This window comes from Pelophylax lessonae (genome assembly GCF_965119305.1).
Source record: "Pelophylax lessonae genome assembly, chromosome: 2".
In the NCBI taxonomy this organism is placed as follows: Eukaryota; Metazoa; Chordata; class Amphibia; order Anura; family Ranidae; genus Pelophylax; species Pelophylax lessonae.
In genome coordinates this window covers 681120740-681192828 of record NC_138769.1, presented here as the reverse complement: position 1 = coordinate 681192828, position 72089 = coordinate 681120740, and the positions used below count along the sequence as shown (strand labels likewise).

At 45.9% G+C, this 72089-nt stretch overlaps 1 protein-coding gene across 1 annotated transcript; it reads right to left on the bottom strand.

Annotated features, from left to right (window-relative positions):
- Nucleotides 1-23731: 23731 nt before the first annotated feature.
- Nucleotides 23732-69830, bottom strand: CWC15 (CWC15 spliceosome associated protein homolog). The gene is made up of 7 exons (XM_082247196.1): nt 69740-69830; nt 62860-63001; nt 61375-61487; nt 50545-50627; nt 49001-49108; nt 35763-35881; nt 23732-24025 (listed from the first exon to the last, which is right to left on the bottom strand). Exons 2-7 carry the CDS (start codon nt 62988-62990, stop codon nt 23896-23898), a joined length of 684 nt encoding a protein of 227 aa, XP_082103322.1. The 5' UTR covers nt 62991-63001; nt 69740-69830; the 3' UTR covers nt 23732-23895.
- Between the last annotated feature and the right edge of the window lie 2259 nt (nt 69831-72089).

Here is a 72089-nt window from a genome sequence, read left to right as displayed (position 1 = left end):
TTAGCTCCTCTAAGATGGAGCCGGCCGCAGAGATCTTATGTTGCGCCTCTAAATTAGCGATTTTGGAGACCAAATCGTCCAACAACCTCTCTTTCTCTCTTTTTTTCCTTGCTCCGAATTTAATGAGTTCTCCTCTGATGACGCTCTTGTGAGCCTCCCATATTGTCATAGAGGACAACTCAATTTCCTTTTTAATAACTGGATCGAGAAGAAGCGAAGGATTCAGTCTCCAATTAAAATCAGGTTTGCACTTAGAATCAATGTTGAAGGTGATAGAAACGGGCGCATGATCGGACAAAACTATATGCCCTATCTTTGCTTCCACCAGATCGGGCAGGTCCCTTTGTGAAATCATAATCATATCAATTCTAGCATATTTGTTGTGCGGTGCAGAGTAGTGGGTATAATCTTTGTCTATAGGGTGTAATGCCCGCCAAGAGTCCACAAGGTTAAGGGATCTCAACAGATCCTTTATTTTTTTAAGTTTTCCATATGCAATACTAGTTTTGCCCGTGGAAGTATCCCTCAACGGTTCAAGGGGAACGTTAAAATCTCCCCCAAGAATAATACAGCCAGAAGCAAAACTTTTGAGTTCATTAATCAATTTTGTACAGAAGGTGACCTGGGCCCTGTTCGGGAAGTATACATTTGCCAGTGTCAAGGGGCGACCATTCATGGATCCCGCCAGGAAAATAAATCTTCCCTCAGGATCCGCTAATTCCCTATCAACTACAAATGAAGAGTTTTTACTAAGCAGAATTGCCACACCCTTGGTTTTTGCCAACTGGTTGGAAGCTGTGTATGATTTGGTAAAGTGTCTGTCTGTGAATTTGGGGATGTGATCTGCTTTAAAATGTGTCTCTTGAATAAAAGCAACAGGAGCTTTACTTTTCTTCAGTTCGCCCAGTAATTTTCTTCTTTTCTCAGGGATGTTGAGTCCATTGGCGTTGAGTAATAAAATTATGTCCGCACCTAACCTTTAATAATGTTTGAAGGCCTTATGTCTTTTATTGGGGGAATTGAACCCTTGAACATTATGTGACAAAATTTTAATCCCCATGATCTATATGAAAAGGATTACGTTCGTTCTGAAATTCCTGCAGGGTAAACTTTTGAGAAAAAGGAAAAATGACCAGAGCCGAGTATAAATGACCAAACACGTAAAACATCCGGGGAACCCAGGAAGGGGGCCCCAGACTAATTGGGGGCTGAATCTCTGACTCGGTATAGTGTGAACACCGCTCCCAGTTAGGGGCTAGAAAAGCATAGATCCACCAAAATACTTGCATGATATATATAAAGACCTGAGAAAATGACTTTCTGTTGACATACGAATATTTTTTGAAACAACAACTGATCAGATAGAAGAAGATCAGCCAAAAATTTTGAACCTGAAAAAACTTCTTGGGGATGGGCAGAAAAATAGAACCCATCCAAAAAATCATTACCCATTGGACATAACCGTCCAAAAACTGTGAGCGGAGATCCGGGCACCGAAGGCGCGGAAATTCCAGGGGGACCAACCCCGCCTCGGTCGCACGGGCATCCGCAAAACAGCACATAGGGGACAAACCAACGGGAGAGGAGAGAGAAAGGTAAACAAGCAATATCAAGTAAATACGTCAGGAACGTTTAAACCATCAGAATGTCTTTGCAGACACACTAGTGGGCACAGTCACCCCAGCACAGCCGCCACATGGTAGGGAGCAACCACACTAGGACAAGGGCACACCAGCGTCCAAGAAATCCAAGGGGTCACTTATGTGAAATTTAGTGTATCACCGGGAAAGTATTACTCCATAGTGGGCATCCTTAGAAACCGCCATCTCTAAAAGGATTCCGCCATCTCTGCTGATCCCTTCTGGTTGCTGGAGTGGACCAGGATGGTGACGGCCTAGGGGTGTTCTGAGGGCGAACTTCAGGGGCAGCTTCCAGGAGGCCTAGTTTGCCTAGAAGTTCTTTTCCTTCGGCCAGGTTATACACCACGTAAACTGTGCCATTGTGAGGGACTGACAGCTTGAAGGGAAAGCCCCATCTGTATCGGATTCGGGCTGCTTGCAGCACAGAGGTGACCTCTTTCAATTTGCGCCGCCTTTCAAGTGTGGCCTGCAATATATTAGGATAGATCTGTATGCGCGTGCCCTCCATTAAGATGTTGGGAGTGTTTCTGGAAGCTCGCAAAATATCCTCCTTGATTAGGAAGTCTTTGAGACATAAAATGATGTCTCTTGGAGGCTTATCAGGAGGAGGTTTGGGGCGCAGAGCTCTGTGAATCCTGTCACAGGTGAAATCCGATTCCTGTTTGTCAGGCAGCAGGTCTGTGAAGAGCTTGGAAATTGCAGGGATCAAATCTGTAACCGTTTCAGGAATGCCTCTAAGACGCAGGTTATTCCTGCGATTCCTGTTGTCCAAGTCCTCCACCTGCGTTTGCAACAAGCCATAGTTATCAGAAAGCAGCTCAAAGTCCTTTCTAAGGTCATTATGGGCGATAGAAAGTTCGTCGTGCTTGGTCTCTAATAAATCTGTGCGGCCTCCCAAAGCGGCTATCTCTTGTGTTAATGTATTAGTGGACTTGTGAATTTCAGTTTGAAACTTGTCTGCCAGTTTTTCATAGATAGCAGCAAACACTGCATCCAAATCCGCCTTTGTGACAACACATGAGTACTCACGGGTCCCTGGTTGAGAGCTAGGAGGTGAAGGTGTTTGTGCTGGTTCTGCCTGAGGCGATGGGAGGGCCTGGGCGCCATCTTGAGGCATCCTGGTGATTTCCTTCGTGCGGAGCAAATAGGTCGTCAGGGAATGCTTTGGCGGATCCCCCCGATTCTTTTTCTTTTTTTTGCTGACGGCATGCACCAGGTGTTCCCCCGGGGGTGTTGAAAGTTTTGGGCAAGTATGAGCTAAATTGGCCCCGGGGATCCCACCGTTCTCTCTCCTCTCCGACGGAGCTGCGCACTTAGCACCCGTCCATCTTCGAGCCGAGCATTACGGCAGTAATTGGTGCATATTTGATCAAGATAGTAAAAGGCAAAGATCTGTGTCAGTCCAGGATATGGTATATACTCTGCTCGCTTGAGATTTTCTCTGTGACTGGACAGGGTATAGTGGAGTACAGGTTGGGCAGCTGGGTGAGATCCACTATAATAGGTAGAGTAAAGCATGGGCAGAGGGCAGGAAGGCCTGATGTATCTGCTGGGGTAGATGGCCAGTAACTTGCGGGGTACAGTGCTTACCCGGTGTCTGGATCCCTGATTCAGGCAAGACCGCGGCTTCTAGGGCGGCTAGGCCGCAAACTCGGGCGCCTCTATTGTGTTGAATCCCGTGTCCCAAACGGTGGATGGCGGTCCGAGGGTGCCCAGGCAGGTGTTGTCAGCTCGAGGATCGCTCGTGGAGAGCCTCTAGGGGCCCAGAGGGATGCCGCAGTTCCGGACGTCGGATCGCGGCGGCCGTTAGGAAAGGCCGTGGCTTCGGATGATGTGTAGGCCCCGAATTCGGATCTCCGGAATGCTGAAGGTATGGCCCCCAATACCGATCTCGACCTCTGTAGTGGGTCTCGGGGGTTATCCCCTGATGTTTTTGGGGCCGTGGAAGGAGTTTTGGAGGTGGATGATAACAGATGAGCAAGTTGGGGAAACGGAGCTCTCTTCCAAAGCGTCCACCATATATATGGTTTAAGACACATTTGCAAAGCCACTGCTCCCAATTTGACATCTATGCAGGTGGGTGGTACACCTGTGTGAACAAGGCCTTATGCAATAAGAAGACCAAAGAGAAAGTCAATCCAACAAAAAATAACGTAAACTTACAATACGAGGGGTCTTCAAAATGTTTCCACACTTTTTTATATTTATTAGAGTTAAAAAAAGTGCAGAAACTTTTTGAAGAAACCTCATAGATGTAAACCCAATCAGTAAAATCTCATATGAGGCTAATACATTTTTAAGTAAAATTGTTGCAGATCAATTTTTTTTTTTTTTTTTTTGCTTCTTCTGAATCAACAATGGGTTTGGGCTTCTGAGGGTGCAAATTTCAATTTTTTTTGGTTGAACTCGATGGACATATGACTTTTTCCAACATATGGAAAGTATGACCAAGGCTTGTGTGGTCATACTTCTTATGTGGGTCACAGAAGTGCACTTGCCTTTGTACTCCCATGATCCAGTATCAGCAGACAGGGGTCAAGAAACGGTCAAGACTCTGGACAATAATGTCTGGGTCAAACCCAATGCCTGATTGGCAGCTGACTCAGCCTCTCAGCACACCACTGAGAGCCTGATCCAGCTACTTCCACCCCCTCTCCTGCCTAGACACTGGAGGGGTAGAGCACAGAGCAGTGACTTAAGCTGGCACTACTCGGTTCGAATCAGTAGGAACAGGGCGAGATTCAAAATATTAATGAGCAGGCTGAATGTACCAAGTTGATGGATCAATCAACTTGGGTACAACCAGTCTGCCAGATTCGTTTCGAAGTATCGCTAGCGGCCGCTATAGCCGCTAGCGATAATCACTGTCTTCTCCTAGCGGCAGACAATGACCCAGCAGGAGGGATTCACCTGTCAACGCTGTCTGTGCTGATGGGGAAATTGTGAAAATTTCTTTTCTACAACCCATGGCTGCAGGAAAGAAATTTGCTCAGAGCAGACCCAAGAACTGAGCGATCAGCAGTCACATGATCATTCAGTTTGGGCTTAGAGGCAGCGGGGGACAGATGCAGGCATAAAGGTGAGCTTGTCTCCTTCAACAGGGACAATCCATAATTTTGAGGTATCACCAGGAGGCGATACCTTCAATTGGGGACAATAGGATATCCCTGACATTGAGAGCTTTCTACTAAAGCCCCGTACACACGCGTCGAAAATTGGCAGGGAATTTTCGTCCAACGACCGATCTGACGATTTTCGGCTTGTTAGTATGATGCTTCCCACAACCAACTCCGACTTTTCGACCAAAAAAATCTGGTGTGCAGACTATAAAATTTTTGTTGGCCGTCAACACAACGGCCCATTTTCGTGCAGTCAGTACAGATTTCGACAGGGAAAAATCTGATGAGCAAGTCTGGGCATGCTCAGAGAAGAAAGAACACAAAGAAAGCAAACCAACACATGACATCACTTCTGAAGTAGAATTTTGTTGGGCGAGAAAATTCGTGTGCAATCTAGAGCACATTCCAACCAACAAAACACCACTCTGGACAAAAGACGGACGATCGGTCGGCCGATAATCGTTGCGTGTGTACGGGGCTTTACTCCCTTGTGTCTCTGCAGGACAGGCAGTGAAGGATCATCTCCCTAATTGAACACTGAAGTCAAAAGGAAAAAGAAACTGACAGGGTTTTAATCATTCTCTATTCTATCCAAGAAACCTTTGTTTTAATTTAATTAACAGTTTTTCAGCTTAAATAACACTGTATTATATATTATTACCCAGGGCTCTGTTGACTGTCTGGTGTACCTTTTTTTTTCTATTCTAGGTTCATGGATTTCACCCAGTACTACTTGTTACTGTGCAATCCAGCTTGATTCTTTTCCTTTACCCTAATTAGTAACACAGCTTTGTAAAATCTCATTTGGATGATTATTATAATTTCTCATTGACAGTCCTTACTATTGTTACTTTATGTTTCATCTTTTATGTGTGTATATATTATCTCTGGTGAATGTAATGTGCATTTCTTGTTGACAGCAGGGAGTGTATAAATCAGACAGCGTTACCTACGTCCATACAGATTTCCAGCTGAATGCTGTTGGATCACCCAGGCCATACTGAAGCACATTGTGACATGAAGCTATAACAACAGACCTCTACTCCTCTGCTGGGCTTTATCTAAAGTATAGGCAGATTAGCTTAGTATAGAGAAAGGGACATAGCGATCAGCCCCCAAGCAGATCACACAAAGGTCACAACTGTCTTTGTGCATTAATCTTCCTCTGCTCAGACTGATTAGACAGCTTCATGTTCATTCGGTTATCCACAGAGATGATTTGCTCAATTTTATTGTATTCATTTATGTGGCATTGACATTCAATATAAAGGCTCCACTGAGTATAAACTAGAGGAAACGTGGGTGCTTGTCCTTAAAACTGAAGTTTAGCTGAAAAAAAAAACGTTATCTACAGTTACATTATTTACCCGTAATGAAGTATGTCCAACGACGTGCAGGCTGCTGCAGAAATCTTCACTTTACTGCAGAGCTGTCCTGTCCTCTTCCTGCTGCTGAACCTCAGGCGCTGTTGGGTTTAACAGCTTCCAGCAGGAGTGGGCATGTCCCCATCAGGGTTATCTTTAGTACAGCTGAGCCCAGAGACCTAAAGTTGTTACCTCCCACAGCGCCTGAAGTTCAGCAGCAAGAAGAGGACAGGACAGCCCTGCAGTGAAGATTTCTACAGAATCCAGCAACTTGCACACCGTGGGACATACAATACCTTATTACAGGCAAGTAATCTAACTAAAGTGGTAGTAAAAAAAAAAAGTTTTTTTTTTTAAGAGCATAGCTAAAGATAAAAATGTATTTTCGCTTACGTCCTCTGACAGTCGCCTCCGATCCATAAAAGCCTTCACTATTGGGTAATGGCGCCCTCTGCAGGAGTAAGCTAGGCAGATAGAAATGTTAATACAAAACTTTTCTATACTTAGACACACCTCTAGGGGGCCGTCCCAAGCCATTATCCCTGATCCTGTCACAACTGGTCCTCAGTTTTATGCTGCCTAGCTTAGGAGTAGGCTATCTTTTCTAGCCGGGACCTAGTGTCTCGGTTTTTCTTTCTGTTTTTTTCTGACAATATGTATTTTTCTTCTGAAAATAGGTTTTTATTTCTCTCACTATCACTAGTTAGTCAGGGACTTTTGGGGGGTTTGTGGGCCCACTCTTAGGGAATGGCAAGGCTGGTGGTCTATGTGGGATCCCCTGTCTGGCTGGCTTGATGTTATTTCCCCCCCTCCCTGGCCCTGCTGAGGGCGCTGTATGAGGTACTTGTGGTACCTGGGGGGTTTTGGGAGGGGCTCCATAGCGATGTGGGGTCTCCCTAGGGTCCCCTGTGGTGGCCAGTCCGCGTGTGTATGCTTAGTTTGGCGCCGTTTAGCGTGGCCACCATTTTAGGTGAGGGCAGGTCACTGGGCTCTGTGTGTGGGCAGCAGCCATGTCATGTATACTGCCTTGCTGCTAATCGGGCACCATCTTAGGTAAAGGCACAGGTCTATTAAGGGCAAGCGGCCATCTTGCCGGTGCTTTTTTACATAGAGTTTCATTAGGCACCATTTTATTGTGGCTCCTGGGCTAGGCCTCTAAGGGCGTTAGATCACTTCCTCTCTTTCCTTCCATTTTACCTCAGAGCAGTCTGTGACAGTTTATGAAACTGTGGGGGGATTTTTTACTAATGCCAAAGGCATTTTTTCTGCCAAAACTGTTATTTTTTGTGGATTTTGCATTTTCTGAAGGAGCTCTTTCAAATAATGCCGGCTGCGGTGGGGTTCCGCAGGAACCGCTGATTTAAAGGGCCAGCGTCCCATTTATTTTATCTTGGCTTTCTGGACTCCCAGACTAAAAATTCCCCCGCAGGCCTGGTGGGGGCTTCGGGTATTCCTAAAGCCTTTTCCCTGGTCTCCATTTTCTGCTGCTCTTGCACTTTTTTTGCATCCATGGTGGATCGGTGGAGTGCTCTTTTTAAAAAAAAAAATGTTTTAAACAATTAACGGCCTATGCCCTCCCAGTCCTCGGACTCCGAGCCTGAATGTTTGCCACGGACAATGCCCCTCCCTTGGGGTCCATGTTCACGGCTTATGAGGAGGAGGGGGTAAAAAAAATCTTCCTCCTCGGTAGCGTGGGGACGCGCTGCCATAAGCTATACTCATTAGCCCCATTAAGGAAACTCTCCATCTTGACGATGAGTCCTCTCAGTCAAGTACAAGGGCTGCTTTCGGGTTCCGAAGTGCCCAGACATTGGGTCAAGTTTCCCTGACCTGTGAATTTTCGCAAACCTATGCATGACCGGTGATGTCGCATTACACATATGCTGGTGGTGCCCAAGCGTCTTTTCCCACCGCTATCCATTTTTAGGAGGCCATGATCAGACGTTGGACGGTGTCCCCTTACATGTACGACACTGTCTCTGGGCTGACTACATCCACCTCGATGCCAGTTCACAGATCTGGCTGATAGGCGTGTTGAGACGCTTTCCTGTTTTCACCTATGTTTGCCGCGGTGCTGGCCTCTCAGGCTCTCACTGCATGGGCCAAGGTGCTTCGGTGCACCCTGGTGGCAGAGTCGTCCTATCCGAATGCCCTTGACTTGGTGGTTTGGGTTACCCAAATGGGATGTACCTGTGTGACACGGCCTTGGAGGAGGCTCCGTTGGTTGCTCGGTTGTCTGCGGTTGGGGTCGCCATCCGCCACCTTCTTTTTGGCTCATTAACTGGTCGGCTGACCATGCTTCCAGACGGTGTCTGATGTTCCTTGTTGGCGAGTTGTCCTTTTGGGAACACTCGGGCTGAGTTGATTAAGGGGCTTTAGGGGGGTCAGAGTACTCGGTTGCCCCCGATTGTTAGGGGTAGGTCCTCCCGCACTAGGCGGGGGCCTTCCTTGATAGCTCAGCATGCGTCCTTTTGTGCCTTAGGGGTGCAGGACAAGGGCTTCAAGCCCTCCGGTGGTCACAAGAAGCCTTGATCAGATGAGACAAAGGCCGGTCACCTTGCTGGATGTGTGTCTACACATCCCTATCTACGAGGGTTCTCAGAGATGTCTCTGCTTCACGGTGGCAGGGGAGCTGGCCAGTTTTGTGGCGTTACCCTTCGGTTTTGCTTCGGGTCCCAGGTTTTTCACCAAGATTTTGGCTCCAGTGCGGGCCTAACTGCGTTTAAAGGAGATTGCGTACTCGTTTAACTGGCTGACCTCCTGTTCAGGTCGAGCTTGTGTGCATCTTTGTCGAGTTTTCTGACCGTGCCGGTTTCAGACACTCCGGGAGTTCGGGTGTAACATCCATTTTCATTGTTCGGCACTGACTCCTTCAGGTCGTCTTCATTACCTGGGAATCGTCCTGGACTCAGCTCAGGCGCAAGTTTTTTCTTCCGGTGGGCTAACCCCGGCTCCTGAGGGACGATTTCACAAAAGGTGAGGCAGAAAGCCTCGGTCATTGGACAAGTAGTTTCTCTGTACCACCGGCTGCGGTCGGATCTTTTGTGGTGGATCCGGTCGCCGACCCCGACACAGGGCCAGCCCTTTCGGCCTCTGCTGTGGACGGTGTTCACCACGGATGCCAGCCTGTAGGGCTGGCGAGAAGTCCTGGGTATGCCTTGTTCCTGGGGGTTGTGGTCGGCGGTGGGGGCCTCCTTGCAGTTACACGTCTTGGAGCTCCGCGCGATCAAGCTTTGTGTTTCTGTTGGTTATCTCAACTTCGGGGGTGTCTGGTTCCAGTACGGACGGACGACGCCACGGCTGTGGCTTATATCAATCATCAAGGGGGCACCAAGTGTGCCCGGGCGGCCGAGGAAGTGTCCTGTCTTGGGCCGAATTGCGCATTCCTGCGCTTTCGGCTGTTCCCTTTCTGGGTGTGGAAAATTGTCAGGCGGACTGTCTGAGTCGCCTGACCTTGGACCAGGGAGTCTGGTCCTTGCATCCGGAGGTGTTTCGTCTCCTGTGTGCCCGGTGGGGGACTCCGGACGTGGATCTGTTCCCGCCCAGTCTCGACAATGGGGTTGGGAAGTTCGGGGCTGGATCTCGCGATCCTCTGGCGGACGCCACAGATGCGTTAGGGGTTCCTTTGGCACCGGTATCGGCTGTTTGCCTTCCCTCCGATTCGACTGTTGTCCAGCTTCCTCCGCAGGTTGGTGTCGGAAACAGATGTCGGTCTTCTGGTGGTCCCAGACTGGCCACATCAGTCCTGGTACGCGGACATCGTCCAGATGGTCGTCGGGCCTCCCTGGCGACTTCCCCTGCGGGACGATTTTCTGTCTCAAGGGCCGATCTTCCTTCCTGCTTTGCAGTTTCTGGCTTTAATGGCGTGACTGTTGGAAGCCAGGTCTTGAGGGGTAGGGGTCTTCCACAGCGGTCATCCCTACATTATTGCTGGCTACCTCGAGGAAGATTTCTCATCGCACCTGGAAAGTGTATATGCCTGGTGTGGATCGCATGCGTTCCATCCTTGCTCCTTCTCGGTGGCAAAAGTTTTTGGCCTTCCAGCAGCAGGAGTGGATCAGCTTTTGGCACTGAACACGATCAAGGGTCCGTTGTCGGCTTTGGTCGTCTTTTTCCACGTCCCCTGGCATTGTATTCTTTGCTTCACACTTTCCACCGAGGAAGGCTTCCTTGCTTCCCCGGGCCTGAATTTGGTGTCGTCTGTGTTACAGCTACCTCCCTTTGAAACCATCAGAGTTTTTCCTCTGCCCGTGTTGTCCCAGAAAGTTGCTTTTCTGGTGGCTATCACGCTTGCTCGCAGAGTGTCTGCATTGGCGGCTTTGTCTTGCTGTTCTCCTTATCTGGTGTTTCATAGGTATAAAGTGGTTCTGCGACCCACGCAGGTCTTTTATTCCCAAGGTGGTTTCTTCATTCCACCTCCACGAGGATATCGTGCTGCCTTTGCGTGTGCGAAGCCAGAGCATCTCCAGGAGATGGCTTTGCATTCCTTGGATGTGGTCTGGGTGGCCGGGGTCTTCCTGGCTGCCGCGGCATCTGTTCGGTAGTCTGATTCCCTGTTTGTTCTTCCTGAGGGACCTCGGAAGGGCTCGGCCGCATCCGCGGCTACCATCTCTCCGTGGATCAGACTGACGTTTTTTGTTCAGGCCTATTCCATCAAGGGTCAGGTTTATCCTTTCCCTGTAAGGGCCCTTTTCACTGGAGCCATCGGCGTCTCTTTGGTTTTTCGCCATCAGGCTGCTCTGGCTCAGGTGTGCAAAACGGCAATCTGGTCGTCTGTGCACTCTTTCACAAACTTCTACAGAATTGGTGTTCTGGCATCCTCGGATACTTCCCTTGGCCGCAAAGTTTTGAAGTGCAGCTGTTGTTGGCAGAGACATATTCTTTTCTGTCTCTCCCTTGGGGTGTTTTTTCGTTACCTTTTCAGTTGGTTGCTTCTTCCCACCCCTCACACCTGCACTGCTTTGGGACGTCCCAATAGTGAAGGCTTATATGGATCGGCGGCGACTGTCAGAGGACGTAAGAGAAAATATAATTTTTGTAAGAACTTACTGTAAAATTATTTTCTCTACTGACAGTCGCCGCCCCCGCCCCTCTGTTTTTTTGGATCTGGGGATTATTGCCTTCCGGTACTGCTTGCTACAAAATGAGGTCCAGTTTTGACTGGATCAAGGATAATGGCTGGGGACGGCCCCCTAGAGGCGTGTCTAAGTATAGAAAAGTTTTGTATTAACATTTCTATCTGCCTAGCTTGCTCCTGCAGAGGGCACCATTACCCCAATAGTGAAGGCTTATATGGATCTGCGGCGACTGTCAGAGGACTCAGAGAAAATAATTTTACGATAAGTTCTTACAAAAATTATATTTTTTTTCCATTGTTGATACAGCATTGAATGGTTATAACCACTGTTTGCTTTGTTTTTGCTGTTAGAGAGATTTTGCTTCTCTTCCTTTTCCAGAGAAACAACAGGAGGTGAGGAAACATGGGATTTTTGTTCTTAAAAATCCATTTCTCTGTGTTCATTGACGGACACAGCTCTCCATAATGCAGAACCACTGGGCTATATTGCCCACTACAGGAGTAGGGCACTAGGCAGAAAAAAAGACTTGGCTACGCATATGGACAGTCCCAGGTGGTATACTCTGCCTCTCTGCTATAGGTCTTCAGTTTAGTAACAAGCCGTTTCAGAAGTATTACAATTCCATAGAGGGGTGGGTGCTGTGTCCGTCAATGAACTCAGAGAAATGGATTTTACAGTAAGTACAAAAATCACATTTTCTCTTTCGTTCATTGATGGACACAGCTCTCCATAATTTAGAACCATAAGGACGTCCCCAGGCAGTGCCAAACATGAGGGGTGGGACAACAAAAAATCCCAAGGCTAAACTAATAGGCAACCACGTAAAACAGGAGCTCAACAAAAAACAACTGGAGTCCATCTGAACAATACACCCCCCAAAGAGGGAACAGACCCTGTAAACCGTAGCCTGCAAAACTTTGCCACCAAAGGAAGCATCTGCAGATGCCAACACATCCACTTTGTAGAATCAGTGAAAGTGTGCACCGACGTCCAAGTGGCCACCTAGCAAACCTGTGCCACTGATGCCTGATGACGGAAGGCCCAGAAGCACTAAGCTCCCAAGTAGAGTGCGCCTTTACAGGGAAAGAAGGAACCTGACCCTTGATAGAATAGGCCTGGGTCACCATCTGGCTTATCCATCTAGAAATGGTCGCAGACAAAGCGGACAGCCCAATTCTTGGCCTGTTCATGATCACAGACTGAATCTGACCTCCAAAAGACTCAGTGGCTGCCAGATACACCCGGATCGCCCAAACCACATGCAGGGTATGCAAATCAAACTCCATAGGATGTTTGGGCCTGGGACACAGAGAAAGGCAACACAATGTCTTCTTTCAAATGGAAATCAGAGACAACCTTAGGAAGGATTGAACCACCTTATCTTGTGGACCACAAAGTAGGGGGAACGACAAGATAACACCACCACCCCTGACACCCTGCGAGCAGAGATGATAGCAACCAAAAAAAGGCCACTGTCTGGGACAGCATAGGCAGGAAAATCTCCTGAACATTATCAAAGGGAGGTTTCTGTAGTACTGAAAGCACCAAGTTCAGATCCCAAGGCGGTAGAGGAGACCGCACCGTTACCGCACCGTTGGGAGTCAGAAGTCGAACCTCCTGAATACAGGTACGCACCAGGGAGTATCCGGTCAGGGGTCGCTGAAATAAAACCGCCGAGGCCGACACCTGGCCCTTGATGGTACTCAAGGCCAGTTTCTGCTCAACACCTCATTGAAGAAAAGTCAAAATCTGGGCCACCGAAAAAGAGCGAGGGTGAACTCCAATTGACTCACACCATGAAATGTATGCTTTCCACGTACGATGGAAGATCTTCCTAGAGATAGACTTCCTAGCCTTCAGCAGTGTTGGAATCACCAACCCAGGCAAACCACGATCCCTCAGAACCTGTTTTTTAACAGCCAGGCCGTCAAATCAAGCGACTGCAAAGCAGGATGGAAGATTGGTCCTTGTGACAACAGAACCTTTCAGAAAGACAGTCTCCGAAGGAAGGCGTCCAATTGCACCAGGTCGGTGTACCAAGACGAGAGGGACAAGTCTGGGGCCACTAGAATGACCAGAATTCCTTCTGCCTCAATCCTGCATAAAAGCCGTGGCGGAGCTTGAGAGAAGGAAAATCATAGATCAGACGATGCTGGCCCCACGGGGCCACCAGTGTCTGTGATGTCTGCCAGAGGATCCAGTGACCTTGCCACAAACCACAGCACCTTCTTTTGAGCCGGAACACAAACAGAACCACCTCAGGGGAGCCCCACTGAAGACATATCTGATGAAACATGTCCGGGTGAAGGGACCATTCCCCTTGGTCCAACGCCTGCCGACTGAGATAGTCTGCCTGCCAGTTTTCCACTCCTGGGATACCTACGGCCGAGAGGGCCAGAACAAAGCGTTCTGCCCACTGGAGGATGCCGGCTATCAGTACACTCTTTGTTCCGCCCTGGTGATTGAGATAGGCCAACGCAGTGGTATTGGAAATAATAAACAAAGATGCTGCACTAATATACAACTGTTCCTAATGAAATGGGGTGTTGCTTAAAATCAAACCCAATCATGTATATAAAAATAATATCTCGAAAGTGCATACAAATGTGCAAAATATGCGTTGATATGTAACTACTCGTAATTAACTGAGGTGTTGCATAAAGACAAATACAATTATGTATATCCAAATAGCAATATCCATAAAGTACATACAAATCTGCAAAATATGCAAAAAATAAAGTGAACAAGGAACTGAAACAGTGAGCAATCGATATGCAGTGTAAGAACAACAATGAATAAAGTCCTTAGAACAAAAATTCAGTGCGTGGAAGTGAGTGAATGAAATCCTCAATAATGAAAAAAAGGGCTATGAAAAATAAAGTCCATATCCAAATAGGAGAAAAATTTCACGTGTTCAGAGGCAAAGGATAATCACCCTAAATGTGACCAACACCAGAATAGGGAGTCAGGAGCACTTATCAAAATACAGTGGGTACGAAAAGTATTCAGACCCCCTTAAATTTTTCACTCTTTGTTATATTGCAGCCATTTGCTAAAATCATTTAGGTTCATTCTTCTTCCTCATGAATGTACACATAGCACCCCATACTGACAGAAAAACAAAGAATTGTTGACATTGTTGCAGATTTATTAAAAAAGAAAAACTGAAATATCACATGGTCCTAAGTATTCAGACCCTTTGCTGTGACACTTCATTTGAGTCCAGCTGTGTTTTATTATACTGATTGGACTTGATTAGGAAAGCCACACACCTGTCTATATAAGACCTTCCAGATCACAATGCATGTCAGAGCAAATGAGAATCATGAGGTCAAAGGAACTGCCTGAAGAGCTCAGAGACAGAATTGTGGCAAGGCACAGATCTGGCCAAGGTTACAAAAAGATTTCTGCTGCACTTAAGGTTCCTAAGAGCACAGTGGCCTCCATAATCCTCAAATGGAAGACGTTTGGGACGACCAGAACCCTTCCTAGAGCTGGCCGTCCAGCCAAACTGAGCTATCGGGGGAGAAGAGCCTTGGTGAGAGAGGTAAAGAAGAACCCAAAGATCACTGTGGCTGAGCTCCAGAGATGCAGTCAGGAGATGGGAGAAAGTTGTAGAAAGTCAACCATCACTGCAGCCCTCCACCAGTCGGGGCTTTATGGCAGAGTGGCCCGACGGAAGCCTCTCCTCAGTGTAAGACACATGAAAGCCCGCATGGAGTTTACTAAAAAACACCTGAAGGACTCCAAGATGGTGAGAAATAAGATTCTCTGGTCTGATGAGACCAAAATAGAACTTTTTGGCCTTAATTCTAAGCGGTATGTGTGGAGAAAACCAGGCACTGCTCATCACCTGTCCAATACAGTCCCAACAGTGAAGCATGGTGGTGGCAGCATCATGCTGTGGGGGTGTTTTTCAGCTGCAGGGACAGGACGACTGGTTGCAATCGAGGGAAAGATGAATGCGGCCAAGTACAGGGATATCCTGAACAAAAACCTTCTCCAGAGTGCTCTGGACCTCAGACTGGGCCGAAGGTTTACCTTCCAACAAGACAATGACCCTAAGCACACAGCTAAAATAACGAAGGAGTGGCTTCACAACAACTCCGTGACTGTTCTTGAATGGCCCAGCCAGAGCCCTGACTTAAACCCAATTGAGCATCTCTGGAGAGACCTAAAAATGGCTGTCCACCAACGTTTACCATCCAACCTGACAGAACTGGAGAGGATCTGCAAGGAGGAATGGCAGAGGATCCCCAAATCCAGGTGTGAAAGACTTGTTGCATTTTTCCCAAAAAGACTCCTGGCTGTATTAGATCAAAAGGGGGCTTCTACTAAATACTGAGCAAAGGGTCTGAATACTTAGGACCATGTGATATTTCAGTTTTTCTTTTTTAATAAATCTGCAACAATTCTGTGTTTTTCGGTCAGTATGGGGTGCTATGTGTACATTCATGAGGAAGAAGAATGAACCTAAATGATTTTAGCAAATGGCTGCAATATAACAAAGAGTGAAAAATTTAAGGGGGTCTGAATACTTTCCGTACCCACTGTATGTGGACTCTAATACCTTAAGTAAAGAGTAATTTGAGCAGGAAGTGGTGTCACTGGTACTGCAATGGTCTCACAGGGGTTGTCACTTTCTCCTCCGGTGTTAGGATAGCCACAAAGGAACTCGGGTACCCAAGAAAACAAAAAGCCTCTTCATAGTGTAAAACCATCACAGTTGGTCTTTATTGAAAAGTAGAAAATGTACATTCTAGTTAATAGGCGGTATAGATACAAGATAGTGTGATCACACAGGAGTCAAATTGGCGCAATGTCATAGAGCAAAATCAATTGACCCATGACATTGCGCCATTTCCACGCTGATGAAGCAACGCCAGAACCGGGGCCAACACTTTGTGAAGACCCGAGGAGCAGAAGACACAAGGGTAACAGCAGGAACGCTCCTCTCCAGCAGCAAAACGGAGGAAGCGCTAGTGTCGGGTACACATTGGAATGTGCAGGGAAGCATCCTCGATGCCGATAGAAGCAAGAAATTTCCCTGATGAAGGGGTGCCACCACCATGCGAATGGACTCCATTCCTAATTTTTGTACCCGCACAAGCAGTTCAGAGCCCTAAAGTCCAGAATTGGATGAGACTTCCCCTCCTTCTTTAGGACCATAAACAGGCCTGAATAAAAAAAACCCTGAAACCATTCCGATATCTGAAGCAACATGTCATGCACCGCCCCAAGGAGAGCTTGCAATTGGTCTGGGACACACAATGGAAGAGAACCTCTTTCCGGAGGGCAAGAACAAAGCTCTAACCTGTAACCTGGACAGTAGCACTTTGTGGAACCATTGTTTTTTTTTTCTTACCAAGGAGGTCCACGGGCCCAGAAACCAGCGAAAACGTCCCCCCACCCCAGGCACGGGTGAGGGCACACCTTCAAGCTGAAAGAGCCTTGTCTTCGGGTCTAGAAAAACCCCACCCTCGGCTTGCTAAACCAGGGCTTCTTGGAACCTCCTGAGGAGGACATAAAACTTCTTGTGAGCCAAAAAGATGGGCCATGTCTGCAACAAGGTTCCCAGACTGTGGAAGAAAGGTACTCTTCCCCCCTGTGAGACTCACACAACAACCACAAGGGGGCATTTTGGACGCTCCTAGTAAGTGCCAAAAAGAAAAACAAAAAACAAAAACAAAACAAAGAATGGCCACCTACGCAGCCGCCTCATCTGCACCCTCCATCTGCAAAGTCTCCCGGACAGATGCAATCAGTGCGACATCCAGTGCAGCTACAGCTGTGGAGGAATCATCTTCGCTATCTGACAGGACAGGGAATGTGGCTACGAACCCCGCAGGGTGGGCATGTTTGCAGCGACAAAGCCAAAAATTTAGGATCTGGCGACTGATGAGGCAGGGGAGGGCGCTCTGGGAAACACAATAAAAAACCCCAGAGGGGGCCACTGGCTGAGGCCCCGCACAGAGTGCGTTGACCACTGACACCCCTTTGAGGGCCAGCAGAGGAGGCTGCACCTCTCTTGCGGGTAGTACCACAGGCAGAATCTCCGCAGGGCCCCACAACACCTACTGGGAAGGGCGATCTACAGCATTAATGGCGGCTAAAGCTGCTGGCGACCCTGACCACCCCCACAGCGCTGCCCCTCCAGAAGGTGGGGCCCTGCTAGGCCGCACACCACGTGGGGGGGTGGAGGTGAACCCAAGAGGGACCAACCACCCCAGGGAGTACCCGCGCCCCACTTACCGTCCAGGAAGGAGGGAAGAGGCCATCTACTTACCAGTTATGCATGTGGGTAACACTCCCAAGACAGAAGCTCCTCGCCACCGCAGTGGGGGGAGACTGTCGGCCAGGGTAACCCTGACAGGGACTATCGGTGCCTGGTCATATGTGTCCCCGCAAGATGTTTAACTCGCTGGTCGCCCTGGTCCTAGATGGGGTCTGTAGCGGCCGACCCAGCACGGAGCTCTGGTCTGCATGAGCTCGCTGCCAAGACTGGGAGGACCACTGCGTCGAGAATATCCAGCCCGTTGCCCAGTCCAGCAGTTGATTGAAGATCTCCCAGGAAAAAAACAGGAGAAAAAAAAGCCATTTAAAAAGGAAAAAAAAATTGTCAGGACCAGAGATCCTGGCAGGGAATTAGGACCTTACTAGGCTGAAAAAAAAAAACTGAAGACCTATAATGGAGAGCAGTATACCACCCGAGACTGCTCATAGCTGTAGCCAAGTCTTTTATTAAAGCAATAAATGAGTTCAGAATGATAGCCAGGTATAGATACACAATCATCAATCTTTCTCATAAAAGTCTAGCTTGGGCCTACACCCTCCCTCCTGGACATTAAAGCAGCAAGGGTGAAGTGAAGAGTCAATATCAACTCTTACGGGAAAATACTATTGTGACGAGACCCTTGCTCGCTCTGTCCGCTCTCCCGACACTCCTCTGTTTCTAGTCAGTCAGCTTGCAGATCGCATTGTCTGATGGTTCGGTCAACCAAGGATCCGGGATCCGAACTACAGCCATGTGCCGTTCGGAATCCATTAGAACAAACACCAAGCAGGCTGTATGTAAGTTCAAACAGGAAGACAATTTATTGGAAGAACACAGCACACTTTTATACAGAATTTGGAACATCCTGCCCCCAACAACCGCTTTCCTATTGGTCAATTGTAAAGTACCTGCAGTTCCCATTCTGGTCCTCTCCAGACATGCAAATGAGGGCTCGAAAATGAGTCAGTAGTGATTGGTCAGATAGCTTGACCAGGAAATGCAAATGAGGACTTGAAAATGAGTCAGTAGTGATTGGTCAGATAGCTTGACCAGGAAATGCAAATGAGGACTTGAAAATGAGTCAACAGGGATTGGTCAGATAGCTTTGACCAATGCAAGGAGACAGAAGCCCCAGGGGGCAATCAATGTACATAATAGTCAGACACAGAACAATGGTTCCCTAACGAGCCCTCAATACACATTACTCTGTGTCAATACCTCCCTTAGCAGACAACAGGTGCGGTCATTAGCACACCTGACAATAGTTGAATGGGGAGCCACCTTAGACAGTCCGGCTCCTCAGAACTTCCTGGGATGACCATATAAGGAGTGGACTTCCTGCTCAGAAACCTCATGGCAAAGGGAACAATTGACCTTGCTGACAAATATGAAGCAATTCAACCTATCACCCATCTGTCCTTAAATTCCAGTGATGGTGAACACCATCACAACTATTGTCTCATAAGTCTATTGAGTGACATAGGAATTCTAAAACCTTTGGGGCACCCAAAAGCAGTTCAAATGAGAGGAAAACGAATGTCCACTGGTAAAACTTAGCAAAGGTAACAGAAGACCAGGTAGCAGCTTTACAAGCTTAATGCCAAAATGCAGAAAATAGGCTTCATAGTCTTAAAACCTGGACTTTGACAAACATGTCATGAAGGTCAACAACCAGAAAGATGATCGGTAAATTGGTCCTTGGGACAGCAGATCCGGGAAGTCTGGCAAAACCCACCTTAGGACTGCAAAAAGTCTTACCAGGTTGGAGTACAACACAATCCTGGGCAAATACAGGGCTATGGGAAACAACAGAATGTCCTCCCTGTCAAAAGCAGTCGAGGAAGGCGCTTACGGGGAAGAAACAACATAGAACAAATTGTACTGATCAAACACTTATCGGTGCATCCACTGCTTTTTACAACGAACCCTGGGATCAGGATACAATTATTATTATTGTTAAATCTGGAGGGCAGGAGGTCCACATCCCATGATGTCTTCCCAAGACAGGATTTGTTCTCTTTGCTACACCAAGACTTTTCCTGATTTATTTGCATGGCATTGTCTGATCCAGAGTGGATGACCATTCAATAGGTCAGTCCAATGCTAAGGGGGCAGCAGAATTGCCAGCAGCTCAAATTGTTAAGGAGACAGATTCCAACAACAGGCTGGCACCCATCATCAGGATCTTCCAGGATAAGGGAAGGAATAACCTCCCAGATGATAGAGCCAGATCCCAAAACCAGACACAACCTGACAATGTTAAACTAATCGATTTTCATGCAGAAGCAGAGTCGGTGGGCTTCTAGATGGAAACTATAAATTGGAGACTGAACAGTCTAATGTTTCTCCTGGAAGGAACAACTTGGTCCAGTAAATGTCCAAAAACAGCCCCAAAAGTGATGTCCAACAACTTCGAAGGGTTCAGGATTTATCTAAACCTCTAACATCTGGACAGTTGGGGAGATAGTCCTCCAGAGTCCTTGCCAACTATTCCTTCAAAGGAGAGGGTCAATACTGGAGCTGGCACCTTGGAGAACACATGAAGAGCTGATTACAAGGAAGGGTCAGAAATTGGTAACGCAATAGCCCTACTACAAAGCATAACAAGTGTTGATCTGCTGAAAAAAAATGGGTACTTGTAAGTAGGCATATTTTATGTCCATTTAGGCCAGAAAGTGTCTGTGATAAAAGGCAGCAAAAACAGATCTGATTCCACCCTGAATTCTTTGCCCCAGAGCATTTAGGTCCAGGATTGGCTGAATTATCTGCTTTGGATTAAAAAACCCTAAAAACATTCTGAAGCAGGAAACTGGGTGATGACCCATTGGTCCAAGAATCCACAGAGCACCTGATGAGGATCCCAAAGTACTGAGGTGGCACAGGAAGAACAGAGGTCAAAAAGCCAGGAGGCAGCAGGAAACAAAACACAAGTTTGTAACCCTGGGACACAACCTTTTGCATTCAGGCGTCATGGATGCAAGATTTCCAAGTGTCCGAAAGGTCAATAGATATCAGGTCACTCTGGAAAAAAGGGGTGGACCCTCATGCTAAAGGCGGCATTTCTGTAAAACTGGCAGACTTTTGCAGGTGGTAGGAGAACCAATCCTGAGGGGGGGTCTCGGCATGTAAGGGATGCTTCTGGGAATAATGGATGGAGAAGACTTGTAACTCTTCTCCTTAGGCCCTTTCCACTGGGGAAGAGGAACATGCGGTAGAATCTTAGATGATAGCATCTTAGATAATCTTGAAAGCCATGCAGAGAAACTGTTCTTGCAAGTGATCTTCACAGTCCAACACATTTAGCCACAGAGCTCAGCCCATATGTGCTGTAACAAAAGACTACTGCAAGACAGAAGACAGGAGGTTTCCAACAACCCATTACAGATAGTTCAGAGCCAGAGGCATTGATGATCTGGAGTCTGTGTCAGTTAGATCCCGATTAAGATAATTAAACTAATCAACCATGCCCTAGAAAGAGCTTCCAGCCTATCGGTAGAGTTCTAGTACACACAATGAGAAAATCAGCCAAAAAATGTGCGATAATTGAATAATCTGACCATGAGTACACAGCAGACAGCGCATGCAAAATTATCTGAAGGGACAAGCACAAAACGTTTTCTCTTAAACCCCGTACACACGTACCGATTGTCGGCCGTAAATATTCGGCCGACGACCGATCGGCCGATTGTAGGCTTGTAAGTATGATGCTTCCGACAGCCGACAGCGCATTTTCGGCCGAGCAGGCATTAAAATTTTTGTTGGCCAACACCAGAGCGGCCGATTGTTTGCCAGTCAGTACAGAATTCGGCCGACAAACAGCAGATTAGCAAGACTGGGCATGCTCAGAAAAGAAAAAAAGTCAAGGAAAGTTAACCATCACTTCTGCAGTCGGCTGTTGTTGGCCGACAAAATTAGTGTGCAGTCTTTTGCAGTTTTCTACAGACACGACAGCCCTGGACAAAAGACGGCCGATCGTTCGGCCGACGATCAGTACGTGTGTACAGGGCTTTACCAGAACAAACAATTTTCATGTAATTAGTATAGTATTTGTACAAAAAAAAAAAATTGTGTAACCAAGACTACGCATGCTCAGACATAAAACAATAGATTACATCAATCCAAAAATGTATTCTGTTGTGTGAGGATTTTCATAACTTCAGTATTCTATTGGTTTTCGATACGAGACAACCATGCAAAAAAAAAAGAAGGCTCAATTGTCCGAAATTCTTATCGTGTGTACTAGGCATAAGGCTGAAGGATTAGCCGGTCACTAATACTCATGTCTGGCCTACAGTTTTTATTTTTTGTGTAACCAATCCTCCTTTAGACCGCACTATAACTCAAAGAGAGAGGAAGTAATGTTTCTTGGCAGTTCTGGGCCTGTAACAGAAACTAACTCTCTGACCACATGCTGTCAGTGATATGCATCAATAAGCTACTGACATTGCACAGCTCTTATGTCTCTAATGCTGGCCATACACTATACAAAAAATTGGCCGAAATTCGGTCTCTTTCATTTTTCGACCAGTTAATGGGCACGAATCGGTAAATCGGTTGTGACATTTTGGAGCTGAAAAAACAAAGGACAACTTTGGAAATTTTCTCCTGAACAAAGGATAAATTGAAAGGTTAATGTGTTTCTTGTCCAAACTGTTTGCACTAGGTATATGAGAAAAACAAACAAAAAACTGGATTCATTTATGTCCATTGAACAATTTAAAGGTCATTACATGATGGCACGATCGTCTGCTCTCACAGCTGAGTGTTCTTTTTTTTTTTTAAATTAGTTTGAATGATTTTATCGTATAATGTATGGCCAGCATTAGTTAGCATTTCAATGACTGACTTTACTTGCTGCCCCAAGCTTTATCTTATGCACTCGCAGTATTTTCTTAACCACTTCCAGACCACCCGCCGCCTTTTTACTGCGGCAGGGTGGCTCTCCTGTGCAAACTGACGTAGACCTACGCCGGTCGCGCGCGAGAAGCTAGGGGGCGGCGCGCTCCCGCCCCCACTTGGCAGCGGGGAAGCCAATGCACGGGTCAGGTGGCTCCGATTGCTGCCTGACACCCGCGATCGCTCCCTGCTGAGAGAGAACGGGCAGCTGTTGTTAACACAGCTAACCGTTCTTCTCCCTGAAATGATCATAGAGCCCATGTGATCCTTCTGTATAGGATAACGTCTCTATGGTCAATTCAGAAGCCAAGCCCTCCCACAGTTAGGATCACTCCCCTAAGCTCACATTTAAACCCTTGATCACCCACAGGGTTAACCCCTTCCCTGCCAGTGTCAATGCAGTAACAGTACATATTTTTAGAACCGATTACTGTAGTAATGTCACTGGTACCCCCAAAAGTGTCAAAAATGTCAGTTAGGGGTCCAATCTGTCCGCCGCAATGTCACAGTCCCGCAAAAAACAAAAAAAAACAAAATGAAAAAAAAAAAAAAAAAAAAAATGACAAATCTTTCCCGTAGTTAGTAGACACAATAACTTTTGTGCAAACCAATCAAAATATGCTTATTGCGATTTTTTTACCAAGAATATGTAGCATATAGCAGAATGTGAAAAATATTTTTTTTTCAGAATTGTCGCTCTTTTTTTGTTTATAGCGCAAAAAATAAAAATCGCACAGGTGATCAAATACCACCAAAAGAAAGCTCTATTTGTGGGAAAGAAAGGATATCAATTTTATTTGGGTACAGCATTGCACGACTGCACAATTGTCCGTTAAATTAACGCAGTGCCAAATCGCAAAATTGGGCCTGGTCAGGAAGGGGGCAAATTCTTCCGGTCTTAAAGTGGTTAATCTGCTCAGCTAGCAATGACAAAGAAATGCGAACTAAAACAAAACAGGCCATACACTAATAGAATTTTGCTTTTTTTTTTTAGTTTTTTTTTTGTTCGATTTTCTAATGGTTAGTGCAGTGAAATTGATGTTTTTGACCACAGTGACAAGAAAATTCAAAGGAGTAGGATGGAAGATATATCTTGAATGAACGCATTTCTAACAGTGTTTGTGGTTTTCTTTTGGTAAAGTTCATGCATTTTTTAGCGTATGGCCAGCTTAAAATTGCTTGAATAACAGCAACCTGTACAAATTAAAAGCATACAATGCAAATAAGGTAGCATGGCATAATCCCTTTAATAACACAATGCATATTTCTACACTTAAAACATCATAATAATAATATAAAAAAAGAAAGACAAGAAAGTAGAAAAAAAATGGGTGTTTATTCACACAGGGTCACAAAATATGAAGAGAACGGGGGGGGGGGGGGGAAGGATCGTGGAACATTGCAACAAATTTAATTAGGTGATGGAACTCCTAACTCAATTTAGGAGCAGTTCAAGAGCCAACTGATATCCTCAGGTGATAAGTTAAAACATTCAGTCTTCTGGGTGAAGCACATAAAACTGTACTACTTGATGTATTTCTCCATGAATTTCTTGTGGAACTCGGAACGTAGGGTGTCGTTCACAAACCTCTTGTCTTTTTTCATTTCATCCACTCCTTTTGCACAATTCTTAAACACCACATCATCATCCCACCTGCAGGTAGAGAGACGCCAGGAATGCAGATTAATAAATACATAGATTTATACAACCCAACCCAGCACAGCACATGGTCACATATACTGTAACCTCTAAAACATGGGAGCCTCAACATGTGGCCCTCCAGCTGTTGCGTGACTACAAGTCTCATCATACCTCTGTCTTTGGGAGTCATGCTCGTAACCGTCAGCCTTGCAATGCCTTATGGGCACCAACGCTCTAAAAAGGAGCCAACGCAATCTTTGCAAATTAACACAATTTAAAGCGGAGTTCCAGCCTCAAAATCGATTTTGGGCCATCCGCTTGCTGAGGGCCACCTGAAAAAGAAATGGATGCTCCCAATTTTTTTTTATGGTCACTTACCTTGATATTGAAGAAAATATACTCACCTTCCTTCCACTTCCTCCCTCTGCAGCCACGGCCCGCACCATCTCTTCCGGTTTGCGATGACTCCTGGGAGCTGAACTTCATCGCTCCCAGGAGTCAATGCACCGGCCCCGTTCGTCACTTCCGGTGCAGGCGCGGCATTCCCTGCTAAATAGCTTCTGGGCATGCCCAGAAGCTGTGCAGGGATGCCCCGCCTGCACCGGAAGTGATGAGCGGGGCCGCTGAAGTGCATTGTGGGACTCCAGGGTGCCCACACCTGAGATGGCAGCGCTGGAGAAGAACTTTTCAAGGTAAGTATTTCTTCTTACAGGTAAGTGCGACCCGGGACAGTTCAGAAGCCATCCATTGTGGAATGTACTAGCCCTGACTGCCCCGGGGGTATTTTTATCTAAATTTAACCCCCGAGGACGGAACTCCGCTTTAAATATTTATTCTGGAAAACACAGAGCTCGTTCACACTATGAGGCACATCTGGGACATCTTTCTGCACATTCCTGCATGTCATGTTTAGGGGAGCCCATTAATGGGTTGGGCTATGTATTTGAGATGTGCAAAAAAGGTGTAGGCGCAATATTTAAAATTGCACTTCACCAAACTGCATGGCAATGCGGTACCATGCGTTTTGGCAGCCATGAATGCACCCGCGTTTGCTGGATGCATGGGGGTGCCTTTAAGAATAATGGCTCCGCCGCGCGTCTGCATTTCTGTGCGGTGAGAGAAATATCCCGATTTTACATGCATTCCCACACCGCATCTGGTGTGAACAAGCCCTACTTAACTTAAGGTCTTAAACATATTTAAAACTTTAATTTTTTTAAGTACTGAACAAAATAAATATATATTTATCTTTTCAATAAGCTAAAAACATATAGAACATAAAAATCTTAAAGCTGAACTCCAGCTTTGTGCCCACACTGCTTTGTGAATCACCTGCTCATTTACATAGACGGGCCTATAGGCTCCTCTGTGCCGCTAAACTGGTCCCCACAGCCTCTTCTCCACCATGCTCTGGTGGGTCTAAGGTTCTATGACGCCTTCAAGACCGATGCAGGATCCATAGGCATGCATGCATTGGAAGCAAGGATGCTGAGAAACAGCAGAGTACTGTCTGCCAGGGGAGCAGAGGATTGTGGGAGTAATAGTGCTTTTATGATGTATGCAATTTTGTTTGCATTTCTGTTTTTATTTTTTTCTCAATTGGAGCTGTAATGTTCTTTGTTATCGTTTTCATTTTGTTTTTCCCAACTGTGCTGACCCCTATTGTGATTTTTTTTGTGCTGATGTAATTTTCCAGACTTGATTGCCTAGCAGCGATGGTATGGAGATCTTTTTTTGTATGACCACTATTTCTTTAATAAACCACCATTAGTGAATTGTAAGAAAAAAACAAAAAAAAAAAAAAAGTGCTTTTAAGGTGGCTACACATTATATACAATTTTTTGTTCAATTTCCTTTAGATTTACCTTCAAATATTTAGTGCAAGGCCTGCCTGATCGCATTCAGTTTGAAAGTGTTTAGGTTTGACCTCATATTACATGGTTTTGTTAAATCTAAAAGGAAAGTTGTACAAGAAAATTGTATAATGTGTAGCCAGTTTTACTGTCCCCTTAGACTAAACAAGAAGAATTTTTAGGTGCTCGGGAGCTGGTCTTTACCTTCTTCCCGCCAGCGTCATTGTAAAAGGGTGGCGGGGCAGGAACACCATTGTTGTGGGACAATGTTATACGACGTCATCCCTAGAATGGGCCGTATTTCGGCATGATTTGTCACCCGCTGCATCCATCGAACACAACCGATGGCCAATCACTACACTGCCTCACTGACAATGTCATGTAATCGCTATGACCAATCACAGCAGACCACATGAAAGTTGTTAACCACTTAAGCCCCAGCCCTATTTCGGACACTTGTTTACAAGTTAAAACCAGTATTTTTTCCTAGAAAACTACTTAGAACCCCCAAACATTATATATATATATATATATATATATATATATATATTTTTTAGCAAAGACTCTGGAGAATAAAATGTCGGTCATTGCAAAAATTTTTTGTCACGCGGTATTTGCGCAGCGATCTTTAAAACACCATTTTTTTGGAAAAAATTTGAAAAATTACATTTCACTGCATTTAAAAAATACTAAACAGTAAAGTTAGCCCATTTTTTTTGTATATTATGAAAGACAATGTCACGCCGAGTAAATAGATACCCAACATGTTACGATTTAAAATTGCGCCCCCCCCCCGTGGGATGGCGACAAACTACGGTCAATAGAGATCTCAATCTGCGACACTTTAAATTTATGTAACAGTTACCAGTTTAGAGTTAGAGTGTAGCTCTTTTTTTTAAATTATTGCCCACGCTCTGGCGATCGCGGCGATACCTCACATGTGTGGTTTGAACAGCGATTTCATTCGCGGCTCGACTTGTGTATATGTTTTTTTTGTGTGCGCGAGCTAACAGTGACGGGGGCGGCTAAATTTTTTTTTTTTCCTATTTATTTTTTCTTTTTTTTTAACTTTATTTCAGTTTTTTTTTTAAAAATCTGATCACTTTTATTGCTGTCACAAGCAATGTAAACATCCCTTGAGACACCAATATGTAGTGACAGGTACACTTTATGGAGGGATCGAGGGTCTAAAAGACCCTAGACCCCTCCACTACACTTCCCTGTATGCAAAACGCCGAAAACGGCATTTTGCATACAGCCGTTTTTCAAATCTGCCGCCTTTTGCAGCACAGTAACCTGGAAGTGACGTCATGGACGCCGCCTCCGGTGGGACGGGAGCCCCGAGCAAAGCCACGGAAGGCGGCGGGAGGGGGACATCCCCTCCCGCTCACCCGGGTAACGATCGAGCGGCTCCCGAGCCGCATCGGTCGTTACCGACGGAAAGCCGACCGTCGGCTTCAAACCATGGTACCGGGATGATGCCTCTAGCTAGAGACATCATCCCGGTATACTACCGCAAAGTTACCCGACGTACTGGTACGTTGATATGCGGTAAGTGGTTAATGATTGGCTTCCTTTCATTGTATACAAAGTGTGTTGCTAGCTGTGATTGGTCACAGTGTGATCACATGGTACAAACAGGGCCAATCACAGCCCATTTGTACCATGTGATTAGCTGTGGCCAATTACAGCTAATCACAACAATAGACTGTGTCAACACACTGTCATTCAGAAAAAATATTTGCTTGTAGCAGGGAAATTCACTGATATATATATATATATATATAAAATAATAATAATGCTGATCAACTCCCCAGAGTGGTACACTGTACACTGGCAACACTGTATTGCTCTGGTCACAGTATGTTATAATATATATATCTATCTATGGTACATTTTCTTACTTTAAACACTTGATATGTTTTCCAATGTGAATAAAATATGGGTTAATGAGATTTGCAAATTCTTGCATTGTTTTTTTTTTTTGTACAACTTTACACAGCGTTCCAACTTTTTTGGAATTGGGTCTCTATCTCTCTATTATATATATATAAAAAAAAAAGGAAAATTTCTAACATACGGTCAGCAGTCAGTGACCCTGGTCACCGCCACACCAATTAAACGAGGACGCTGTACTGCACTGGTGACAGTATGTAAAAAATAAAAAATGTGAAAAAAACGTTTTTCTTTAAAAAAAAAAAAGTGACAAAAAAAATTACAACTTCAAAAAACCCGCCATGCCTCTTTCCAAATACCTCAGACTGTATACTTTCCAAAAAGGTCATTTGGGGGATTTTCATACTGTTCTGGCATTTTCAGGCCTCAATAAATTAGACAGGCCATCAGTACATCAGGTGTGAATAATTTTCAGATACAGACCATAGTTTGTAGATGCTATAACTTTCCTACAGACTAAATAATATACACAGATTTGGGTTATTTTCACAAAAGAAATGTAGCAGAATACAATTTGGCGTAAATTTATGAAGAAAGATTATTAATAGAAATGAAGAAAAACGCGTTTTTGTCTTCTTCTTTTTTTTTATTTATAGTGCAAAAAATAGAAAACCCAGCTGTCATTAAAATCCACCAAAAGAAAGCTCCATTTTTGTGTGAAAAAAAAAAAAAAAGATCCAAATTTCATACGAGTACATTGTTGCATGACCGCGCAATTGTCATTCAAACTGCGACACCGCTGAATTCAAAAAGATGAAAATTAGCCTGGGCAGGAAGGGGGTAAAAGTGGCCAGTAGGCAAGTCGTTAAATATTGATTGAAACAAACAGTTGGGGAGTTCAATATATATTTTTTTTTTTTATCAAAGAGCAGAACTATATTTTATATACTGATAAATGATTCAGAGGAGAGAACACCCCCCTAACTATCTCCTAGGTAGAAGATAAAATACTTGAGTGGACTCTCCCTGCATTAACATGTTTTGGTGTTATAAACTAAGAGTATTATAAATGCCAAAACAGCAATTACAGCCGATTACAGACAAGAAAATAAAATGCAATGAAACAGGGTGGCTGGGTGGAGTGGGCGGAGCCATCATTTATCCCCGTCCTCTATTCTTAGAGGTTGTTTCATTCATAGAAGCTGTAGTATGGCTTCAATAAATGCAGCAGCCAGGCAGAAAGGGAAAGTGTAGTCTCTCTTGAGAGATAAGCTCCTTACTTGTATTAACCTATGCTTCACCAGAACGTTACAGCGGTGGGGGTGAGGTAGGACGGAGAAAGACATTCACTAACAAGTAAAATCCCTCATTGACTGTAGGTTATGTTTGTGTTTTTGGCTGCACTTTGGCCTCTTTCACACGGACGATCCAATCAGCACTACCTGTTATAGTTTTTCAGGCAGACCTGATCAGATGGTCCATGAATCCCTATGGACCTGCGGGTGTAAACAGACTTGTGTCCATTAACACCTGCTTACCTTCAAACCAATCTGATATAAAACAAAAAAAAGGAAGAACGGAAGGAGATCCGTTCCCCCTTCATCCAGGCAGATCTGAGAGCAGTCGACCGCCCGGACCACACAGATACTGAGTGGACACGGACCTATTTTTTTCTTCTTTCGGATTATGACACTTTATATATTTATGTGAAAATTTGCGTATTGCATTTTTTTTGCACATTTTTGCGGAGAACACTTTTTGCATTATTAGATTTATAGGACAGTGTGTTGGAGCTTGTTATATCTGATCGCCATTGGATTATGGAATATATCACTTGTGTTTTTATGTATGAATTGTTTCAAAGAGATAGCACCTTTACTATTTTATTTATTTATTCACTATACAGTAAACCCCCCTCCATTGCGGGGGTTATGTTCCGGACCCAGCCGCGAAAAGTGAAATTCCGCGAAATAGAAAAACCCTATTAAAATGCATTGTAGGCATGATTTTTTTACTGTCACTGTACGTGTAGAAGCATTTTAAGGTCTTTAAACACACTTTTAAAACAATAGAAACTCATTTAAACACATAAGATACTTAGAGACAGAGCAAGAGCTATGAAAAACACAAAAATCTTTCATTTTTAATGATTTATATAGTAAAATAACATTACAAAAAAAAACGCGAATTACCGGGACCGCAAAAACTGAACCGCGATGTAGCGGGGGATTACTGTATATTTTTTATGAGGATCACACGCGTTTTAGGCAGTCCCACCTACACCCTCTTTCCTATATTTATTCAATTGCATATCCCATGTGTTGGATTCTGTGAGGCAGGCTGCAGTCTTGTTGCACACTAATTATTTTATTTTATGGACCTGTCTGCTTGCTCTGCTCAGCAGGGGAACAGCAGGCAGATGTGAAAGGGGCCCTAGGCTTTAACCATACATGAAGCAATTGAATTCTTAAACATACGAATGTTAAAAAGAAAAAACACACATGAGCTGGGAAAGAAGATGCATGTATAACAGTTATGTAGAATAAAAAGTAGTAATCCTTTACCACTTAAGGACCAAGCCTGTTTCTGACACTTGTTGCTTACAAGTTAAAATCAGTATTTTTTTTTAAATGACTTCGAACTAGGGATCGACCAATATTGTTTATTCAGGGCTGATACTGATACCGATTTCCCGGCCACCCTTCAGGCCGACAGCCGATATTCTGTACATTTAAAGTTTTTATTTTTACACTGTTCCTTAAATTTGTTTTTTTTGGTCACTTTTTTTGCGGTCACAAAGAATGTAAACATCACCCTTGTGACAATAATCGGCAGTGACAGGTACTCTTTATTGAGGGATCTGGGGTCTATAAGACCCCAAACCCCTCCCTCTGCACTTAAAAGCATTCAAAATGCAAAGTTAGGCTGCTTTGAATGCAGTAATTTTTTTAAAAAATCTGGCGCTTTTAAGGCTCCAGTAACCAGAAGTGATGGCATGACATCGCTTCCGTGGATACTACATTGGAGACCCATTTAGAGCCTATTCTGGCTTTGTTCGAGTCTTCAGCCAGCCGGTGGACTTGCCAGCTGGTCGTTTGGGCCACCGGGTGGGGCGGGAGACCTGGGCAGAGTGGCGGTGGGGGGGGGGGGGGAGACGTCCCCTCCCACTGCTTGTAATAACAGCCAAGTGGCATCTTGGCAGCATCGGCTGCCATCACAGGAAAGCCGACCGTCAGCTCTAAAAATTGGTATCGGGGTAATGCGAGTGGCTGCAGGCATCACTCCGGTACAACCACTTGCAGCAATATCGGCAAGTTTGTGACCGATACTTAAAAAAAAAAAAAAAGTGAATATCAGCCCCACCGATAAATTGGTCGATCCCTACTTAGAACCCCCAAATTTATATATAGATATATACACATACATATATATATTTGTAAGCGCTTTGCGAAAGTATTCGGCCCCCTTGAACTTTGCGACCTTTTGCCACATTTCAGGCTTCAAAACAAAGATATAAAACTGTCATTTTTTGTGAAGAATCAACAACAAGTGGGACACAATCATGAAGTGGAATGAAATTTATTGGATATTTCAAACTTTGTTAACAAATAAAAAAACTGAAAAATTGGGCGTGCAAAATTATTCAGCCCCTTTACTTTCAGTGCAGCAAACTCTCTCCAGAAGTTCAGTGAGGATCTCTGAATGATCCAATGTTGACCTAAATGACTAATGATGATAAATAGAATCCACCTGTGTGTAATCAAGTCTCCGTATAAATGCACCTGCACTGTGATAGTCTCAGAGGTCCGTTTAAAGCGCAGAGAGCATAATGAAGAACCAGGAACACACCGGGCAGGTCCGAGATACTGTTGTGGAGAAGTTTAAAGCTGGATTTGGATACAAAAAGATTTCCCAAGCTTTAAACATCCCAAGGAGCACTGTGCAAGCGATAATATTGAAATGGAAGGAGTATCAGACCACTGCAAATCTACGAAGACCTGGCCGTCCCTCTAAACTTTCAGCTCATACAAGGAGAAGACTGATCAGAGATGCAGCCAAGAGGCCCATGATCACTCTGGATGAACTGCAGAGATCTACAGCTGAGGTGGGAGACTCTGTCCATAGGACAACAATCAGTCATATACTGCACAAATCTGGCCTTTATGGAAGAGTGGCAAGAAGAAAGCCATTTCTTAAAGATATCCATAAAAAGTGTCGTTTAAAGTTTGCCACAAGCCACCTGGGAGACACCAAACATGTGGAAGAAGGTGCTCTGGTCAGATGAAACCAAAATCGAACTTTTTGGCAACAATGCAAAACGTTATGTTTGGCGTAAAAGCAACACAGCTCATCACCCTGAACACACCATCCCCACTGTCAAACATGGTGGTGGCAGCATCATGGTTTGGGCCTGCTTTTCTTCAGCAGGGACAGGGAAGATGGTTAAAATTGATGGGAAGATGGATGGAGCCAAATACAGGACCATTCTGGAAGAAAACCTGATGGAGTCTGCAAAAGACCTGAGACTGGGACGGAGATTTGTCTTCCAACAAGACAATGATCCAAAACAAAGCAAAATCTACAATGGAATGGTTCACAAATAAACATATCCAGGTGTTAGAATGGCCAAGTCAAAGTCCAGACCTGAATCCAATCGAGAATCTGTGGAAAGAACTGAAAACTGCTGTTCACAAACGCTCTCCATCCAACCTCACTGAGCTCTAGCTGTTTTGCAAGGAGGAATGGGCAAAAATTTCAGTCTCTCGATGTGCAAAACTGATAGAGACATACCCCAAGCGACTTACAGCTGTAATCGCAGCAAAAGGTGGCGCTACAAAGTATTAACTTATGGGGGCTGAATAATTTTGCACGCCCAATTTTTCAGTTTTTTATTTGTTAAAAAAGTTTGAAATATCCAATAAATTTCGTTCCACTTCATGATTGTGTCCCACTTGTTGATTCTTGACAAAAAAATTACAGTTTTATATCTTTATGTTTGAAGCCTGAAATGTGGCAAAAGGTCGCAAAGTTCAAGAGGGCCGAATACTTTCGCAAGGCACTGTATGTATTATATATATATTAGAGTTTAGCAAAAACTCTGGAGAATAAAATGGTGGTCATTGCAATATTTCATGTCACGCGGTATTTGCGCAGCGGTCTTTCGAACGTATTTTTTTGGGGAAAAAATACACGTCACTGAATTAAAAAAAAAAAATACAGTAAGTGCCGGTTCACACTAGTGTGGCTGCGAAGATCGCATGTAATTCGGAGCGCACTGCTCCTTCATTACATGCGATTTCATGTGCAGTGCGAATTTCAGCCATACACTTTGTATGGCTGAATTCGCACTGCATCCGCACCAAAGACGCACAGGAGGCATTTTTTGAGCCGCATCAAAATCGGATCGCACAGTGGTTCAGACTTGTGCGATCCGATTCTGTGCGTACTTGCAGATCGCACTGCGATATGCAATCAAACTGGGGGTGTCGTTAACTTTTAATTAACACCCCCTGCGTATTGCATATGGCAGTGTGAACTGCCAGATGTGCGGATGCGATGCGGGAAAACGCTGCATATTCGCAGCATTCCCGCATCGCACAAGTGTGAACCGAGCCTGAAGATAGCCCAATTTTTTGTATACTGTGAAAGATGATGTCACACAGTAAATATATACCCAACATGTTACAGGGTTAAAATTGCGCACACTCGTGGAATGGCGACCAACTATGGTACTTACAAATCTCCATAGGCGACGCTTTAAAAAATTTGAATGGTTACCAGTTTAGAGTTACAGGGGAGTTCTTTTGCTAGAATTATTGCTCTCGCTCTGATAATCGCAGCGATACCTTTTTCTATTTTATTTTTTCCACTGTCCCTTTAAAAAAAAAATGGGACATCCCATCCGACTCCTTGTGATAAATGGCCGAGCGGCTGCTGAGCCGTGTCGGTTGTTATCACTAGAAAGCTGACCATCGGCTATAAAAACGTTATCAGGGTGATGCCTCAAGCTGCAGACTTCACCCCGGGACAGCCACTTCCTCAAACCAACGTACAGGTAAGGTTAAGCACCACTTCACCAAATACCTTCTAACAATATATAAAACCGTTGTCCGTTTTCGAATTAAAAAAAATAAATAAAAAAACCACTACTGTAAAATTGTAATCTCCCCAATATTGAGGAGTTTCTTGCATTAGCCCTTCTGCTAAAAGTGGAACACTGCAAGTCAGGTTAATATGTTGTCAGGCTTCTCATTGTGGTTGAGAAGGTGTTTTTTTATATTTGATTGCAATTAAAGCTGAAATCTAGACAAGAAGCTAAATATAGAGCTAGAATAAAAATAAAAATATTAACCCACAAAAGGAATCAATTCTGTGCAACCAGCCTTGTGGTCCACAGACCCCTACCAGACAGTGAAGCAGGGTCTCTTCTACTGCTATAGCAGTGCAGTCAAGATCACGCCTTCAGCTTGCTGACTTGGTAGTAATGGAGGCCATCCTTTTGTTATTACATATTGCATTGGTTCCTAGTGCTGCCCATCGTTCTACCAGTTCTGCTATACAGTGGATTACAGGAGGGGATATCAAGACAATTTCAGGTACTTACACCAGACCCAGTAAAAATACATTTCAAGCTGAACTCCATTTTTAATGTCCCTTTAAATAGTTAAATTGGGCCAAGCTGGCCCAAATTAACTACTTACTGCAACAATAAGTGCTCTTACTGGGTTCGCTGTAACAACTGTATGTAGCCTCAGCTATACACAGTATACAGTGCGGTGTTGTCAGTGGGACTCAAACTTCCACTCCTGGAACAAGACTGAATCGGGTTGAGCGCTGCTCAGCCATTCACAGGAAGAATTGTATTCTATGAATAAAAAGCTTCCTTTGATTGGCTGTGGCAGAGATCCCCACTATACAGCACACCAAGCAAGTGCACCTGTTAGTGCAGTAAATACCGTATTTATCGGCGTATAACACGCACCTAAATTTTAGGAGAGAACTTTCAGGAAAAATTTAAAATAAACAGCTTTGAACTCAGAACATTTATTTTAAATCAAATGCAGTCTCACCAGTGCCCACAAATGCAGCCTTGCCAGCGCAGTGTCCATCATTGCCGCCTCGCCAGCGCAGTGCCCATACTTGCAGCCTCGCCAGCGCAGTGCCCATACTTGCAGCCTCGCCAGCGCAGTGCCCATCATTGCCGCCTCGCCAGCGCAGTGCCCATACTTGCAGCCTCGCCAGTGCAGTGCCCATACTTGCAGCCTCGCCAGCGCAGTGCCCATACTTGCAGCCTCGCCAGCGCTGTGCCCATACTTGCAGCCTCGCCAGCGCTGTGCCCATACTTGCAGCCTCGCCAGCGCTGTGCCCATACTTGCAGCCTCGCCAGCGCTGTGCCCATACTTGCAGCCTCGCCAGCGCTGTGCCCATACTTGCAGCCTCGCCAGCGCTGTGCCCGTAATTGCAGCCTCGCCAGCGCCAATTACACTATGTGAATCACTTTTTTGAAAGTCCAGGAAGCAGTGCCGTGAGGTAGAAGGGGGCGGGCGGGTCGAGGAGACAGAAGGACGCGCGCGCGGTCATCGGAAGTCCCGGCGCCTATGATAGGCGTCGGCATAGGAGGCGGGACTTCCGATGACAGTGCGTCCCTCCTTCTCCTCGGCCCCGCCCACCCCCTTCTACCTCACGGCGCTGCTTCATGGACTTTTTTTTTTTTCATATCGGCGTATAACACGCACTGCTACTTTTTCCTCCATTTTTAGGAGGAAAAAGTGCGTGTTATACGCCGATAAATAAGGTAGTTAATTTTGCCAAGCTTGGCCCAAATGAACCATTTTAAAAAGACATTAATTGTGGAGTCATGCTTTAACATTATTTTAAAACTAATTGTGAAAAACTTTTGTTTTTATGTTTTTTTTTTAATCTGGCTGGAGTTCAGCTTTAGCAGATCCAAAATACAATACATATACACAGGGTGAAAATACTGTATACGTAGTACTTACCTTCGTTTTACTTTAAAACTGGCTTGAATTTGTGCAGGGCTTGTGAGGTTCAGCAGAGGATTGCCACTTAATATATTCTCCATTCGAATTCTCTCCTCTTCTGCTTTCTGCTCTAATTCCTTTAAATAAATTACATTGATGTTAACGGTCATCTTGCAGGGTTAGAAAACATTTATTTTCTCAGATTAGATTAGATGGGGCCATTTTCCACAAAGGTGCTCAGGTCTCTGGGTATACTTAGTAGTATCAGTAGAAGCTGCTGTGATGTAAAGTTGACTAAATGGACTACAATGGAACAATGCACCATGGAGGCCAACCTGAAATCGTGCCATTAGTAGTACCAAAGCTCCAGAACCAGTGATTGTCAACATATTTGATATAGGATGCCTCATGTGTGGCGCCTGACATCACCAAATGCCCACACATAATGGTCAGTGTATGTAATGCTACAGAAAATAGAGACTATAGATACTACAGTAGATAGTAAAAGACTTTGAAAATGCTACAGGAGATGGTCAAGGACTGGTGTGGTTGGAGCCTGAAGGACTGGTGTGGTTGGAGCCTAAAGGACTGGTGTGGTTGGAGCCTAAAGGACTGGTGTGGTTGGAGCCTAAAGGACTGGTGTGGTTGGAGCCTAAAGGACTGGTGTGGTTGGAGCCTAAAGGACTGGTGTGGTTGGAGCCTAAAGGACTGGTGTGGTTGGAGCCTAAAGGACTGGTGTGGTTGGAGCCTAAAGGACTGGTGTGGTTGGAGCCTAAAGGACTGGTGTGGTTGGAGCCTAAAGGACTGGTGTGGTTGGAGCCTAAAGGACTGGTGTGGTTGGAGCCTAAAGGACTGGTGTGGTTGGAGCCTAAAGGACTGGTGTGGTTGGAGCCTAAAGGACTGGTGTGGTTGGAGCCTAAAGGACTGGTGTGGTTGGAGCCTAAAGGACTGGTGTGGTTGGAGCCTAAAGGACTGGTGTGGTTGGAGCCTAAAGGACTGGTGTGGTTGGAGCCTAAAGGACTGGTGTGGTTGGAGCCTAAAGGACTGGTGTGGTTGGAGCCTAAAGGACTGGTGTGGTTGGAGCCTAAAGGACTGGTGTGGTTGGAGCCTGAAGGACTGGTGTGGTTGGAGCCTGAAGGACTGGTGTGGTTGGAGCCTGAAGGACTGGTGTGGTTGGAGCCTGAAGGACTGGTGTGGTTGGAGCCTGAAGGACTGGTGTGGTTGGAGCCTGAAGGACTGGTGTGGTTGGAGCCTGAAGGACTGGTGTGGTTGGAGCCTGAAGGACTGGTGTGGTTGGAGCCTGAAGGACTGGTGTGGTTGGAGCCTGAAGGACTGGTGTGGTTGGAGCCTGAAGGACTGGTGTGGTTGGAGCCTAAAGGACTGGTGTGGTTGGAGCCTAAAGGACTGGTGTGGTTGGAGCCTAAAGGACTGGTGTGGTTGGAGCCTAAAGGACTGGTGTGGTTGGAGCCTAAAGGACTGGTGTGGTTGGAGCCTAAAGGACTGGTGTGGTTGGAGCCTAAAGGACTGGTGTGGTTGGAGCCTAAAGGACTGGTGTGGTTGGAGCCTAAAGGACTGGTGTGGTTGGAGCCTAAAGGACTGGTGTGGTTGGAGCCTAAAGGACTGGTGTGGTTGGAGCCTAAAGGACTGGTGTGGTTGGAGCCTAAAGGACTGGTGTGGTTGGAGCCTAAAGGACTGGTGTGGTTGGAGCCTAAAGGACTGGTGTGGTTGGAGCCTAAAGGACTGGTGTGGTTGGAGCCTGAAGGACTGGTGTGGTTGGAGCCTGAAGGACTGGTGTGGTTGGAGCCTGAAGGACTGGTGTGGTTGGAGCCTGAAGGACTGGTGTGGTTGGAGCCTGAAGGACTGGTGTGGTTGGAGCCTGAAGGACTGGTGTGGTTGGAGCCTGAAGGACTGGTGTGGTTGGAGCCTGAAGGACTGGTGTGGTTGGAGCCTGAAGGACTGGTGTGGTTGGAGCCTGAAGGACTGGTGTGGTTGGAGCCTGAAGGACTGGTGTGGTTGGAGCCTGAAGGACTGGTGTGGTTGGAGCCTGAAGGACTGGTGTGGTTGGAGCCTGAAGGACTGGTGTGGTTGGAGCCTGAAGGACTGGTGTGGTTGGAGCCTGAAGGACTGGTGTGGTTGGAGCCTGAAGGACTGGTGTGGTTGGAGCCTGAAGGACTGGTGTGGTTGGAGCCTGAAGGACTGGTGTGGTTGGAGCCTGAAGGACTGGTGTGGTTGGAGCCTGAAGGACTGGTGTGGTTGGAGCCTGAAGGACTGGTGTGGTTGGAGCCTGAAGGACTGGTGTGGTTGGAGCCTGAAGGACTGGTGTGGTTGGAGCCTGAAGGACTGGTGTGGTTGGAGCCTGAAGGACTGGTGTGGTTGGAGCCTGAAGGACTGGTGTGGTTGGAGCCTGAAGGACTGGTGTGGTTGGAGCCTGAAGGACTGGTGTGGTTGGAGCCTGAAGGACTGGTGTGGTTGGAGCCTGAAGGACTGGTGTGGTTGGAGCCTGAAGGACTGGTGTGGTTGGATCCTGAAGGACTGGTGTGGTTGGAGCCTGAAGGACTGGTGTGGTTGGAGCCTGAAGGACTGGTGTGGTTGGAGCCTGAAGGACTGGTGTGGTTGGAGCCTGAAGGACTGGTGTGGTTGGAGCCTGAAGGACTGGTGTGGTTGGAGCCTGAAGGACTGGTGTGGTTGGAGCCTGAAGGACTGGTGTGGTTGGAGCCTGAAGGACTGGTGTGGTTGGAGCCTGAAGGACTGGTGTGGTTGGAGCCTGAAGGACTGGTGTGGTTGGAGCCTGAAGGACTGGTGTGGTTGGAGCCTGAAGGACTGGTGTGGTTGGAGCCTGAAGGACTGGTGTGGTTGGAGCCTGAAGGACTGGTGTGGTTGGAGCCTGAAGGACTGGTGTGGTTGGAGCCTGAAGGACTGGTGTGGTTGGAGCCTGAAGGACTGGTGTGGTTGGAGCCTGAAGGACTGGTGTGGTTGGAGCCTGAAGGACTGGTGTGGTTGGAGCCTGAAGGACTGGTGTGGTTGGAGCCTGAAGGACTGGTGTGGTTGGAGCCTGAAGGACTGGTGTGGTTGGAGCCTGAAGGACTGGTGTGGTTGGAGCCTGAAGGACTGGTGTGGTTGGAGCCTGAAGGACTGGTGTGGTTGGAGCCTGAAGGACTGGTGTGGTTGGAGCCTGAAGGACTGGTGTGGTTGGAGCCTGAAGGACTGGTGTGGTTGGAGCCTGAAGGACTGGTGTGGTTGGAGCCTGAACGACTGGTGTGGTTGGAGCCTGAACGACTGGTGTGGTTGGAGCCTGAACGACTGGTGTGGTTGGAGCCTGAAGGACTGGTGTGGTTGGAGCCTGAAGGACTGGTGTGGTTGGAGCCTGAAGGACTGGTGTGGTTGGAGCCTGAAGGAGTGGTGTGGTTGGAGCCTGGAGACTGACTTTCAGGATTGATGCTGCAGCGCAACAACGCGTGCAATGCGGAACTGTGAACCTGGTCTTCTCAAATGCTATTATTGCCCCCCCTGTAAATTATTCATGTCTAAAAGTATGGGGTTAGATTTCAATGTAGATACAAACAATGGTAAGTAGAGATCATTTTTAAAACAAACAAGGCAAATATTCACCTTGCAGGCATTTGGTAGTTCAGAAAGTACTAGTGAATCATTTTCCATACTGTGCTCAGCAGGCCTCAGGTGTGTGCATGCTAAATTGAGTCTAAGACAGGCTATAAATTATACAAAATTTGCTTGATTCCCCCATCATGACTGACTGACTGATCCCTCCCCAGAACTATGGTGTTCTCCAAGTGGTTGGGTACAGGGAACCATACAACAGGAGTGTACTGCTGTTTTCAGGGGAAATCTTTTGGGGTAAAAAAATTACAATGTCATCTAAATGTTCCCTATATCTCAGAATTCACTAAGTGCCGGTTCACATTATTGCGGCTGCGGAGATCGCATGTATTTCGGAGCGCACTGCTCCTTCATTACATGCGATCTCCAGTGCGGATGCGAATTCAGCCATACACACTTTGTATGGCTGAATTCGCACTGTATCCGCACAGGACCCTTTTTTTCAGCCGCACCAGGATCAGATAGCACAGTGGTTCACACTTGTGCGATCCGATCCGGTGCGAACTGTCAGATCGCACTGCGATATGCGATCAAACTGGGGGTGTCGTTAACATTTAATTGACACCCCCTGCGTATCGCATATGGCAGTGTGAGCTGCCAGATGTGCGTTTGCGATGCGGGAACAGGCTGCAAATTCGCAGCCTTCCCGCATCGCACAAGTGTGAACCGAGCCTAAGGCTCCATTCACACTTGTGCGACTTGTTATGCAACTTTGGACATCAAAGTCACATGACAAATCGATCCCCATGTTTTCCAATGATAACCCATTTGTTTATGTGCCGTAAAGTTACAGCAACTTCAAAGTAGTTCATGCACTACTTTGGTCCGACTTTCATGCAATTTGAGGGCAATAGACTTCAATGTTAATCCTCAAAAGTTGCATGAAAGTCATACCTGAATGCTATACAACGCAACAGTTGTCCATTATCACTGGTCAAAGCCAGCCTTATCCGAGTTGCACAGATTTAAAATTGCACTCTAAAGTCGGTGCAACATTGGAGTCATACAAGTGTGAATGGAGTCTAAAAGGTCAACTTTAAATAATGTACAACAAGTTGAGACAATGGATCCACTACACAGGGAGAATTCACAGTAAGCAAAGTTTTCCTAGTGTTTTCACTCTTTTGTGCCCCCCCCCCCCCCCCCAAATGAAGTTTTAAACCATCCCTCACTGTTTTTGCCTTAGCTTCTTCTGTATATATAGATTTATTGTCATATGGAAATGGCCTATTCGTGACTTAGGGAACCACCATAGCCCCTTGCACAAGTATCGTACACAAGCCATTTACAATTGTTGTTTTTAGGGGATTCTTATATGAAATGAAGTTTATGGAAAAATTATATGTTTCTGATAAACTTTTTTTTTCTCTAGATGAGATAGATATATAGAACCAGATACTTTTTATATTTGATTAGTTATGTTAAAAAAAAAAAAACGTTTAGACTTCCCTGCATCTGTGACCTGCTTTAGAGCAGTCCCTAAAACATTAAAGTGAGAACCACAGTGCTGCTGGGAAGCTTAAAGCGGTAGTATACTCATTTTTGTGATTTTTACCTACAGGTAAGCCTATAATAAGGCCTATAATAAGCCTATAATAAGGCTTACCTGTAGGTATAAATTAACCACTTGCCGACCGCCGACTTAGTACTACGTCGCTAGCCTGCAAGGGTCTAGGGAGCGAGCGCGCGCCCCCGGAGGCGCACTCCAGAGTGGTCACGCACCCCCCTGCGCGTGTGACCGGCGGACCCGATCGTCCGCCGGTCACTCGCGATCGTCGGTGAGAGGGAGAAAAGGCAGGCGGCTAATGTAAACAAGCCACCTGTCATTCTCCTCTGTGTATGAATGAGGATCATACGGTTCTACTATGGTTCTACTATGTAGAACCGTTGATCACTGTTCATACATCTCAAGCCACAGCCAATCACAGTTAGAATCACGCCCCTAGGGACACACATAGCCCCTCCCTCTCAAAAAAGTTAACCCCTTCACTGCCAGTGTAATTTTACAGTAACAGTGCATATGCAAAAAACACAACAAAAATGACCAAAATCTTTCCCTTGGTTAGTAAACGCGATAACTTTTGCGCAAACCAATCAAAATACGCTTTTTGCAATTTTTTTTACCAAACATATGTAGCAGAAAACAAATTGGCCGAAAATGTTAAAAAATTTTGATTTTTACATTTTTGGGGGGGGGGGGGGGGGGGGAATTTCATATAAAAAATGTGAAAAATATTGTTATTTTTGCCAAATTGACGCTCTTTTTTTGTTTATAGCGCATGATCAAAAAAATCGCACAGGTGATCAAATACCACCAAAAGAAAGCTCTGTTTGTGGGAAAAAAAGGACGTCAAATTCGTTTTGGGTACAGCGTCGCACGACCGCGCAATTGTCCGTTAAAGTCACGCAGTGCCGAATCGCAAAATAGGCCCTGGTCAGGAAGGGGGTAAAATCTTCCGGGGCTTAAGGTTAATATAGCCTAAACCTGCATGGTTTAGAAGATATTTGCCCTGCATGCAGCCGCTGATGCTAGCGATGCATACTAGCTCATTATGCCTTTGTCTTGCAGGGTTTTTTTTTTTTTTTTTTTTTTTTTTTTCAGTATACAACCGCTTTAAAAGAAAAACAAAAAACAAAAAAAAACTTTAAGCTGCCCCCTAGTGGGTAACATGTAAACTACTGAAATTAAAGAGAGGATACATTTCAGACAGCAGTATACTTCCTTTGGTATCATAGGGGGAAATTTACTAAAACTGGTGCACTCAAGATCTGGTGCAGCTTTACATAGTAGCCAATCAGCTTCTAACTTCAGTATGTTCAATAAAGCTTTGGCAATAAATCCTGGAAGCTGATTGGTTTCTATGCAGAGCTGCACCAGTTTTTGTACTCTCCAGCTTTAGTAAATAACCCCCATGGTAAACAGTTCTATTTATGCCAGCTATAACAACAGGTTAATGAAAATCTAAGGACAGTGGCTGGAGAGTAATTATTCCTTAATGCCTTGATGGGCAGGAGGGCACCTAGATCCCATGTTACTCCTCAGATGCAGTCTATATTAATCATCCATTTGTCCAACTTGAATACAGCTGTTTCTGGTTTGTTAACTTTCATCAGCGAAATGAAAACCAAAAAGTTTCTCTGAAACCGGAAAATGCACTATAACCAACCAGATTATTCTGAGGTGGACATCCTGTCCCCTTGGCAGACCAGATAAAAATGGGATTTTTGACTTACCGTAAAATCCATTTCTCTGATGTTCATTGAGGGACACAGCCCCTGATCTTCTTAACCATTGGGTTATACTGCCCCCTTCAGGAGTAGGACACTAGGAAGAAAAAAAGTCTAGCTATGCCTATGGGCAGTCCCAGGGGGTATACTCCCTCTCTCTGCTATAGGTACTCAGTTTTGTTACAAACAGTGCCATGGGAATTACAACTCCCCAGAGGGGTGGAAGCTATGTCCGTCAATGAACATAAGAGAAATGGATTTTACAGCAAGTCAAAAATCCCATTTTCTCTTTCATTCATGGAAGGACACAGCTCCTGATCTTCTTAACCATTGGGACGTCCCAAAGCAGTGTTAAAAATGAGGGGTGGGAACATCGGAAATTCCAAAGGCTAAGTATAGCCAACCAGGTAAACAGGAGCTTAACCAAAAGTGGAGCTCACCTGAAAAAACAATACACCCTCAAAGAGGACCAGAAAACCCTGAGGCCAAAGGAAGCATCCGCAGATGCCAACACATCCACTTTATAGAACTTTGTGAAAGTGTGCACAGATGACCAGGTGTCTGCCTTGCAAACCTGCATCACTGACGCCTGACGACGGAAGGCCCAGGAGGCACTGAGCTCGCGAGTAGAGTGAGCCTTAACAGGGAAAGGAGGGACCGGACCCTTGATGGAATAGGCCTGAATCGCCGTCTGTCTGCAACCACCGTCTGTCTGGGACACAGTGAAGGAAACACAATGTCTTCATTCAAATGAAAATCAGACAACCTAAGGAAGGGACGACGGACAGGGGCGAAGAACTACCTTATCACTGTGAACCTCCAAGTAAGGTAAACGACAGGGTAACGCCGTCAATTCCGACACTTGCATGTAGAGGTGAATGCCCTCAAAAAGGCCACCTTCTGGGACAGCGTAAACAGGGGAATCTCCCAAAGGTTCTCAAAAGGAGGCTTCTGGAGGACTGAAAGCACCAAATTGAGGTCCCAAGCCGGCAACAGAGACCGCACTGGAGGGGTCAAGTGCCTAACTCCCTGAAGAAAAGTATGCACCAGGGAGTATGTGGCCAAGGGCCATTGAAAGAAGACCGCTAAGGCCAACACCTGACCCTTGATAGTACTCAAGGCCAGTTTCTGCTCAACCCCCCGTCGAAGAAAGGTCAAGATCCAAGCCACCCAAAAAGAGCGAGGATGAACCCCAAGAGACTTACACCATGCAATGTACGTCTTTCACGTATGATGGTAGATCTATCTTTTAACAGCATTGGAATCACCGACTCAGACAAACCTCTAGCCATCAGACCCTGGTGTTCAACAGCCAAGCCGTCAAAGCCAGCGACTGTAAAGTAGGTTGGAAGATTGGTCCTTGGGACAGTAGACAGCTTCCAAGGAACGTCAGCGACCAGCCGTACCAGATCGGAGTACCAAGCTGGGCGAGGCCAGTCCGGGGCCACTAAGATGACCGGAATACCTTCTGTCTCAATCCTGCATAGAGGTCTTGGCAGAAGCTTGAGAGGAAGGAAGGCAAAGAACAGATGATACGGGGCCACCCGCGTATCCGTGGCGTCCGCCAGAGGATCCTGTGACCAAGCCACAAACCTCTGCACCTTTCTGTTGAGCCGAGATGCCAACAGATCCACCTCGGGGATGTCCCACCAGAGAGACAACTGATGAAACACCTCCGGATGAAGGGACTCCCCTTGGTCCAACGCCTGCCGACTGAGATAATCTGCCTGCCAGTTTTCCCCCCCGGGAATGTGCACAGCGGAGAAAGCGAACAAACTGTTCTGCCCACCTTCCTGGGGACTGTAAACAGGCTTGAGTAAAACTAGTAAAAACGTTCTGAAGTCAGAACCCGGACCATCACTCTTTAAAGTAAAAAGGTCTTGCACCTCTCCAAAAAGAGCCTGTAAGCGGACCAGGGACAGACGCACGTTAGAAGGAAGAACCTTTACCGAAGGGTAAAAACTAAACTTGATCTTGTAGCCGGACCGAATGACCTCACGGACCCACCTGACTTGTACAAGGCGAGTCCACAGGTCCGGGAACCAGCGAAGACCCCAGATACGGGTGAGGGCACACCTTAATGCTGAAGGGCTCTTGTCTGTGGGTCTGGAGAAGCCTGCTAATGACTTGCCAGACCAAAAGGCTCCGATCCCTTGCAGTCGACCCGAGGGACGAAAAAAACTTTATGAGCCGAGAAGGAGGGCCTGCATCTACGTTGAGGGTCCTTGTCCTTAATAGCCTGTGGAAGAAAAGGTCTCTTTCCCCTGTGAGACCTTTAATTAAGTCATCCAGGGTAGCACGAAACAGACCATCTCCTTGAAAGGGAAGATCAGTCAAGGCCTTTTTAGAAGTCTGGTTCGCAGAGCCAAACGACACACCGAAGGACCACTGCCGAAAAAGAGAGCCAAGCCACTAGGGCAGCTGCATGCAGAGAGAAAATCACAGATAAACTGAAGCCCCTGGACCAGTTGGTCCGCCAGCTCAGCAAAGGCAGGAGCAGCTACTCCCCCCCCCCCCCCCCCTCCAGGTCATGGCCCAAAAGCCTAGCCCATTAGGTCATAGTCTGTGACATCAGGGCAATGGTGAATATCGGCCTCAGTGCTGAACCAGCCAAGGTGTACATATTGAGGACCACAGCCAACCCCTTCCTGTCAGCTGGGTCCCTAAAGGCCAGGGACTCTTTAACCAGAATCATCGTTGCCTTTCAATCTGGAAACCGTAGAGTTCACCACTGGTGGAGTGGAACAGTCCACTTCCTAAGAAGGGACTGCTCATAGGGGTATCGCCTAGCAAAATCACTTAGGAACCCCAAGGGGACGCTTTGGTCGTCCCCACTATTTAGTGACAATTCTGTTAAAATAGGAGGGGTAAGGGAATACCTTTTTCCGCTCTGGATGGCTTGTGAATGCCAAAGGGAACCTGTGCCTCTGCAGCAGCTTTAGCTGCGTCCTCCATCTTTAAGGTCTCATGCACAGCTACAAGGAGCACCAATCGATCCTCAGTAGAGAGGGTGAGGACCCCACACAAACCAAGCACCGCAGCCACCAGGAGAATCTGCACTACACGAACCGCGATCAGGAATCAGGAAAAGAAGAGATCCAGGAGTCCGCACCCGGGGATGAGGATGGGCTCCCACCGCCAAAATGCCCACCCAGAGGCCTGTACTGTCATGGCCGCCGCTATTTCCAATGGTAAACCACCGAAAAATAATCGCCGGACTACACAAACATGGCCGCCGTGCATTAAGCACACAGGCAACAAGAAAAGTGAAATTTTGTAAGAACTTACTGTAAAATCCTTTTCTCTGCAGTCCATTGACAGACGCAGCTCTTATGCTTCCTATACCATAGGGTTATGCTGCCCCCTACAGGAGTAGTACTAGGCAGTGAAAAAATTCACTGACACCCCTACAGTGGCTGTCCTTCACGGCATAACCCCACACACACTCTGCCACAAGCCAGTTTCGTAGCAAGCATCGAAAAAGAAGACACAAACCATCCCCATATCAGAGGGGCGGGTGCTGCGTCTGTCAATGGACTTCAGAGAAAAGGATCTTATGGTAAGTACTTACAAAAATCCAGTTTTCTCTATCGTCCATTGACAGACGCAGCTCTTATGCTTCTTATACCATAGGGACGTCTCAAAGCAGTGTAGGCATGAGGGGAGAGAAGAATGCAACCAAAAAAAAAAAAACAGGTAACGTTTTTCCAAAGGCTAAAACGTAGCCAATTGGGTAACAAAGCTCAACCAGGAACAACAGGAGCTTACCCATAGAAGGCAATTAAACAGCACCCCGCAAAAAATTGCGGCCAAAGGATAACGGCGTTTAAAGCGCTTAGGCATCTCGGCATTGTTCATTCACAACATCGTGAAAATCCTCGGGACAAAGTAATACCTGACCCGATTTCTGGGCTTTGCGGGAGTCAAAACTACCCGCGTTCCTGATTATGTGGGCTCATCAGTCAATTGCAAAGTTTCCCTTACTGAACAAATCTGTGCTTCCACAATAGCGCGTTCCCGCGCTGCGGCTGAGGACAGGTCCTCTTCGCCATCCGAAAGCGAGGACAGGGAACCCCTTAGGGAGGGGGTTCTTCATGACGACCATATCAGCCTCTGAGTCAGAAGACAGAGAAGGCAGCGGCCGTTTTTGGTTAGCAACATGTTTCATGACAAGATCAACCTTTGATGCCAGACATTCCAATGCTGCAGAAAAAGACAGCATGGACTGTGAGCCTGGACGTACCGGCAGTTGAACTGAGGGGGTCTGATGGAGAATTTACCTCCTGGGACTCCATTTTGCAATGTGACAAAAAAAAACCCACACTGCCCCTTTAAATTTGCGATCGCAGTCTGCACCGCCCAATCGCGCTGTACTCAGAGTTACCCTTTAAACAGCGGCAGGTAGCAGAGTGCACAGGGAATGCCCATAAACGACCCCCAATACTGTACCACCTCACAGAGGAACCAGCAACGTCTGCAGCATGGAGAACTGAGCACCGGAAGCAATGTAACAGGAAGTGACATCAATCCACAAGATGCCAAACTGCCTGTGTAGCTCCAGGCTACAAAAAAATTGCACCAATACAACTGTATAGGAAGCCCAGGGAAAAAATGGCCACATCACCTCACACACAGATAGCCGATGCCCATACCTAAGATGGCAGCCAAACGCTGCCATGTGGTCAGGACCCAAATACAAGGCCACACCAGGGATCTACCTAAAAAGACCCCACAGGATAAGGTACTGCTGTATCCCCCCCTCGGGCGCCAGGTGCCAAATATAGCGTTCCTATGCGGGAGCAGGGAGGGCAGAGTCGGAATCCTGATAGGCCAGGGGGATCTTTTAGGACCTATTATGCCCAGATCATCATGCGCCAAATGCTCCAAAACGCGTAGTGAAGCCCGGATCGGCCACACTGCCCTCATTGCATGTGACGTCAGACGCTGCCGGCCGCTGCTCAAGCTACACACAGTTCTCTCATCGAGTCGACCCGGAAGTCGTCAGAGAAAGCCTCCAGACCTCTCCCGGACTGTCAGACCGCACCAGAACAGAGCAGACTCCCAGCCTCCGGACTACAACACCACGCCACACACGCTAATGAGTACCTAGATGTGAGTCACTATTATTTTTTTTGTTAATAAATTGTATACCGCACTCAAGAGGCGTTTTCCCCCTTTTCTATAGGCTTTAGAAAATGGGACAGGCAGGGAGGGGGGGGGCCCCAGGCAGGAGCCCCCACCAATAACAGCACCACCCCCCCCACAGCCGATTGCCGGCAATACACCCACCTGCTCCCATCGCCAGCACAGCACCCTGCCCCCACCCCAGCCGGTGGACCAGGCCACCCCATAGCCCCAGCGTCAGTGAAGAGAGGGGTTATATGGTCCACAGGGACCACCAGACCGATAAGCGGGGTGCCTAATAGAAAGGAGGGGAACCCAGGGGTTCGACCTTTCCATGGAGGGGCCCACGTCCACCCCAAAACCCTCCCGAGGGAGAGGGGGGACAGTCACTTACCATACCAGGAGGGCACCGCACCAGACAGACAGAGCCTCCTCTCCATCAAAATGGGGGGGGGGGGGGAGCTGTCGGCCAGGAGGAAAGCTGCAACTCAGGCTGAGACCCGGTCATATGCGACCTCGTGAGACGCTTAATTCACAGGCCAGCCCCCGTCCAGTGGGGCTATGTCGTGGCTGACCTAGCGCAGAGCTGGTGTCTGTGCGCGGTCGCTGGCCAGACTGGGGTGACCACTGGATCTAGATTATCCTGCCCGTCGCCCAGTCCGGAAGTTGATTGTAGATCTCAAAGGAAAAAATCCACAGGAGAAAAAAAAAATTCTATCTAAAAAGAAAAAATCGCCAGGACCAGAGATCCCAGCAAGGATCTAGGTCCTTACTCCTGACTAGGCAGAAAAAAAACTGAGTACCTATAGCAGAGAGAGGGAGTATACCCCCTGGGACTGCCCACAGGCGTAGACAGACTTTTTTTCTGCCGAGCGTCCCCTTCCTGTAGGGGGGGCAGTATAACCCAATAGTTAAGTAGATCAGGAGCTGTGTCCGTCAATGAACAAAATAGAAAACATTTACATATAAAAACATTTTTCCAAGATGGAAAGTCATTAGCCTTCAACACTCTGTGACTATCATTGCCAGCGAGTACAACATGGCAGCAATGAGGAAAGGGAGGTGAACGATGACAGGCATATAGGGAAGTGAACAGGGATGTGCAATGACAAGCCATGATACAAGAACACTGCACATGCTGTTTTTGTTATAAAACATTTTCAGTACAGAAAATTCAAGCAGTAAATAAAATACTGATAGGTAACAAAAGTATTCAGTTTTGATGTTATTCATTGAATAAGTTTAATTGGCAATAAGAAAAATGTTTCCCAGCTCCTTGTCCTTACCTTGCGAGCCTGCTCCTCTGCTCGCTCCTTCTTAATCTTCTCCAGCTCTGCCAGGAGGGCGGCGGTATCATCATCGCTGTCTTCATCTGAGTCATCGTCGTCATCTTCCTACAGGGAAATATATAAACACATTTTAAAGAGGTTGTAACAACACTTTGTTTACATTTACCTATAGGTAAGCCTATATTAAGGCTCACCTATAGGTGCTATAAACATCTCCTAAACTTGCACCGTTTAGGAGACATTTACATTGCATGCAGCCGATGACGTCATCGGCGCATACGCTCTGAAGGAATGGCCACCCGTGCCGTTCCTTCAGATCCCAGTGCCGTGAACGGCGGCTCCCGCGCGCATGCCAATCAGATGGCCGGAAGACGGGATCCAGGAAGCAGGACGGTCTAACATGTCGGCCGTCCTGTTGGCACTGAGGGGGCTTCGTTTTTAGGTAAGTACTTCATAATGAGCTAGTATGCAATGCATACTAGCTCATTATGCCTCTTTTTTTTTTTTTTACATTTTTTTAAAGCGGGTTTACTTTCTCTTTAAGGTCTGCTCAATCAAAGTGAGCGTAAAACCATCACCCGACTTTGTTAAAAAGAATACAAGAAATTCTCCAATTAACTGAGGTGAAGAGGTGGGCTGGTGACCTCACATCATCCAAACGTCTCTTTTTTAAATCAGCTGGAACAGTGGATTTCTCATGCACCCTGTAAGATAATGCTGTAGGGAGTGGAATGGACTGGGCATATATTTTACATAATTTCCCCAAGCTTCTGCAGACAGAGCAATGTACTGTTAACTGAAAAAAAACTGTAGGTGGAACTAAGAATGGCTGCTCACTGATCAACTGATGCCGTTTGTGTAAAACGAAACATGTAGGGGGAACTTGGCTGGCGTGGTGCTTGTTGCCAAGGAGGATCCGGCGGCCATATTTTTGGAGTCCAGAGCTACTGATCTGCATACATACCGTTCCATGCTGTGTTTTACTGGATAAGGTGTAAGTGGCCAATTTTACTTTCAATAAAACCTTAGTCTGATGTTCTATACCATGAGGAGTCTCCCTTTATATCTCTGATCTGAGGTCTGTCATTCACTGAGATTGGGCTGTCTGATTTGGAAGATTTTTGGATCTGGGATCGGCTCCACATGAGTGATTGTTTATTGGGCACGCTTGACTGATCTCTGTAATGGGGGGGTCTGTCAGATCCGGTAAGAGGCTTGGACACCTGGTGTTTGCTGGTGGTGGCTTCTGGATTCACAACTTACAACTTTTACTCTGTCTGTTCCTGGGATTCCCCAATCATTCATATGTGTGTGGACTTCTTATGAACTTTTACCCCCCAATTGATTTTTTGTGGATTTTAATATCAAAAGCGCTGCATGTTATTTTAAGCTTATTTATATCCACATTTCAGGATTGGTGCAAGCTGCTTTTTTTCTGTTGATATAGGGTTTGTTTATTTAGCGCAGTATTATATCTTTATCACCACTCAACATGGACTGGGAGAAGACAGCTGGTGACAAAATCTGAGCCTGATACATACGTCTGTGAGTGGGTCATCTGCATCCAGGTTTGCTGCTGGAATCTGGTCTAGACGAGGCTTCTTTGATAAGGATGATGTGTGCTCTAAAAAAAAAAAAAAAAAAAAAAAGTATTTTTATAGAAAAATTACGATTGACTTAAATGTTAACTTGTCTTTCTATAAAAGAGAAAAAAAATTGCAGCTAAAGTTGATTTTATCAGTAAAGATACTGAAACCTGTGCAATAAACCAAAACAGAACATCTCTAACATGTTTCTGTAAATTTAGGGCACAATTACCATTTTATTTCCAAAACCTAAAAGCTTATGTAAAGTACACCAATAACAAGTAGGCTAGCAAATCATATACATTCCCGTCAGCTTTTAAATAGCAGTGTTTTATTAAAAAAAAGTATTTCTAATGGTAGCGATCCGCAACTTATAGCGCGACTGCGATATTGCGGCAGACAAATCAGACACTAATGGCCCATACACACCATCCGAAAATAGGATGACAGATCGTTTTTTGGGTTTTTTTTTGCATGCTAGTCACATTTCGAAAATGGAGAAGTTACTAAAGTTCTGAAAATTCTCGTACAACAGTATAAAAATTCAGAAGTGATGTCATGTGTAGTGTATTTGTAGTGTTTTTTATTTTCGGACGACAACTGTACTGATTAAACGAAAAACGTACAATCTGGTATCATACAAGAAACATTTTCGTGCTTGTCAGATCGGATAATATCGGATGAATTGTCTAATCGGCTCTCAAAAGCTGTGTACCAACGATCCGATTATCGTACGATTGCTTCGAAAGCGGTATTTTTTGTCCACTTTTCGGATCGTGTGTACCTGACACTTTTTGGGGACCAATGACACTAACACAGTGATCAGTACTAAAAATATCCTGGGGACATGGCGTGGCTCAATCCCAGGTCTCTGCTCAGTGTGGTGACATCCTTCTTGAGATTGACAACCAGATTTGTGGTCTCAGCTTACACTGACATATATTGCACATTGGTTCTTGTCATTTATCAGCAAACTACAGATCAATCTGATCATCCAAGTCCATCTAAGCCTGCTTTACGTTCACTGAACCCTGATCGCAGGAGGTGCATTGTGGGCCCCCAAATTGATTTGATGAAAAACAAACAACAAATCAACAATTCAGTTTGCTAGAGGCGCACTTTCCTGAACAATGAACAGCAATAACATTTTCCTTGGTTTGGTCGTGCAGCCATAGTCAAAATTACCATACTGCCCCTGCCTGCTATACTTAATCCAGATTATATCAATATTAAGAAAAAGTAGCAATACAAACATGTGTAAAAAGATATCTCAAAGTTTATTAAATATGGATCATAAAAGATAAAAAATCGTGAGTCCGCAGCCTTGTCAGGTGAGGGATGTTGCCGCTTCTTAGGAAGAATCTTTAACCTCCATTAACATATGAGATTGGCCATCCTATCCTATTGCTTTGTTTGGTCGTTTTTTGCTCTTGGCTTGACTCCAATTTCTTTTTGTATATTGGACAACCCCACCATTGATGCTTTTTCCAACTGGCTTTTCTCATCATTTTACTGAGATGTATGTGTGACCCTCACTTTACAGTCACTACATCAAATTTTCTTTGACCCATCAAAATGGGGATCTATGGCTTTGTTGCTTGTTTTTAATTTCATAGAAATACATGTCACTCATCATCTACAACTTTTGGTCCTTTATGGCTATGAACAAAGGATTCTGTGCATAAATCTACTGTGAATATCTATAAATTGCTGGACCCTGATGAAGCATTCATAGCGAAACGCGTAGTTCCAGCAATGTATATCTCGGTTTAATGCCCTTTTGGGACCACTACAATGCAATGACTCTTCCTTATTCATATATATGCTTGTATCAGATTTGATGTACAGTTGTCCTTTGATGTGACTTTTATGATCCATATTTAATAAACTTTGATAGATCTTTTTATACATGTTTGTATTGCTACTTTTTCTTAGAGGCACATTTAAATCCCCTCTTTTCAGACTTACCTACTCTGTAGATCTGGACCTTTTTTCCACAAAATTTTCCTTATAGGGGAAGGTGCCATTATATTCCGATTCTCCCTTTTAGGCCAGTTTCTCCCCCTAAACAATTTCCACATTATATCAATATTACTCACCCGCCAATTCTTTAGAATGCTCTGCCAAAAAATAGGATTTTTGTACTTACCGTAAAATCCATTTCTCTGAGTTCATTGATAGACACAGCTCTCTATATTCAGAACCATCGGTTATATTGCCCCCTACAGGAGTAGAACACTAGGAAGAAAAAAAGACTTGGCTACACCTATGGGCAGTCCTAGTTGGTATACCTCCGCTCTCTGCTATAGGCCTTCAGTTTAGTAACAAGCAGTGTCAGAAGTATTAAAACTCCAGAGGGGTGGGTGCTGTATCTGTCAATGAACTCAGAGAAATGGATTTTACGCAGACATCCCATGGAGGCTGCCTCTCAGGGAGGACCTTCTGTCCCAAGGGCTGATCTTCCATCCTGCTTTACAGTCGCTGGCTTAGACGGTCTGGCTGTTGGAAGCTCAAGGATAGAGGTTTGCCTGGGTCAGTGATCCCAACATTGCTGAATGTTCGAAGTCTAGCTCTAGAAAGATTTACCATCGTACATTTATGGTGTGAGTCGATCGGTTTTCACCCTTATTCCTTTTCAGTGGCTTGGATTTTGTCCCCACACGGACAGACTTGCATCTGTAGTGACCACTGTCCAATACAAGGGGAGAAAAGATTTGCCCTGCCAAAGAGCCGGAGAGCGAAGCCAACAGACCAGGGAACCCCCGGTTTCTTGGCTCATCCAAATTTGATTGTCCAGAGACGTTGGACACTTGTCCCATTTTACCAGGATCTCCTTTTCGAGGGATCTTGTATGGAAACTGTGCAAAACGGAAACACCTCAAAAAAGGTAGACACCATCAGGCCCAGCACCTGCATGCAAGTCCAGAGGGAGGCCCACCTGCTGGACAGCAATAGATGAATAGCATGCAACTTCTGGAGTTTGTCCAGAGGAAGGAACACTCTGGCTAGAGCTGAATCCAGATTAGGACCCAAATAATCCAATTTCCTGGATGGAATCAGACCAGACTTCTGGCAGTTTATAAGCCAACTGAACTCCTTCAGGGTCTGTATAGTGATCTCCACGTCGTTCAAGGCAGAAGAGGACTCCACTCACAAGAGGAGGTCGTCCAGGTAGCCCAGTAACATAATCCCCCACTGAGGTAGCAGCGCCAGAACTAGGGCCAACACTTCTGTGAAGACCCAAGGAGCCGAGGCGAGACCACAGGGTAACGCCACAAACTGATAGCGTTCCTCTTCCACAGCAAAGCGGAGGAAATGCTGAGGTCGTCATATATTGGAATGTGCAAGTGAGCATCCTTAAAGTCGATAGCTAGAAAACCCCCCTGATGTAGGGATGCCTCTACCGTGCGGAATGGACTCGATTCTGAATGTCTGTACCCGCACAAAGCAGTTCACAGCCTTGAGGTCCAGAACTGGACTGACCTTGCCCTCTTTTTTTTTTTTTTTTTTAGGGACCGTTAACGGGTTTGAATGAAAACCTTGAAACCGTTCTTAAACCGGAAACGGGACAATCACTCTCTGAAGCAACAGGTGCTGCACCGCCCCGAAGAGAGCTTGCAAGCGGTCCGGGGACAGACGTACATTGGAAGGGAAGAACCTTTCCGGAGGGCAAGAACAGACAGAATAGCTTTGTGGACCCATTTGTCGTTTACCAAGGGCTCGAAAACCAACAAAGATGTCCCCCCACCCCAGGCTCTGGTAAGGGCGCACCTTCTTGCTGTAACCCTGCAGTTCTGACACAAATTGAACCTCATCAGCTGCTTAAGGCCAACCTATCTTTAGGTCACTTCGGATCAGGTACTCCCTGACAACAAAAGACTCGCTCAACACTGATAAGATAGAACCCCGATTTTTTTACTTGGGAATACACCTATCATACCCTGTACCACTATAGGCAAGCCCTATATATATGTGGAACTGGGTGTGGGTAAGGTGGTCTACAGAGGCCCACATTCATGGTTTGATGAATATGTGATGGTGGTTGTATTAATGTATGTTTGTCAATTTTTCATTTTAATATTTGTATTTTGAAATAAAGGTATTTTTTATAAAAACATTGTCTTGCTACTCTTTGTCTCCAGGGACGGGTTATACAGCACCGCTATAGCCCCCTTTTCTAGCTCTCCAACCTATTTTTTGCATCTTGAGTCCAGGGGTGATGGTGCTGTTGGTTGAATGACTGAACGTTAATTTCTTTACTTATACACCTACTTTTCTTCGAATTTGGTGGACCCCACTCTTATTACCGGCAAAATAATTATTTGACAGCCACACATTTCGCTCCCTTCCAGACCTCCTAGAGGCAGATAGACCAGAACCTCTTCCCAAACGGACCTACTTTCAGATACGACACTTTCTAAATGAAGTATGTAGATCTTACAGACGAGGATTGGTCCCGTATAAACACCAATCTACTCAAAGGATCCATTAACGTAAAAATCCTAGAAATTAATTACAAACTACGTAGTCGATGGTACCGTACTGCAATGCACCTCCACGCCATATTTCCTGACGTGCCAGATGTCTGCTGGAGATGTCAGTCTGATAAATGAAAGGCTTTTACACATCAGGTGAGCCTGTCCTCGGACTCGCCCCTTCTGGACAGATGTACCCTCGATTCAACAGATAACAGACAGGGACCTACCTTTTGAACCAGCTACATTCCTTTTGCACCACACAAACATATCCCCCTCCAAATATAAACAATCTGTGACTATCCACTTGCTGAATGCCGCCAAAACACTCATCCCTAGATGCTGGAGATCGACTAAGACCCTGAGGCTCTCTAAATGGTTTCATCAAATTTATCAGGTGGGGGAGATGGAGGAACTGGTACATACAAGTATTGATATTATGTCATTTTTATAGACATGGACAAGGTGGTTTCTGTTTAAGGACTCGTTTTTTTGTATAAACAACCCTGCGCTTTCTGATAGATACAACTCAGGCTCATAATGGGAGTTCAATCTCCAAGACAAGTGGCAGGCTGGCTTGTACTACTCGGGGGCCCCCCTTATCACACCTTTACATACCCCTCCTCCTCCTACTTATAACCCCTTACCTTTGGCCTTTCCTCTTCTCTTCCCCCTCCCTTCCTGGATCCCCTACCCTCTCCCTATCTCTCATGCTCCCTTTTGGACCTCCTCTGGACTTTTTCCCCCATAAGTTACACCCCGACTCCAGCTTATTGGATTATGGTTACCTTTCTGTAATGGTTAAAACACTTATTAAACTCTCTTTACTGTGTTATGGTTTCTGTTTTGTTGTATACTGTTGGGTGAATGCCCCTCTTATTGCTAACATCCGATACCTTCTCATTGACAACACATGCTGATATTGTTCTGCAAATTCTCACATTCATTATTCCTTGCTATCTTTACTGTACTGTATGTAATCATATCTGCCAAACAATCTCTGCACTAAGCTGTTTATCAATAAACATTATGGGGAAAAAAAAAACACAAATCAGTACAAAAGTAGAAACCCTTAGTGATACACATGCACCGGGTAATGCTTATCGTGCTTCCCCTATCTTTGGGAGTGTAATATCTACTTTTAATTTTTAACTTTAAAATAAAAACAGACATGACTAAGCTTTGACAATGTTGGCACCCCCCTTTCCCCTATTCATAGCCCCAATATGCGTTGGCCATTTTATGTGATTTTGCTAGAGCACCTATAAAGCTTTATGGATTTTTATAGCCTTTGGCCTGTTGTATTATATCAAAATGATAATTAGGCTTTGCAGGGTTGGGTGTGTCACCTTGTGACATTAATCGGCTGACAACGGTACTATCTCGCAACAAGTGAAAGGCAGCATTATACATATAAGAGAGGTAAGAGAAATGCAAAATGCCAAATTTCATTATTAGGATTACCATATACTTTAAAGCAGGGTTCACTATATGGCGGACCGAGTCCTGTCCAGACCATGGCTGTGCCACTTATCAGCCTGGGTGTTCTCTCTCGAGTCTCCCATCCGACTGTCGCTCTCATCCTCACAGAAGGCAGGGGTGAGAAGTGCTGCATATGGGAAGGGTAGGCTGAAGAAACTGATGTACAAGGGGGACTGTGATGTAAACGGGGACTGTGAAGTATTAAAGCGCAAACATGGGATTCGGACCTCTGCCTCTGAAAATTTTACTAACTGGACCTCAGTAAATTTTAATTTTAAGACCCCTGCTTTAAAGTGTAACTAGCATTTATTATTACCTGTTCATCCTGCCAATAGATACAATATTTTTCCACTTCTTTTAAAAGGACAAGCCGTCCAGCAAAACTGACAGCTTCAAGGTTGGGACAAACTATTAAACTGACAGGGGTGCTTACTGTCTGCTTTTATTCTTATGGTTTAATCTGCATTTCCCAATAGAAAAAAAATCAAACTGTTGATATAAATGTTTAAAGCTTTAGCTTGGTTCAGGCTCTATAAAAAAGGTAGAAGGAATCCAAACAGCTGCACTCCAAAAAAAGCATCCATCTTTATTGAGTAGTCATTAGTAAGCGCTAATTCAGAGCGAAACATGTTGGCTTTTTCTCTGTTCCAGCAGTGTTTTTTCTGCCGAATCCTGGCATTTTCATACTCTCATTAAAGATGGATGTTTTTTCACAGTGCAGCTGTTTGGATCCCTTCTACCTTTTATTGTGCATAGCTAGATGAGCTGGCAGCTAATCATATGAGAGGTATAGAGGATTGTAGTGGCGGACCCACCTGGCGAAGAGGAATATTATCCTCTAGTTTGTCATTTATTTGAAATTTTGCTGCCTAACCAAAGTTGCTTAAATAATTTCGCCTTGTAAAAGAATAGTAAATACTTAAACCTCTCCTGCTGCCAGCAACACTGAACACCGCTCTATTGTGAAGAACTTGTCCTCTAAAGTCTCTTCTGAAACCACGACTTCCAGCCAATCCCTACATCACTGCAGAACACAGTAGGTGGATGAGAGGAACCACTGAGCACTGCAGGGAACACAGTGAACCCAAAATACCCAGGAGGGTTGCTTTCTGAAGACAATTCAGAGGAGAATTTCTTTAAAGCAGGGCAAAGCTCAGCAGCACAGACAGCAAACCTTTTCTTTCTTTACTTACATTTTTTTGCTTTTACACGGGGGCTAACAAGTTCCCTATGAGATAGCAACGTTCAGGAGATAAGTTCTCTTTAGTGCCGGTTCACACTCTTGCGGCTGCGGCGATCGCATGTAATATCGGAGCGCACTGCTCCTTTATTACATGCGATCGGCTGTGCGGTGCGAATTCAGCCATACACTTTGCATGGCTAAATTCGCACCGCACCCGCACAAAAGTCGCACATGACCCTTTTTTTCAGCCGCATCAGGATCGGATCGCACAGTGGTTCACACTTGTGCGATCCGATCCTGTGCGAACTGTAAAGATCGCACTGCGATATGTGATCAAACTGGGGGTGTCGTTAACATTTCATTGACACCCCCAGCGTGAACTGTGATATTAAAAAGCGAAAAAAAAAAAACAATAATAATAAAAGGAAATAAACAAACATGTTATACTTACCTGCTCTGTACATTGGTTTTGCACAGAGCAGCCCCAATTTTCCTCTTCTTTGGTTCACTGCCAATGCTCCTGGCCCCTCCCTCCTGTCGAGTGACCCCAGAGCAAGCAGCTTGCAATGGGGGCACTCAAGCAGGCACACTCCTCAGCTGCTTCTCTATTCACAAATAGAGCCGGAACTCAGCCCCACCCCCTCTCTCTCCTCATTGGCTCACTGGCCATGATTGACAGCAGCAGAAGTCAATGGCTCCCTCTGCTCCTTCAGCCAATGAGGGGGAAACCACGGAGAGCCGATGTTCTTGTGCACATCTCTGGATCGAAAGGGAGCTCAGGTATTAGGGGAGGCTGCTGCACACAGAAGGTTTTTTGCCTTCTAAGGGAGTTTGGCAAGCAGTGAGGAGCCAGTGAGTGGGAGGGGCGAAATGCGTAGGAAGAAGAAAAAGGCCCCCCCCTTTTGGTCAGAGGTCCTTTCGGCACACCGGTGTGCAGGATAACAAGGCTTCCATCATGCCTATGAGAACAGGATGCCGAGTATAGTGTAGGCAAACAGTCTGCAACCAGCCACTACAATCAGCCTTAAGGCTATGCTGCTAAACAGATGGGAGACCATACAGGATACTTCATCCTCTTCAGGTCAGCACTAGTGGCGAGCTTAACCCATGCACACCATACACCTGTTCACAGCGCCACAGTTCTAAGTAGCATAGCCTTTCACCCATCCAAGGAATTGACTCTCAGTACAGATCTGCAGTGCAGTCATCTTTAGGGACATTATATAGAGTACATGCTGCACACGGCTCGGAGACGGATCAGAGCACAGCATATGCTGATTTGACATGATGGAAGAGGCTTGCTTATTCCTATTACATGCTATGTTATGAATGTTTTCACCAGTCCAAGTAGCAATTTAGATTGTGTGCGGCTGCAGTACTATCTTTGAAAGGATATTTACACAATCTTGCTACAAAGTTATCTACAAGCGCAGAGAAGGGGCAGACTGTTGCCCATTGCTGCCATCTCTGTACATGGCTACAATTTATTGCCAGCACAGACTGCCCTCCTGATCATAAATGCACGCCACACTTTTCAGATAGAGATTTGTAAAAAAAAAAAAAAAAAGAAAATTGAAAGTAATTTATCATTTTCCTTCCACTTCACAATTATGTGCCACTTTGTGTGGGTCTATCACTTAAAATCACAATAAAATACATTTATATTTTTGGTTGTAACATGACAAAATGTGGAAAATTTCAAGGGGTGTGATTACTTTTTCAAGGCACTGTATGGGGCTGTTGGTTACTACACACCAAACATGCAGTTTTTGATGAGCACCACAGCTTGGTTCTAGGTCAATCAGTTGCAGAATACGGATATGTTAGAAGTCTCTCTGCACAGCAGGCTGGACCTGGCAGGCTTGTTAGGAGCGCCATGTCATATAGGATATTTATCCTTTATGCAGGTTATTCTGTGTGGTTAGTCCCCATAGTTATCAGTGTGGAATGCGTCCTTCCATAGTTCTGTGCATGTCATTATTTTCTACCACTAATTGAATAGTAGTTTATTACATATATTGGCCATTGCTCTCCTTGGATTACACCGCTGTTTACATGGAGGTCTATCAGTTGCTTTAGCCTTTAGCATAGCTAACTGGACCTAGTAGACTTTGTAGAAGCATATAAAAGGAGTGTTGGATGATGGGTTATAACATACAGTATACATATACTGGCTTGAGTGGCATTTGTGTTATATTTAATCGTCTGAGCTGCGGCTTGCTAAGCTTCACATACTTTGGGCTCCACACAGGACCTGACCTATTCGGTACTAGAGGGGGGATGAGAAGTAGATTAGGAAGGGGGGAGATAGGGTCCCTGGGTATAGGGAGTGGGGTGGGTGCATGTGGAGAGTGGGGGTTATGGGGGAGGAGTGGTTCATACTAATCATTGGGGGGGGGGTTGGCTTCTATGCTGTGGCTTTGATTATAGATATCCAATAAAATCATTTGTGTGTTTGGTAGTCTTTGTAGGTGCTATATCTTTTGTGGTGTTTTTGGAAGCACTTCCCTCGATATTGGGTTTAGGCACCACTCACAGGCCATTCCCAGGTTCTGACACATTGTGTGGGGTCTTTTCTAAAAGGAGTCATTATGTCAACTACCCTCCTTTTGTTTTAACCCCCAAAAACCCACACTGTGCTTGCAGCGTGGCCCCATTCAGTTTAAACTGGTCACATTCAGTGGGCAGTACTGTGTGCCAAAATGACGGGGATAAATGATTTTGACACGCAATGATTCAAAGCATATGTAAAACCTTAAACAAAAGAAAAAGTTGCGCTAAATGATATCAATAATGCATATGAAACATACAAATCAAACTATAAGTTCATGATAATGTCAAACCAAGTGAACCAGTGAATAAATTGAGTAGGCTGATGGACTTAATGCTTTCTTCAGTGAATAATCCCAACACCACCATTAGTGATTCCGTCACCAAAATGAGGCTGAATCCTTACCAGAAAGTTATGACCATAAAGGTCATCAGCGCTTGAAGTGAACACCTCTGGGGCTTCATATATAGGAGATAGATTGGAAATTATCGTTCCCATGGTATAAATTGCAGACTTATATGGGTATAGATGTTACTCACCCTGCAGTTTAGTTTTAGCACCCGCTGGAAATACCTAGATCACTGTAATGCTATAAGATATCCTAAGCTGCCTATGAGCTCTAACAAAGCTCTTTCCAGGTAATGAACAGTGGGACATCACATAAGTTTCTGGTACTGGTATTATAGACACTATGACGAACTTATAGATTGATTTATATGTTCCATATGCATTATTGATGATATCATTTAGCGCAAATTGTTCTTTTGTTTGTTTTAAGGTGTTTGTGTCACACTTTTGGTTGCAGCTTGTGGTTTCAGATACTTATTGATTTATTCATTTGTCACATATAAGATGTAAGCGCAAATTCATTTTTCCATATGTAAAACCTTAATGTCACTTCTGCACTCCATCATCAGCATCCCCAACAAGTAGAGTCTGACACCTTTTGGGTACATACCTAGGGGGGAACTGTGAATGGATGTATCCTGGCTGAGAGGTGAGAAAAGAATTTGGACTGGGCTTTTAATTCCCTCATTGATGAAATTCGACACACTGACCAGCAATGACACCGATAAAGTCTACACTGCTCCTACCTCTTGGTGGTCGGTCTCTGTTCTTCTCTCGGACAGTCACGCGTTCTCTCTCCTCCAGCTCCCTCCTGAAGTCCCGGCTTCTCACCTCCTCAGGGGCATCCTGGGTGGTTTGCCTAGACATGTCACAAAAAAAAGTTATATATATTACCCTCCCGTACAGTACAACTACTGTTTCCCTCGGTATATAGCTGGACACAGAAATGCATATCCTGAGAATACAACGGATATACCGTACATCCCTGTTTTTGGTTTATTGGGTGAACAGTGTAATTGTTTTGATTTCTCTCAATTTAAGTCATTCGCTTACAGTGTTATTTTAAGCCTTTGCGAAAGAGAACATGATCACATGGTTTGTTTTTGACCAAGCAGTGTGGTCATCCCTGCTGGACTATAGAATACCTTCCCCTCTCCACAACATAAGGGACAGTGTTCTGTAGTCCAGCAGGTGAAAATGTGTGTTTCAGATATGTACTGAATGTTTTTTTTTTCCCCCAAAACATAAACTTCAGGTCTAAGCCCCCGTTCACACTAAGGCGACCTGGTTGCCTGACAGGTCGACGTAGGTCGCCTTCCATAGAGAAGCTGCGGACCCGTTCTAATAATAGCAACACAAGTCGCTCCAACTTAGAAAAAGGGTCCGGAGCTTCTTTGGGACGACCCGGAGCGACCTGCATAGACTTCAATGTTATGAAGTCCAAGCCGGCCGCTCCGAGATCGCGGGGCGAGCAGCGCGCCGCGACCTACGAGGTCGCCCGGCAAAGTAGCGTCGCCCCAGTGTGAACGGGGCCTAAAGCTTTAGTTCAAAGGCTTAAAGCGGAGTTCCAGCCACAAAATCATGCCTCTAGATTTTATGGCATCCGCTTCCTTAGCGTTACCTGAGCAAGAATTGGATATTCCCGGCTTTTTTTTTTTTACTTACCTTATTACAGAGGATAATATACTCACCTTTACATCTACTTCCTCCTTCCTCGGCCGCGGCCCACGCTATCACTTCCTGTCCCGCAATGCGTCCTGGGAGCTCTTACTCGTCGCTCCCAGGATGCAATGGGCAGTGACGTAGGCGGCCAGCTGCTCCTCTCATCGCGTTATTTCCAAACACCAAATGACGCGATGTTAGGCGGAGCACAGTCCGTCCCAATGGAAACAAATACTATGCCGATCGCATAGTACTGGGCATGTGCGAGATTTCACGCTGGATTCACCGGCCTCCTCCCACCAGAATCAGGAAGCAGGGCAGACATTTCCCCACAGCAGACTCGGATAACCCGGACAAAGATGGCGGCGCTCAGGAGAAATTTTATAAAGTAAGATTTTATGCTTGCCTAACTATTATTTCACTCTCTAAAACAGGATTAGTGGATGTATAAAGGTCGGAGGGTCACTGTTTGGGGAACATTAAAAAAAAAAAAAAAAAAAACGATTCTGTGGCCGGAACTCCGCTTTAATATCCCCCACAGGAAAGAGGTGCCAGATTTGCAATATTACCTGTATTTGATCTTCGTGTGTGAAGGAAGGTCTCTGCTGGAATATTGTTTGGAAAGCTGACTAAGATCTCCTTCTCCTTTCCCTCTGCCGCCCCTGGCTGGCTCAAACGTCGGCCTGGCCGCGGTAGTCATCTTCTAAACCGCTGTAATATACAACAGACAAGATCCGGACAATTATGTTAGAGTTTTATCTCAAGTAAATAAGCAAACAGAAATCAGCTTTATTCTAGAAAATAAAAACCTCCTGTGAAAAGCAGTATAAAGTTATTACTGAAACATTTGGACAGAAGTGGTTTACATATGAAATATGAAGAGGACACTTAGGCATCCTTTGCATGTCAGCTCTCCAATACCTAAATATGATGTGCTCAGCATAGCTGTTAGCAGATCCTAAGTCCACTTTTAATCAACTTACACTTTATCTGACCATACATGGGCATGTATTCATCCACCTACCCGACATCCTTCAATCTGAAAACTGAAGAAGTCAGGCAGATTTTTAGCCAAACAGCAGCTGCATCCAATCAGATGCAGCTGCTGTTCATGTATTGTGACAGCCTTGTTTAACCACTTGCATACCAGGCACTTTACCCCCTTTCTAAGGATACAGCGATCACAGAGTCCGCAATAGCGGGCGTGATCACGGGAGGATGTTATATGACGCCTGTCATTCGGCTATAGCGAGGTCAGAAAGTGGTTAAAGCGGAGTTCCGGCCACAAAATCGAAATAGTCGATTTTGGGCCATCTGCTTGCTATAGCTCACCTGAAAAAGAAATGGATAGTTAGGATTTTTTTTTTTTTTACTTATCTTGTAATTGCAGAAAAAAAATACTCACCTTCTTTCCACTTCCTCCCTCGGCCGCACAGCCTGCGCCGTCACTTCCGCTTTGCAATGATTCCTGGGAGCTGAACGTCATCGCTCCCAGGAATCAATGCGCCTGCACCGGCCCTGCTCGTCGCTTCCGGTGCAACGCCGCATTCCTTGCTAAACAGCTTCTGGGCATGCCCAGAAGCTGTGGAGGAATGCGGTGCCGCACCGGAAGTGACGAGAGGGGCCGGTGCAGGCGCATTCTGGGAGAAGAGGACACGGAAGAGGATCGCGCCGGCTTCAGCTGCCCACAACAGAGATGGCAACGCTGGAGAAGAAATTTTATAAGTTAGTATTTCTTCTTGCAGGTAAGTGCGAACCGGGACAGATCAGAGGCTATCCATTGTGGAATGTACTAGCCCTGACTGTCCCGGGGGTATGTTTATTGAAATTTTTTTTTTGTGGCTGGAACTCCGCTTTAAAGCGGAGTTCCACCCTGGGAAAGTTTTTTTTAATAAAAATACCCCCGGGACAGTCAGGGCTAGTGCATTCCACAATGGATAGCCTCTGAACTGTCCCGGGTTGCACTTACCTTTTAGAAGAAATACTTACCTTGAAAATGTATTATCCAGCACTGTCATCTCAGGTGTGGGCAGCTTGAAGCCAGCGCGATCCTCTTCTGCGTCCTCTTCCGTCCTCTTCGGTCCCACGATGCACTGCACCAACCCCGTCGTCACTTCCGGTGCCGCAGCGTCATCCCTGCACAGCTTCTGGGCATGCCCAGAAGCTGTTTAGCAAGGTATGACGGTGCCTGCACCGGAACTGACGTCGGGCCGTTGCAGGCGCATTGATTCCTGGGAGCGATGACGTTCAGCTCCCAGGAATCATTGCAAAGCCAGGAAGTGACGAATCGCCGTGGCCGCCGAGGGGAGGAAGAGGAAGTAAGGCGAGTATATTTTCTTCTATACGAGGTAAGTAAAAAAAAAAAAAAAAAAGAATTGCGATTATCCATTTGTTTTTCAGGTGACCCGGAGCGAGAAGATGGAGGTAAGTATAATTTTAGGGTGAAACTCCGCTATAAGGTCTAAAAAAAAAAAAAAAAAAAAACAAAAAAAAGTCAAAGCACCACACTGAAATTTAGGTGTCCAAAGGGGGATTTTATTCCAAATGTGTGTAATTGAATGAGCCAACTTATTTCTGGGGCCACACGGCTCCCACTTTTTATCAGGTTTTAAAGAAGAACAACGTTGATGTGGACACTGAGTGATGATGAAAGAGTACGAAGACTCCACAGGTTTAGCCCCAACCAGCAGCTGAATGTGACAAAGTCCCCTGCAGTGTCCTCCTATTCTTTTATCATTACCCCAGTCCACATCAACAATCTTAGACCCCTGATGAAGGGGGAGCTGTGTGGCCCCCGAAACATGCTGGCTTATTTATTCCTCATAAGTTTTTGAATAAATTCTCTTTTTTTTTTTTTATTTTAACGTCATTGGGAAGCTTCCGGCTCTTCTGGGTTTAGTCAATGGCGTCCCAATGATGTAACGCCAGGCCCCGCCCCCTCCTCTTTTCTCAAGGAAGGACTATGCCCCCCTGGGATATCTGACATACACTCACTGGTCTCTTTATTAGGTACATCTGTTCAATTGCTTGGTAACAGAAATTGCTAATCAGCAAACACATGGCAGCAACTCAATGCATTTAGGCATCTAGACGTGGTGAAGACAACTTGCTGCAGTTAAAACCGAGCATCAGAATGGGGAAGAAAGGGGATTTAGGTGACTTTGAAAGTGACATGGTTGTTGGTGCCAGACGGGCTGGTCTGAGTATTTCTAAAACTGCTGAGCTACTGGGATTTTCACGCACAACCATCTCTCGGGTTTACAGGGAATGGTCCTGAAAAAAAGAAAATATCCATTAAGTGGCAGTTGTGTGGAAGAAAATGCCTTATGGATGTCAGAGGTCTGAAGAGAATGGACAGACTGGTTCCAGATTATAAATAGGCAACTGTAATTCAAATACCCATTCGTTACAACCAAGGTAAGCAGAATACCATCTCTGAACGCACAACACATCAAACCTTGAAGCAGATGGGCTATAGCAGCAGAAGACCCCACCGGGTGCAACTCCTGTCAGATAAGAACCGGAAACTGAGGCTACAATTGGCACAGGTTCACCAAAATTGGACAATAGAAGATTGGAAAAACGTTGCCTGGTCTGATGAGTCTCCATTTCAGCTCCAACATTCAGATGGTGGGGTCAGAATTTGGCGTAACATGAAAGCATGGATCCATCCTGCCTTGTATCAATGGTTCAGGCTGGTGGTGGTGGTGTAATGTTTTGGGGGATATTTTCTTGGCACACTTTGGGTCCCTTTGTACCAATTGAGCATCATTTAAATGCCACAACCTACCTTAGTATTGTTGCTGACCATGTCCATCCCTTTATGACTACAGTGTACCCATCTTCTGATAGCTCCTTCCAGCAGGATAATGCACCATGTCACAAAGCTCAGATCATCTCACCACTGGTTTCCTGAATATGACGATGAGGTCTCTGTACTCCAATGGCCTCCACAGTCACCACATCTCATATCCAATAGAACACCTTTGGGATGTGGTGAAACGGGAGATTCCTTCATGGATGTGCGGGCGACAAATCTGCAGCAACTGTGTGATGCTATCATGTCAATATGGAGCAAAATCTCTGAGGAATGTTTCCAACAATGAGAAGTGGTGTACCGCTCAAGGAAAACTACTCGCCTATTGCTGAGCTGTGTCTGCACATAAAACAGGGGCTGGCCCTGCATGCATCAGAAACATGTAGGAAGAAGTCTGGACGGCTGCTTGAATCACCTTTAATGGTTCCAAATATGTAAAAAGCGACAATCCATACAGCAAATGGAATGGAAGTTAAAACAAAAAAAAAAGATCAGCTAACGTGTTTCACACCTATCTTGGTGCTTAGTCATAGCTGGAATATTGGTCAAACACACGTGTGTGTGTGTGTATATATATATATATATATACACATACACAGACACAAAAATTAGCAGATGGCTGAATGCAATCAAGCTACCAATTCAACGCATCCATGTGTGGCCAATGAAAACATAGACAGGTGATTAATCATCCCGGCAGAGAGACCAATCACTCGTCTAACCATAGATAAAAACATCCTGGGCCAAAAAGCCCAAACAGTTTAGAAAACTTGAGGAATCTCTGCCATGAAGAAATAAGACAGTTCTGAAGGGAAAAGTACTAGCAGAGTGTACCTAATAAAATGGCGGATTAGTGTAAATATCCCAGGTGGCAGAGTGGGTAAAGTGAAGGTCACTCGCCTAGATGAATGACGTACATGAGGGGCAGGCCAAAGGGTTTTCATAAAAAAAAAAGAAGCCCAAGTTGCACAGCGGAGGGGAGGAGGGATGGCAACATCCTACTGAGGGTGAAGATCCACTTTAACGTGGTTTTTAAGTCTCAGGGTTTTTCACCTTAAAGTGGAGTTCCACCCAAAAGTGGAATTTCCACTCATTTGCTTTCTCTCCCTCTCCGGTGTCACATTTGGCACCTTTGGGGGGCGGGACAGGTACCTATTTTTGACAGGTACCCTTCCCCACTTCCGGGAGACTGTCCTGGGGTGGTTTCCACCGGAAATTCCGTCCTCCTCCTCCCTCCTATGAGAATGCGCAGTGCACTTTGCACATACGCAGAATAGAGCCGGCTGTGAAGCCGAAAGGCTTCATTGCCAGTTTCCCTTAGAAAGAAAGGCGGCGACAACCAATCCGAAAATCCGCTGCGGTGCCGACATCGCGGGCTCCCTGGACAGGTAAGTGTCCTAATATTAAAAGTCAGCAGCTACAGCATTTGTACAGTATTCGTAGCTGCTGACTTGATTATTTTCCTCCAGGTGGAACTTCTCTTTAATGCATTCTGTGCAATCAGGTGAAAGACCATCTGTGCTGCAGCTCCATCCCAAACCCCCCTTCTATTTCTTACCTGAGCCGATCCAATCCAGCGATGAGTACGAGCGCAGTGGCTCCAGCTGCTGTCTTTCTTCTCTCCTCATTGGACAGATTGATAGCATCCATTAGCATTATTATCATCATCATTAGCATAGGATAATGATAGCAGCCATTGGCTCAGGCTGCTGTCATTTAAATCCAGTGACATGGGAGCAGGGACGAGTCCCGTGGTCTGTGTCAATGTTTCCCCCAGAAAAAATGGCTTTTCGTGGGGTCATCTGATTAAGAGGAGGGGTTTGGATCGCCGACGGGGGACCCCGAGTGAGGACAGCACTAGATCCCTGGACTTGTAGTGCCCTAAAATTTGGCAGCTACAGTATTTGTAGGGAGGAGGGTTCAAAATTATTTCTCAGCAAAAAAAAACATGGATGTGAATGGATGGGGGAGTTTTCTTTGAATATTAAAAATGTGTTAAATATAGTTTATGGTGCTCAGATACATTGTAATTCCACTTTAATATAAAGGGCGGCCTGGCGGGCAGCACCGGGGTCCCTGGTTAGGATCCAGGACAGGACACTATCTGTGTCCTCCCTGTACGCTGGTTTCCTCTCACACTCCAGAGACATGCTGGTAAGATGATTGGCCCCGGTCTATAATGGGCTTCCCGGTCTATACTGCCCCCAATCTATAACGGTCCCAGTCTATACTGTCCCCCCCATCTATAATGGTCCTGGTCTATACTGTCCCCCCCATCTATAATGGTCCTGGTCTATACTGTCCCCCCATCTATAATGGTCCTGGTCTATACTGTCCGCCCATCTATAATGGTCCTGGTCTATACTGTCCCCCAATCTATAATAGTCCCGGTCTATACTGTCCCCCCCATCTATAATGGTCCCGGTCTATACTGGCCCCCCATCTATAATGGTCCCAGTCTATACTGTCCCCCCATCTATAATGGTCCCAGTCTATACTGTCCCCCCATCTATAATGGTCCCGGTCTATACTGTCCCCCCCCATCTATAATGGTCCCGGTCTATACTGTCCCCCAATCTATAATGGTCCCGGTCTATACTAGCCCCCATCTATAATAGTCCCAGTCTATACTAGCCCCCCCCCCATCTATAATGGTCCCAGTGTATACTGTCCCCCCCATCTATAATGGTCCCAGTCTATACTGTCCCCCCCATCTATAATGGTCCCAGTCTATACTGTCCCCCCCCATCTATAATAGTCCCAGTCTATACTGTCCCCCCATCTATAATGGTCCCAGTCTATACTGGCCCCCCATCTATAATGGTCCCGGTCTATACTGTCCCCCCATCTATAATGGTCCCGGTCTATACTGTCCCCCCATCTATAATGGTCCCGGTCTATACTGTCCCCCCCATCTATAATGGTCCCAGTCTATACTGTCCCCCCATCTATAATGGTCCCAGTGTATACTGTCCCCCCCATCTATAATGGTCCCAGTGTATACTGTCCCCCCCATCTATAATGGTCCCAGTCTATACTGTCCCCCCCATCTATAATGGTCCCGGTCTATACTGTCCCCCCCATCTATAATGGTCCCAGTCTATACTGTCCCCCCCATCTATAATGGTCCCGGTCTATACTGTCCCCCCCATCTATAATGGTCCCAGTCTATACTGTCCCCCCATCTATAATGGTCCCGGTCTATACTGTCCCCCCCCCCATCTATAATAGTCCCAGTCTATACTAGCCCCCCCCCCCCCAATCTATAATGGTCCCAGTCTATACTGGCCCCCATCTATAATGGTCCTGGTTTATACTAGCCCCCCCCCCCATAATGGCCACCCTGTTCTATAATGGTCCTAGTATGTGAGTTTTCGGTAGGGGTCTTAGATTGTAAGCTCCTTGGGGCAGGCACTGATGATGTGAATGGACAGCTGCCAGTCTCTGCACACACCAGCTATGGACATGGAAACTTCATCATCTATGTCAGACACTTCACACACAGGGGACACCATGGACCGGTGTCAGGGACAATTTACATTCCTACACTGAACAGTCCCTCCGATGTATAGGAAGGGCAGTCAGCTCTGTACATCACCCCCAGACCCCCTCACACACAGTCCCCTTCTTACCCCGGAGGTTCCCGACCCTCCTCCAATCCGGAACAGCCTGATCCAAGCACCGGAAACGCACACCGCGTCACACGATGCTTTCCCCGGGGACACATCCGGCGCACGGCGATGGCGTCAGATTACGCGGCGCCATATTTAATACTGGCAATTTACAGGGAATAAAGATTTTATCATGTTATGTTTGATTCATAAATATGCTCTGGAGTCCTGAGGGAAAAGCTAATGAAGCTTCAGATACCAGCCAGGAACAGGACATTCATCAGGATAACAGCCATACCCTCCAACCTTCTGGGATGGCAATGAGGGCACCATATGTTTTGTCAACCAGGGTGCTGCCTGGGTCTCCCCGGGGTGCTCCAATTTACCCCGGATCAGTGTCTTGAGTTGCTTTGGTGCAGGCGGGCTGTGTGATGGGGGAGGGGGTGGAGGGTTGTCCCTTATCCCGAACACATAATAATTACACAGGTTCTGAGGCTGATATAAGGCACTAAGCAGACATCTCAAGTCTCCCGCAAGTTGCAGGAGTCTCCCGCATTTCGCCCTGCAATCACAGACACCGGCGAGCGCAGGGCGATTTTCCGGCAGGGCTGAGGACGGCAGTGTCAGAGGCGAGCTCAGCTGTAATGACTGAGAACGGAGCCACTATTTAGGTCCGGCTCACAGGCGGAGTGATATCAAGTGCACTCCGCCTGTGGGAGGAGGAGCCATACTGAGGAAGCACGCGGCTCTGCTCTCTACTGCAGCCGTGTGCTTCCTCTGTATGGCTCTGTATGCACTTAATATCACTCCGCCTGTGAGCCGGTACTACGGAGGAAATAGCGGCTCCATTTTCACAGTCCTGACAGCTGAGCTTTGACACTGCCGCCCTCAGCCCTGCCGGGATATCCACAGAGCCCAGCATACCACAGAGACTGGCACCACAGAGCCCAGCATACCACAGAGCCCAGCACCACAGAGACTGGAACCACAGAGCCCAGCATATCACAGAGCCCAGCATATCACAGAGCCCAGCACCACAGAGCCCAGCATACCACAGAGCCCAGCGCCCAGCATACCACAGAGACCGGCACCACAGAGCCCAGCATACCACAGAGCCCAGCATACCACAGAGCCCAGCACCACAGAGCCCAGTATACCACAGAGATCAGCATCACAGAGCCCAGCACCACAGCACCCAGCATACCACAGCGCCCAGCATACCACAGAGACCGGCACCACAGAGACCGGCACCACAGAGCCCAGCATACCACAGAGCCCAGCACCACAGAGCCCAGCATACCACAGAGACCGGCACCACAGAGCCCAGCATAACACAGAGCCCAGCACCACAGAGACTGGCACCACAGAGCCCAGCATACCACAGAGCCCAGCATATCACAGAGCCCAGCACCACAGAGCCGAGCATACCACAGAGACCGGCATCACAGAGCCCAGCATACCACAGAGCCCAGCATATCACAGAGCCCAGCATACCACAGAGACGGGCATCACAGAGCCCAGCATACCACAGAGACTGGCACCACAGAGCCCAGCATACCACAGAGCCCAGCATATCACAGAGCCCAGCACCACAGAGCCCAGCACCACAGAGCCTGACACCACAGAAAAAGACAAAAGAAAAGGGGCGCACCGACCTAGTGCATCACCACTAAAAGCATTTATTAAAATGTTAAAAAGTATACAGTATACTCACAAGGCAGGTGTGATAATACACACATCAATATTGCACATAAAATCTCCAAGGTGGGATGTCTGCACTAAGTGAGTTTAACTACCACCTTAATCAGCCTCAGAACCTGTGTAATTAATGTGTGGTTTTAACCGGATGAGGTGGCAACCCTAGATGTGCTAGGGGGTATCTGAAGTGAAGGGGGGCTCAGATGTAATGGGTCACTCTGGCAGGTGCAATGGACTGCGCACTAGTCTCTGCTTGGGTGACGGAGGATAAGAAGGATGAGGATGGCTTAGTAAGTCAGTCCACCACCTCCTCTGCATGATGTGGTTGGATAGCATGGGCAACATCACTAAACAGAGGAAATGATGCCCTGCCTGAGGACTGACCACTTCCACCTTTGCCTGTGGACACATACACTGTTGGCCCCCTCACAATGCCATGGGAACATCTGCCTCTCCTTGTTGGTCTCCCAGACATGATGGGAAGGTGCTTAGTAACAAAATGTAATAAAGATGTGGAAATGTGTATGTGGATACACTTTAATTAATGGAAAGTGATGTTTGGTGCACTTTAACCTGAGTACTCACTACGCAGACACACTCCACTGACACATTCCACTGACACACTACAATATACTGCAGTAAAACTGCACTGATGCACTGCAATGAACTGCAT

Bases quoted from the DNA above. Each gene is read 5' to 3' on its own strand.
- CWC15 (XM_082247196.1), bottom strand. From the start codon at position 62,990: ATGACTACCGCGGCCAGGCCGACGTTTGAGCCAGCCAGGGGCGGCAGA. The intron at 49,109-50,544 runs GTATGTATCAGG...ATTTCCCTGTAG, and splicing joins CAGATGACCCACTCACAGAC to GAAGATGACGACGATGACTC. The intron at 24,026-35,762 runs GTAAGTACTACG...CTCTACCTGCAG, and splicing joins AGTTTTAAAGTAAAACGAAG to GTGGGATGATGATGTGGTGT.